General features: G+C 39.6%; 2 protein-coding genes across 2 annotated transcripts; both read right to left on the reverse strand.

The window, feature by feature from the left end:
* Nucleotides 1–17793: 17793 nt before the first annotated feature.
* On the reverse strand, nt 17794–18633 carry LOC125490047. The gene has a single exon (XM_048628056.1). It carries the CDS (start codon nt 18631–18633, stop codon nt 17794–17796), a length of 840 nt encoding a protein of 279 aa, XP_048484013.1.
* A 2202-nt stretch (nt 18634–20835) lies between these two features.
* Nucleotides 20836–43700, reverse strand: LOC105391159. The gene is made up of 3 exons (XM_048628057.1): nt 42908–43700; nt 24156–26217; nt 20836–24070 (listed from the first exon to the last, which is right to left on the reverse strand). Exons 1-3 carry the CDS (start codon nt 43698–43700, stop codon nt 20836–20838), a joined length of 6090 nt encoding a protein of 2029 aa, XP_048484014.1.
* Nucleotides 43701–72089: the final 28389 nt, after the last annotated feature.

Below are 72089 nucleotides of genomic sequence, written 5' to 3' on the forward strand. Positions count from 1 at the left end.
ATTTATGCTCAGCTACGAAAAAACCAGGATAAAGCTAAAGCAGAATTTGCATATCCAACAATAATGAGCAAACGAACTTCATTAGTTGGCCATTTTGTCTTTGCCGACCCAAAATGCGATTAGCCAAATACTAATTGCCGTATTATGTAGTCCTTTTGACGAATGCCATTAATTATCCATTTTCAAAGGCTCGGAAATCCTGAGCCTTTAAAAACTGGTACATAGGAAATTGAATATTTTTCTGGGTTAAAATATTTTATTCTCTGTGTGTGTATTACGATCACTATAATATACATATAATTATTATTAATATTACCGTATAATGTTTACAGGTTGTTGAATAAGTGGTAAACTAAGCCGAAGGGTTGACTTTGGTTTTACCAGTTTTTGATATCAATAAATGTTTTTGGTTTTGGATAAGATTCTATAGAAGAGCATTTTTTATAGATAGATCTATACGTACTAAGTTCTATTGATTGATTAAATATACAGCTCATCTATGTTTAACCTATATGATAAACTAGTTGTTCCCGCGCGCTTCGCTTCGCCTTAAAAAGTTTTCCCGTGGGAATTCCGGGATAAAAAGTAGCCTATGTTCTTTCCCAGGGTCTAGACCGTATGTATACCAAATTTCATTCAAATCCGTTCAGTAGTTTTGGCGTGAAAGAGTAACAGACAGACAGACAGACAGACAGACAGACAGACACAGTTACTTTCGCATTTATAATATTAGTTAGGATTAGGATTAGTTATGGGAACCTTATAGTCCAAGGTATGAATGGTTCAGCTTTATGTGCTGAAAGCTTTTTAGCCACAGCTGAGCTTATCTATAACTGCCTAGGTAGGTATAATACTCTGCCTGTACCTCTGCGCAAACAATAAATACAAGAATGGAGATCAGAACTGACCTGATCTCCAATTACAGGTGCATTAAATGGATTTCAATTCAATTCGTTGAGCCGGGTGCTGCAGGGGTCACTACAGTTTACCAAAAAATTAACGAGCAAGAGTCGGTTGTAAGAGTCATAGTTTAGCGCTACGAAGCTTAGAAAAAAGGAAGTTTATGCATGAGGGACCACCACCGAGCATTAGCAATGTTGCTCGCTTGTCAAATCTTACGCAACTTGTATGGATGTGACTGTGCAGCGATCCCAGGATTCGATACTACAATGCCGGGCAATGAAAAAGTTCCATGAACAAAATTCCGACAACAAACGACCCCAATATTTTCAAAGATTAAATTTAAAACTAGAACAACATTTTACCGATTTTAGTTGGTAATATCCTGATGCTCTCTTAAATGTACTTCAATGTTGCAGAAGACGACATTAAGCTAGTCTTTTCCGTTTAGAAGTACCTAATTTGGTGCTTTTCTCAGTGGAACCTTTTCATTGCCCGTGAGTGTATATTGGATGTGGAAAAAACAAATGTCACTTTTTTTACTGACAAATTCGTCACGTCTCCGGACGCATCCGCGGACGTGTAGTGGCGCAGGCGAGCGACGCTGCTCATGTATGATGGTAGCTTAACTACTGTGCTAACTAGTATGCAATCCGTACGCTAAACACAACGAGACAGAGTCGTAATTCAAATTCAAATGGTTTAATCGACGTAAAATTTTACAATTATTTGTCGATAGTCATCTACCACCATTTCACAAAGGCCCCGTCATTGAGAAGGAAAGAAATGGCGAAAGAAACGCAGCGTTCCAGTTTTCTTTTGTTTTTCCTAGGCGTTGCACTTGTCACTGCTCTATGCACCAATAACCTAATTATTTATTTACCTACTTAAATTGTTGATTGTTAACTTCTTAACTTTAAGTACCTATCTTAAGCAGTTCAGTGATGTTCTGAGTATTTAGTAAAAAATTAGATGTGAAAACTTTATTGGCTTGTGTGTAAACCTAATGTTGATTTATAATAATGTGATAATATAAGCTGTTTATTTTCCAAATAAAGAAAATTGAAATAACGTTATAACTATTTCTCGTAGATTTTCCTTAAGCTACAGTGACCTCCCTGGCACCCCGCGCGAGCACTGATTGACAAATTGACCTCGACCGATGTGCCCTGATTTAATTATCTAGTATTTTTTTTTAACCTCTGTTATAGGTTTTCCTTTATAGGCTGAGTGATTAAAAAGAAATGTTGTTTAAAAGTAATCAAGTACTGAAGCAGTTTGGCAAGCCTAAGGGTGCTTACATAGAGAATCGGGTTCCCTGTATCTACCTGTACCGGTAACCTGATTATGCGAAAGCGCTCACTCACGGAGCATTTCCCGGATTTTTAAATGTCATTTTGTTTTGTTAGTATACCCTTTTTGCAATAATTATCCTGTATATTAAGTAACCCTTCGTACAACCACTGAAGTGAAAGAGACATAGACACATTAGACTCGCAAGCAAAAAAAAAGGTCCAGTTACATTAGCACCTAATTACTCAAAAAAAAAAAAAAAAACAGGCACTCACGCCTTGTACTAATGTACTCCCTTGCGGGGTAGGCAGAGGTGCATTAATTACTCCTAAACGGAAAAGACTAGCTTAATATAACGCCATCTGCAATATATTTTATTAATACTTTTATTACACAATTTATACGTTATCGACACTTATTTTATTTGGTAAGGTCGCACCTAGTAATAAGGCACAACATAAAATTTTGTGTACACATTGAAACGTATTTGCTACGTTATAAAGATAAAGAACAGTTAACTTTAACTTTCCGGATATTTTAATAAATTTTGATGCTGTGTATTTATTTTTGTAAGTGGCAATTTCTCCATTCTCGGTTATAGCATAACCAGGGAGTAGTGGTTAACTTTTGACACATCTGTCATGAATTTTATATGGAGATGACGTTTAATTTATAAATCAATTGTCGGTTAGATAACCGACAATAGAGAAATTGGCACTTAGTCCTGTATCTTGGAAACCAAATTACCTACTACAGCTAACCCATTAATTTTTCGCTTACTAATGTCTTATGAATAATTCTATGCTTAGGTACCAAAGTCATTACTTTCACTCAACGGTTGTCACTCAAATCATCATCATCATCAGCCAATAATCATCCACTGCTGGACATAGGCATCTCCCAAGGAGCGCCACACCACTCGGTCCTCGGCCTTCCTCATCCAACCACTTCCCGCCACCCGCCTAAGGTCGTCAGTCCAGCGGGCAGGAGGGCGTCCCAGGCTGCGTTGGATGATTTCGCTTTTAGTCAAATGTATTTTTGTGATTTGTTTTATCAATAAAGTGTTATTTTATTCTTAAGTTCATTTCACTTGACAATTAAATAGACATGAAAAGTCTTTCCCAAAGTTTAAAATGGCTGAAGAGATTGTACTAAATGGTCTCTGCACAAGTTAGCTGAAAGTTCTCACAAGCACACTCGCATATCAGGCTGTGGGGGAATAATCAGATTCTGTAAGTTCGCCACAAGTCATGAGCAAATAAAGCTGGGGCGATTCTACTATATTTGTTAAATTTTGAGACGTACTAATACACTCACGGGCAATGAAATAGTTCCACTAAGAAAATTATGGCACCAAACAACCCCACTTTTTTCAAACATTTCATTTAAAATTTGAACAAAATATGACCGTTTTTAGTTGGTCATATATTGATGGTCTGTTAAATGTACTTCAATGTTGCAGAAGGCATCATTAAGCTAGCCTTTTTCGTTTAGGAGTAATTTGGTGATTTTCTCAGTGGAACCTTTTCATTGCCCGTGAGTGTACTAATTTGAATTTTATTGTTTAATGTTGGTATACAAAACTGGTCTGGTAGAGTCTAGACTACATACATAAGTCGCTTACTAACTAAAATACGAGTATTAATGATTAAAATGCAGATGAAACATTTTAGGTACCTACCTTTTTATTTACAAGGTATTTTAAAGTGTTATTTATTGTAATATTTGAACTGAAATTTAAATGAGCTGTGCATTGCTTTATAACCTTGTACATCCTTTTAATTCTGGGATAAACAAACAGTAATTATATTTAATTATAATATATTGTACAATACTCTCTAAGGTAAATTTTACACTCTGTAGATTAAACTTCAAATGACGATTCTACCTGGGCAACAGTGTGCAGTCACCTCAACGGCTACAATAGTCAGGGGTGCTCAAACTTGGGTCCGCAACTTTTCCCCGAGCCCGCAGTTTGAAACACCTGGCGAGGGAAGCTTTTAACTAAGTCCGCAGTCTCTCCAATGAAGTGTTATAAAATATGATAATATATTTATGTTCCTTATTTTATAACTTATACCACATTTGCGTGGAGTGTAGAGGTAAGTATACCTATTTTATTTACCTTCACACATAGTAAGTGTCTGGTAGAGATTGCTTTAAGCAATAAGGCTGTGATAAGTAGGTAGTTAGCTCTGCTCATATACATTATTATTAAGCTTTTAAGTATTGTATACCAACTAATTTTAATTCTTTTTTTTTAAACAATGGCTCTGGAGTTTCTTGCCTCCGTTCTTCTCCTTAGACAGAAAGAGCACCCCCTTATTCGAACGGAAAGTAGTTTGTAAACATTAACGTTCATCAGAAAATTTTATATTTATACGATGAATAAAAACATTTGACTTTGAAGGCCGCCTTAAGTTACTGTTTTTTTTTAAGTTTATAAATAGTATTTTTTACTATTTCCTTTTGGTGCAAATAAAGCTTGTTAGAAAACTATTTAAATGAAACCAAAGCTCGCGGGGAAAATGCTCGTTCAAAATAAATAACCACTCAAAAATAGCTGACATCGCCGAGGCAGTGTCTCGCGAAATGAAAATACAAACCTGTGAGAGCTCAGCTGAATCCGTAATACAGCTTTTATACAATAACAAGGGATCGATATTGAACTGTTGACGTCCCGGAGATATTGGAAGTGTTTTAAATTCAAAACGCACCATTATGGATTTGTGGGAGAGACGAAACGATACAATCGCAGCTTTTTTCTATCCAGCCCTGGGTGGTAAATGTAAACATTATTTTATTTAGACGACCGAATGGCGTAGTGGTTAGTGACCCTGACTACTGAGCCGATGGTCCCGGGTTCGATTCCCGGCTGGGGCAGATATTTGTTTAAACACAGATATTTGTTCTCAGGTCTTGGATGTGCCCGTAAAATGGCAATAGGCCCGCCCCCTATTACATTGGGACTAACATAACACTCTGGCGAAAAGTGGGTGCAGCAATGCACCTCTGCCTACCCCGCAAGGGAGTACATTAGTACAAGGCGTGAGTGTGTGTGTTTTTTTTTATTTTATTTACTAATTTGCACAAAGGTACAAGGTGGAGAAAGGGTGGACTTAATGCTTCAAAAAAATTCTACCCGTCAATGCATAGAAAATACAGTAATACCTATGGGTATTGTATCTACACAATTCCTATTCTTTTTAGAGAGGTATAGTTTTAGTAGTTTTATAAATACTATCATAGTATTGAAACTATCACACTGGAAAACCAGGGAAAAACCAAAGCTTTAATGGGAAGTGAAGTTCGCAGGCAAAAGTCAGTGCGTTACATAAATCTTTATTTCTATAATCTATTTCTGTAATTTAACTTTGATAATTTAATCTTGGAATGTAGGTATATTATTAAGGAAACTAATTTAAAATTATGAATGTTGTGTGTGCCTGTAATTGATAAATTTACACAGAAGTATATTTAATTAATAATTTTATAATAAAATTGTAAATTTATTGTTGGTGTACCATTTTTAATAAATAAATCCGGGAAGCATTATTGGAATACAAGTCGATGTAAATTCTCCAATACCTTTAGGTTGTCTAAGTGGAATAGAAATAGTCTACCCTCGAACATTGTGCTTACAGCTAAGACAATAACGGTGATTATCGTTTGAATCTTACCCCCTTATTCATAGAAAAGTTACAATACATTTTAACTAATAAACTGTTTTGTCCCTCTCTGTCAAAGAACAAATTGTTCTTTGTCGGAGAGGGACAAAACAGTTTATTAGTTAAAACGTATTGTAACTTCTCTATGAATAAGGGGGTTAGACTGTAACGTAATGTTTTCATTAACGAAGGAAAGAAGATTCAAAGTCAATGAGGTGCTTGAGTTGTTCAGTGTTGACTGAACTGGACGAGGAAATGGCTTTTTAAAAGTGTAAATAAATGTTAATCGCCTCAAAAATCAGGATTTTAGATGTTACGTCGTTATTTTGTTGAGGCAATTGAACTGATCGTCGCGTGCTTTCGACCTTATTTAGGATATTGTGAAGGGTTTTCAATCAATTTTCTAAAAATGCTTGTAAATTAACACTTATGATTGTATTATTTTCATACAGGGTGGAATATTATAATGCACCTGAAAGGAATGTACTCTTGTCAGTCATCTTTAAAAATGTGTGAAAAATTTAGCTTTGAACAAAGAAGGCATCAATAATTCATGCCTTCAATAAATGTACTTACTACATACTTAGGAAATTACATTAAAATACACAGTTTGGTTGTACCTTGGTTTCTTGAACCTTGAAAACTTAAGCGCCTAGCTCTTAACACAAATAATGAAATCCTTTGAATTTTTAAACTCGTTTAACAAAACTCCGTTTCCCGCGACTTCCAATTACTTTGTTAACTTGCGAACTTTCGGCCGCGACCGGTTTCTGCTAATACAGGGTGTTGCACAAGTGGTATAGGCAGCAAGCCCAGAAGAGCTAGCACGGGGCGCATTTAAGACGTGACAAAAGTTTTGCATCGCGCTCACTCACATCGCACAGCTACAAGAACGAGCGCGACGGAGAACTTTTGAAACGTCTTAATTGCGCCCCGTGCTAGCCCTTCAATAGGTGACTCAGGGGGTCATACTCAACCACTTTTGTTCTAGGACTTTTTAAATTATATTTTTAAAAGTTTAGAATGACCCGTTTGGTAGCCGGTAGGGAATGCATGAGGAAGGCAGAGAACTGTGTACCTATCGCTTTGACAGTGATTATCGGATTAAAAATGTATTGAATTTGACACTAATTATGATGACTGCGTAAAATGTTACTTCGTTTTGACTTTTCGATAGGAGGGCCTCTAGTACGAGTTTTGAAATTTATGTAAACGAAAAAAGTTTTGGTTTTCTTTTGTCACCTGCATACCTACATTATCTGTCAAAAGTTTCATGACAGTTTCCGCGAGAAGCGCCACTTTGTATGTGAGAAAACTGAAACTTTTTATAATTTTCGACGAACTATCAAACCTGTACTAGACGGGCTGGTCAATTTAGTAGGTATCTGAGATAAAATAATATTAGGTACCTGTGGAGGCTCTTATAAACCAAGTCAGAAGGGCTAGTACGGGACGCATTTAAGACGTGACAGGAGTTTTGCATCGCGCTCACTCACATCGCGCAGCCTCAAGAGCGAGCGCGACGGAGAACTTTTGTCACGTCTTAATAGCGTCCCGTGCTACAGGGCCAGGAATGTTTTAGCAGACTTGACACCCGATTAAATATGAAACTCTCTCGCGAATAGCGACGAATTGTAAATTGCAATTACATTTCGTAATAATTGTTGCATGACTGTGAAATGTTTTTTTTTGCTGAGAACAATAATCTTCTTATTTAGGAATAACGTAGGTATCATCTCAGTAAGTAATCGGACATGAGATTAATCGATTTGGAAACCATTGACGGACACGCTTTTTTCTGCCAAAAGAGAATGGCCATTTCTCTATGGCGCCATGACCCGCCAGAGCAGCCATTGATGAAACATATTGTGATGTGTAGCCCATGACTACAGTATATCCTGGTGTAAATTTTATTATTAAGTGGCATGGGAGAACGAGGATATAGGTGTTGAAAGATCTAAGTCTTTTTATTTTTAGATTATGATTTAGATTTTTTAATATATTTATCCCTCATTTAGAACACCTTTATTACTGAATAAAAATAGCTTTGGTTAGTGGCTGCAAAGCGGGTCAGATTTGGCCATTCTCTTTTGTAGCCGACATAATCTTTCGTATATGAGTTATAGACCGACAAACCTTTCGATTACGAACGATTCGAAAAAAGTTTATCGAAATTTTACTAATCCGGAGGGCCGGCACGGGGCGCAAGACGCGCACATCAAGACGTGACAAAACTTTTGCATAGCGCTCGCTTACATCGGGCGGCCTCGGTAGCTAGCGTAAAGGAGAACCTTTGTCACGTCTTGTGTCCCGTGCTAGGCTAGCTGGTCGACATTAGTTTCCATTATGCAGTGAGTAGTTGACGATATTATTGTAATCGTATAAATAATGTATTTACGCGTCTACGGATCGACACAACTATAGTTCATTATCCATGCACTGATTTGATTTATAGCTATTATAATTCACTATTGAACCTAGATTATATCCGGTAATTCATAGGCACCGCTAGACCTAGAGCTATACAGGGTGTTGCTTGATATTATACAAAAATCAAGCAGGGGGTCAATAATAATATGTGGGGATATGGTCATACACGGCCATCCGACTCCAAGCTAGGCAGACCCTGTAATATAATATGTGGGGACATCTCACACACGGCCATCCGACCCCAAGCTAGGCAGATCCTGTGTTATGGGTATCGGACAGCTGATATAATTATCTACACAAATACATAGATAAATACACATTGAATATAAATATCATCACCCAAGACCCGAGTACAAATATTTGTCTTTAAACAAATATCTGCCCCAGCCGGGGATCGAACCTGGGACCTTCGGCATAGCAGTCAGCGTCACTAACCGCTACACTATTCGGTCGTTAAAATTCATTATTCTTATTAAAACGTTGTATATGTAACGAATCTCAGCACGCCCAGACAGCCTGCAGTCGTTGGTCCCCGCTCCTCCGCGCAGACTTTTGCAAACATGGCGTCTTTTCCCACATAATATCATTTCACAGTATTATCGGGGCATCTCCGGCTATCTCCATTGTTCTAACAAATCCAATCACACACAATTGCCTCGCCGGGACTCGTATGCGTTCTGTGACTAGTCATTCAACTAGGGCAGGGATGCAGAGACCGCGGCCCGCGGGCCGCGTGCGGCCCGCCGGTCGAATACTGGTGGCCCGCCGACAACAAAATATTATATACTCGAACATCGAAACTCAATCACAGGCAATTCAAACAATTCTTTGATGGCATCGAAAGCGAATATATCTTAGCCACCATATTTCTGTATATTGGTACAGTGGATGTCTACATAAATTAGAAACATAAATTATGTAGAGGTTTATTGTATTGGTATGCAGAAGTAGGGTGGCTAAGATTGGCACTGGAACGATTTCTTAATTTTTTTTGTTTTTTTCTGGCAGAAAAGCAAAGGGCTGTCCAGGAAGTTAAAAATCTTGATCAATGCAGTTAAAAATTATAACATTCAAAAGGTCCAAGATTTACGAAACAAATTCAACGAAAGAAAATTGCTGAACTTTTACCACTGCATTGATAAAAATACGTACAAAGAGTTGCCTATAAACTCTGCTCTAAAAATGTGCCAGGTTATTTGGTTGTACCTTTACCTATGTGAACGAACCTTTTCAATAATAAATAAAATAAAAATAATACTACATCGACAAAAAAATCGAAACCGCCTTGCAAACGAATGTTTGGAAGCAGTTTTAAGTGTAATTTTAAGTCAAATAAAAAAAAATTGTAAGCACTATGCAGTGCCATGCTTCAAAATAAATCAATTCTTTTTCAATTAAAACATTATTATCAATTAATTATTTATTGTCTTTAATTACCTAAATTACCTATAAGTACTTCTGGCGGCCCGCCATCAGTTCATAAGTTGTCCGAGTGGCCCCTGGTCTTGATCAGTCTGTGCATCCCTGAACTAGGGTAACACCGTGACAAAAAAGAGAGGTGTTATTATTTAGACTTTCGGATCTGTGAGATAATACGGATCGCGTCGTAACACGTGAGTACAAAATAATGTACAGCAGGTCGCTTATGCTCAAAGGTCAAAAAAAAATGTCAAAAATTTTTATTCATCGTACAAATATAAAATTTTCTGATGAAAGTCAATTTTTACAAATTACTCTCCGTTCGGATAAGGGGGGCTCTTTCTGTCTAAGGAGAAGAACGGAGGCAAGAAACTCCTGAGCCATCTTTTAAAAGCTCACGACTGTGATCCCCGAAGGGGTAATCAATAATCATAGGTGACTCGCAAGCCAGCCACCCGCTTTTCGCCGTATATTATTTTGTACTCTGACTACCCTTTCGGTGATTACAGTCGTTACCATTAGGTATGTATGGATGTGCAACTAATTTATTTGGATAAAAATATGTTGAGTACACTTAATAATAATAATAATAATAATAAATCAATTTATTTTCAGATTATCAAATCCATACAATGTGTTAGTAACAATATGTCCTTAGCCTATGTTAGTAAACAATATAGTCACAAAAAATTAAGTAAAATAATAAGCAAAATTAGATAAGATGCATACTAAACATTGAAATAAAATGACAGGAATGGGATTGACATGGTCGCATATGTGTACCAAAATCCCTAAAAATTAATAAAGATTATAAAAAAATAAAAAAAAAATGACAGGAAAAAATAATAATAATAATAATTAAATAATACAGTAAGATTTATATAAATGATTATTGAAAGCTACCTAAAGCTAAATCGGATGCTTGCATATAAATATTACACCTTTTTGGCTCAACAGCCTTAACCCTCAAATGCTAAGCCGCATTACAGAGCCTTAATAGAAGCGCTTAACACTGCGGGAACGGCCGTGGGTGACATTTAATTAATTCCAATGTTTATTACGCTACACGCACCACGGTCTAACAGGCCCTTTAATTGTTATTGCTATTGATTCCATATATGTATCTTACTAGATGTTTTCAGGAAAAAACGAGCGAGATATACCTACTTTTCACATGAGAGAATGTATGTATGAGAGAATGTATGAATGTATTTTAGGTATGCAGGTTAACCCTCAAATTCATAGAACATAATTATTGTAAATTTACAACAAGGTTAAAATTTACTTAGAAACAAACGAGTTTCGACTCATTACGTCAGTCAAAAAGTTGAAATTTGTATAACACAACGTCAATTTTAAACCTATTGTATAGTATCAAAAAGCTGTATGAATTCGGGTAAGGCTATTTTATTGTTATTAGGCTCTGGAAAATTTTCCTTGAATTTTATTAGGTCTGATTATTTTTATTCATATTTTTTTTCAGTAGATCCTGGCATTTAGTATGTATCAACTTATTCAATAATAATAATGTAAATCGAGGTTAAGCGAAAACTCGAAACATGCGGCACATAATAAATGAAAATGTTTCAAATTTCCGTGTAACAGGAAGAACCAATATTTGCAGCTGAAGACATACACGTTAACGTAGCGTAATATACCTACTAAACTGTTGACTTTTGTTAGAAGGCTGTCTTACTTGCACATGGTTAGAAAACATCATCATCATCAGCCAATAATCATCCACTGCTGGACATAGGCCTCTCCCAAGGAGCGCCACAACACTCGGTCCTCGGCCTTCCTCATCCAACCACTACCCGCTACCCGTCTAAGTTCGTCAGTCCAGCGGGCAGGAGGGCGTCCCACGCTGCGTTTGCCTGTTCGTGGTCTCCACTCGAGAACTCGTCTACCCCAACGGTTATCGGTTCTTCGGCAGATATGACCAGCCCACTGCCACTTCAGCTTGCATATTTTGACTGCTATGTCGGTAACCTTAGTCCTCTGACGTTAGAAAACTGGCGAACAATGTAAAGGTTCCAGTGAGAACACCAAATTACTCCTAAACTACTACTAAAAATACTCATGACGCCGTCTGCAATATATTATGAACGCATCAGCATATCACCAATTAAAGTCGGTAAATGTTTTGAAAAAATTGTAAATTAAGAAAAAATTGGGATAATTTGGTGATGACATTTATTTGCTGCAACATTTTTTTATCAAAATTGTGTTCATTTAAATATACATCTAATTATAGTATAACACACCACTTTTATACATTCTCAATAAGATAAAAGAAGGTATCTCATACAGTAACGAAGTGGAAACTTGCAAAGCTCCAACTGGCGTAAGAAAGTTGAGTGGAGCTTTTAAAAGTTCACTCGTATTGAAAGTTCATGTTTCCGGACTGAACACCAGTGTGGCCACAGTAGTGAAGTAATAGACTTTTCAAGCTTATTCAAAATTATGGCTGTTATACAGAGTGTTACAAATGTGGGTACTGAAAGGGGGTGATGGCATCATCAGCATGATACTGTATTTTTTTTATCGAAATGAAGAAAAAAATTAGAGCAGCCAATAAAAAAAAATAGTTTACTTTCGTTTGAAATGGTTTTCTCAAAATTGCCATACGTCACGCCCACTCCATGCTAATTCCAATTTTTAGAACCTCTTACCTAAACGTGGAAGCTGAGGTCGTATCCGCATTTTTACATTAACTTCTACATTCTAGGTACTATAATGCTGTTAATTTGTCCAATACCTAACGGCTTACAATTATTGAGGGCGTAACGGAATTAATTGCTTACAGACTGTTCAATAGTTTAGTTCAATTATAAACTTAAATTGTATCTATTGAGTGAGTGTTACATGGTACCTAACTATTACTGAATTGAGGAGGGATTATAATAGCCCTGCTCTTTAAAATCTAAAATACAGTGGGTTTTCAGTTACCAATAAAACCCATTTTTAGTGGGAAATAATCGTGTAACAGTGCTTGTAACTATCGTAAATTCTCCACAAACACCACATATTTATTTATTTTTAAAAAAAATTAAAGTCCACTGTCGGTTTTTTAATTTTTTTTGTAGCATAATTACAAAGTTAGAGCTCGTATTTTTACTTTCTGCTCCTAAACCTCCTGCATGTTGACTGCTAGATAATGATTTTCGCACTAATAAATCCACTTTATTATACATCTATTCTTTGTAAATTGTGCAATAAAAGTATTGATAAATAAATTTAAATATTTCGTCGCAATTTTCACGCGATGGTCAGGCAACACCGGTGCGAGCGCCGGCGGCGACGTTCGAGCGAGTGAGAGCGACCCTCTTTATCCGTCTTTGTTTCAGAATGTCGTATCGGAAAATAAATCGCTGTAACAGAGGAAATATCGGATCCAACTTTCAGGGACAGACTGGGTTTTTTTTCGGAGTACTTCGTTGGTGATCACTCAAGGTTAACTAGAAGACAATGTCTATTATCAACTTCATAGTAATTTTTAGTTTTGTTTAATAAAATTAGTATTTACCTAATAGCATAGAACACATGTAATGAGTAATGTTCCATCCTAAATAATTAATGTTGTGCATGCATGTTTTGGGTATCAATGTAGAACAGATGTTTAGTTGTATTTTTTTTTTAATTTTTTAATCTATCTATATCTCAATAAATAAATAAAATAAATGATCTTTAAGTTCGTCTATGTACGTACCTACCAATTTAATTGTGTGCAATAAAAAAAATTATAATATGATCATATTAATGTATAATGAATATTTATATACAAAAAAGAAAACTGAAATCGATTCAGCCGTGTGTGACCTACGCTACCACAGATACACAGAAACGTTTAACCTATAACACCCCTTTTTCCATCGGAAGTTTAAAACTATCTAGCTCAGGACAGGTGAAAGCTGATGCAGTATGTGTGTCCACCGTGGACTTACCTTGTATTCGGTACGAGTATTTAGGTCACAAACTCAGTGGCTGCAACTCCGCAGTTTTTATTGAATTGAAATACAATAACAGTCCATTCTGATTTACAACGAGTCCGCATCCACTGACGTCCGGTCAGGACTTGGAGAGTTGGACCCACTAAGGTTATTTATGAAGAACATGGTACCTAAATCTCGTTGGTATAAACTGCGCTGGGGTTGATTATAGCATAGACAAGCCAAGCATGCAACTTCTTCTCCCTAGTTTCGTAGAACGAAAATGGCTAAATGACTTCACAGTAGGTAGTTTCAAAAAACACTAGCTAGAAAAAGTTGCATGCTATACTATTAGCTCAGCTGTTATATTTGTTGCCTTATTTCCCGCCTTCTGTACCACCAGTTTACTGGTATACCACTGCAGCGCTGTCATGTCGCATTTCATTGCTTGACAGCTGTGTTGTTCTTCTACCTCCATTAGGCGGACCCTAGGCCTGCAATAATATTGTGCAATATATATACCTATATTTATTGTGCAATAAGTTTTTAATCCAAATGACGTTTGCGTAATCCGCAATATTTACCCTAGACGATGAATTATATTGCACAATTGTCAATATTGCGCAATATAATTGATCGTCTAGGGCCGCCTTAGAGAAGTACTGTTTTTCTTGGCATATACATGGTGTTATACTGGTAGGAGGTACCCGCAGACCTGCTGTTAATAGTAAAGACGATATTCAAAGCAATGAGGAAGATCTGCATCCATCAGAACTTTTAATGACTGACGATGATGTTAAAATTCATTCAACAAAGTCCAACAGGGTTGTCCAAGCATGTCTGCTACTGGACCCGTATAAATCTTACGCCGGTAACCCGATCGTAAAACAAGACCATAAAATAAGCTATTAGGGCAAAGCGCCTGTAAAGAAATAGCTTGTGTCAGTTATATTTTTATTACGGACACCTGGCGGACCTAATTTTATAAGACTGACCCGGACATACAGCTCGCATAGATGGCTATATTTGTAGCTTATTTACTTGTGTCCAAATTATGGTAATGACCTGAACATCATGATGACCAATTTTGTAGATCTGGGGGCACGGATCGAGTACAACAGCGTCGGCCGTACCATCCTTTCGAATTAATGTCCCTTGATCTAAAATGCATCAAGTAAACATACAGGGCCTTACCAGAAAAACTTAGACAGTATTTAACAGATGTTTAGTCAAACAATGTTTAAAGTTTTTTGTGGTAGTATAGATAGACAGTTTTTTTAATACATAACCCATCGACCGCTTTTCCTTGTATATACGTAATAAGTCACCGTATCGCCATATTTTTTTTCTATATAATATAATATATGTACAACATACAGCAACTTTTCCAGAAGACGTATAGAGTCGTATTCTGCTAGCAAAATCAATGATTAAGAGATACCCGTAGACTATGACTGAAAACTCAAACCCTCTAGCTCTTACTTATCTAAAAGAATTGGCTACTAGTGCCCTTCAAAGAACTTTTTTCACGGGCAGATAAGTACCTGTTTCAATCATTTAGTGAATAAGACAGGCAATTTGTCCGTAGCGTCTGAGTAACAATCATACCGTCCATTTTGTTAATATATTTTTCAAACAAAATTCCAGCAATCTACGAGCCTCCCAACAAAAGGTAAGTAATTTTAATACCCCTGAATGTACACAAAAAGAAGAAAAATAACTCTACATTTGAATAAAGTTGAGCAGGGAGCCGTAAAATGTTAATAAATAAGGGAAAAGATGGAGCCAAATTAAAAATGTCTTACGAGCGCCCTTTGTCCAGCACAAAGCCCTTCGAATGGAGTGTAATACGACCAACAAATCTTAGGCGGGATTAGACTCTGCAACTAATAGAAATACGTAACTGTGGCTGGGCCATTATTTTATTTTGGGTACAATTTGGCATACTTTTACAGATATTTTTTTCAAAAATAAACTTATTATTAATTAACCTTTCAATATTTATTTATGTTAATTAACATTTATATTATTCATTAAATACATTTGCAGCGATGTTTTCTTGCTATTTCTTAAAGTTATTGACGTTTAATCGAGGAACGATGAGAAAAAAATACTACTGCGTTACTTTCATACAAAAATATGTTTTATTGTTAGGAACATATATTTTGGTTCGTAAACATATACCAGATAAAAAGTAAGAAAAAAAACATTAATCTAACAGTTTAAATTACAAAATATTCTCAGTTTTGTTATTCATTCTATAATAAAGTTTCCCACTGCGTTACCAATCAATAAGTTTTAATGCAATACTTTTCGAAAAAAGGAAAAAATAATCATTATTTTTTGCTCAAAGTTTTAGAAATAGCTCTAAATAAGGTGAATTATAATTATTATATTTAGTTTAACATTCTTTCTAATAAAGAGTAGCTAAAATGTTTGTAAATACTCTCAGGAAACGAGGGACAAATAGATAACGCTGTAGTTAATGTTGATATTTGTAAATTATTTGGCAAAAATCACTTGCTTTAACCTCGCCACCCTAAGCCTATATAAGCAGCTTCAGACGCTGACCAACTCTCTTTCTGTTACACGATTTTCAATATGGCGGACGTATACCTTCTAAAATAATATAAATTTATTATAAGAAAATTAAACGCTGATTAAACGAATATCTTTCTACAAAGCGTTAAACTCTGTCTTTCTATTTTTGTCCTAAATGATCCCCAAAAACCAACAGGTTATGGGCCCAGTCCACGTGTTTTTAGGACAATATAAAAGTGAAAGTTTCAAAATATTAATTTTAAAAGTGACCGTTAAATCACGTCTTTAAAAATTGTGAATTGTGAAATTATCAAATCTTTTAAATATAAAAGTGCCACGAACAAAACATTAAAGTCAGTGAATTCAAAGTGTAAAAATCATAAGTAAACGTCCGAAGAATTTGGTTCGTTGTCTGCGGTGGATCCCGCAGAGCAGGCCTTACACTACAGCCAGGGGGCGCACTTGATGCTGAGGATCTCCGCGTGTTGCGTCGTGAACCGTGGTCTCTGGTCTCACTGCCGCTTCCAGAGAATCTACAAAGCACCGAACTATGCTTCAAGGAAGACCTGCGCATGACGCCAGCCGCTGCCAGCGCTGGACACTGTCGGCGCACTCTCCTGCCTACGATAAGGATACCAAGCTATGGATCGCAAAACAGATAAATATATCCTCTTACTTACTTATCTATCCTATAAAACTAAGATAGCATTCAAAACTCACGATAAATGTGTCTATTCTTTATGCCCGTTAAAATAATTGGAATAATCTAGCAACCAAAAATTTGATTTTCATGTGAACTGTCATTCCTATTGGATGATGTCAATGAGGGGTGCATCGAAGCATATAAAAAGGGGTGTTTATTTCATTACAGTATACCTAAACTGACTCAGCAGTATGTGTTTTCTACAGAAACTTAAAAGTTTTCAATTTATTTCAGAAAACAAAAACCTACCCTCAATAAACTGGCATACAGTGCTGGTAAGCTGGTGCTGTCCAGAGGTTCTACAAACTACCGCCCGCCATGGCCGTGCCTATCCAACCTGAAGCCCACGTGATAAGGAGGTAATGTGCCCATTCTTAACAAGTTAGCTGTTTCATTATTCTAAAAATAATTTCTTCACTTATTTATTTCCAACCCGCCTTCAAAACGTTGAGGTTAAAACAATAATACTCCTGTCTTAGAGGAGGCTCATGCCCTGCAGTGGATTATTAAATTTAATACGACAGTGCTTTAATAAAAGGTCTTGTTTCGTATTCATGCAGTATCAGTACCATTGAAATCATTAATTAATTAATTCTTAACAATCATATGAAGAAAATAATTTTATTAAACTGATCAGATTAAAAACAGTTAACAAAATAAACCATTAATTTATTAATATGCCATATTATATACAAGTAGCTACACAATTTGCATTTGTGGGAGGCAGACCTGCTTGCTTTTAATAAAATTTCAATCTAAACATATTAATAGCTTAATTATGTACCTACAGCCTAATAATGAAGGTTTAAAGCCTAAAATGATCAAAGATTAGCTTAGTTTACATAGTATGTGCCGAATCGCACGAGAAGACATCATCATCATCATCATCATCAGGTCCTGGGATCCCTAATCAGGGACATAGGGCTCGAAGTGTAGATTTCCACTCTGACCGGTCCTGTGCCATGCCTTCGACTTCGTGCCAGCTCATGCCGAGGGCGGCTGCCTCCTGCCCGACAGTGCGACGCCACGTGGTTTTTGGCCGTCCCCTCTTTCGCTTGCCAGATGCAGCCCACTTTGTCAGGGCGATTTTGGGTGGATGGTCTTCGGATCTCCGCAGCGTATGGCCAATCCAGCTCCACTTCTTAAGCCGGATTTCCGAGTCAATTCTCCTCTGGTTGGTCAGTCTCCATAACTCCGTATTCGAGATGGTTCGTGGCCAGAATACCTTTAGTATCTGTCTAAGGCATTTGTTGACAAATACTTGTAGCCTTCTTGTTAGGTCATCTCTTACGAACCACGTTTCGCAACCATATAAGAGTACTGACTTGACGTTTGACTCGAAAATCCGAACTTTAGTGCGGCGAGCGATGACGGAGGAGTCCCAGACGGGCTTGAGTTGCGCAAAGGCTGACCGGGCCTTGTTGATGCGGGCGTCGATGTCGGCCTCGGTTCCGCCGTGAGGGTCCACGACGCTGCCGAGGTACGTGAATTTGTTCACTCTCTCCACAGCCTCCCCGTTTACATGCACGGCGCAATCATCCGACGTGTTGAGACGCATCTCTTTAGTTTTGGAGCAGTTTATGCGTAGTCCATCCTTTTCTGCTTCTCTGGCGAGGTCGTCAATTTTGGACTGCAGGTGTTGGCGTTTAGTCGACAGCAGACAAAGATCGTCTGCAAAGTCGATGTCCTCTAATTGCTGTTCCTGTGTCCATGGCAGACCTCTCTGCGATTCGCATGTGGCTCTACGCATTACGTCGTCTAGAACCGTTATAAAGAGGAGGGGTGATAGTAAACAGCCTTGCTTGACGCCCGCGGTAACATGTATAGGTTCAGTGAGCTCGCCACAGTGCAGAACTCTGCATGAGGAACCTGTGTATAGGCATCGTATCATCGATATGATTTTCTCCGGGATACCTTTCTTCCTTAAGATTTTCCAGATGCTAGACCACTTCACTCTGTCGAACGCTTTTTCGAAGTCTACGAAGAGAGTAAACACTTCGCACTGCATTTCGCTGCACTGTTCCAGAACTGTGCGTAACAGGTTTATTTGGTCAGTACACGATCGATCTGCCCTGAAACCAGCTTGCTCCTTGCGCAGTCCTTCGTCAATAGGAGCCGCCATACGGTGCAATAGCACGAGAAGACATGCTACGACAAAACTGTATGTAGACGTATGTGGCTATTTGCTTTGGCTGTTATGAGCCGCGCCGCGCCGCGCAGCCCGGTCCGGTCCCCGGCGGACACACAGAGCGGTGCCCCGGTGACGAGACGGTGCGGTGGTGGAGGCGCCGGCTGTCTGTGACGCTCCGTGCATGCATCGACACGTGCAGCTCCCCACGTACGATCAGGTGATCCTTATACCAAGTTATTTAAATGTTGTAAGGTGTCTTCTCAAGCGAGCCAGGCCTAAGAATTAAAATTTTAGTTGATATAGTGGAGGTCAAGTAAGATTCTTATCACTGAAGGTGATTTTGAATGAAAAAATAAACAGAACTGTTGTTAAAAATGTATTTACATTCATAAAAACATAGTACTTAATAAGATATTAATTCAAAGCTATGTAAGTGAGTTGACTCAAGATATCGCGTTGAGCGATCAGACTTGATGTTATACTGGGTTGATCTCGTTCTGGTTGAGCCAAACGTATATAAAGTACAGTTGATGCCTCATTCTTACATGTACCCCCATATACCATTTAATTCGAATCTTGTAAAATACAATACCTAATGTGTCGGTGAATATTCCGATTTAAGAATCGCAGAAGTTCATGGAACATAAAATTAAATCATTATGATATTGATAAACGTAAAAATATTTATTGCTAAAGTTTTTCATGTTGGTATATTGGACGCACAGGGCCCGTGTATCGAATATGCTAACGGAGTAAACAGAGTATACCTTAAGTTTTTTTTGAAATATTTGTTCCCAGTGAGGGTAGACATAATATTAATCTCATGGTTAAACGAAACAAATATTGATGCATTTAGAGAAGTGTATGTTCCTTGAACGATCATTATGTTTACTAAGTACCTATGCTTAAACGAAATAATAAAAAAGGGGAATGTTTCTAAACTGATTTTTCTGAATCCTCAAAATCAGTGTCTTACTTATATTGATTTTACGCGATATTATAAGGTACATACGGTCTGGTGCAGAGAAACCTGACCCCCTCTCATAGTAACAATGCTTCTGTACCATTGACTTTAAAATGTATGTTTGATTAATCAAACTCTCATGACTAATTCCCAGTTTTTTCTTCATTTGAGTAAACACTATTAGTATGAACTTAAAATCACGTTCAATGACAATTCAACCAGTCACAGCGCTGCATATCATTGCTCACCGTTAACACGACGGTCTCGGGTGTGGGACTGCAGCATGTGAATGGTTGTTATATTTTAAGCTGATTCATATTAATTGCTAAATCTGATATTATGAAATCAGATGGTATCTCTAATCTGTTGTTCTTGAAAAACAGATATAAATCAGATACCTAACATTTAAATCTGATAGTGATGAAAAGTATATTTTAAAATACTTAAAGTGGATGTGTATAAATCCTATCTAGGTATCTAATCAAAATCTGTGTTTGAAACAAAGGTACATAAATAAATCAGATAACATTTAAATCTGATAAATTACATAAGAAAAGTATATTTTAAAATACTTGCATATTAAATTGAATGGGTTTTAAATTCAATGCTGTTAGGGGTGGACTGTATTTGAAAGTCTTCTTCAGTTTTCTTAGTTGTTTATTGTTCCGCTTCTGTTTTCTGAATGACAAATTTTCATACAAATTGGGCCTATATATATAGTCAGAATTAGTCACGCAAGCGATACCTGTCTGAGTGAGATACCTAACTCTAATTTACCTACCAATGAAATCAAAGTATTTACATCTTACAAACTATGATTACGAAACTATTATGTACATGTTATTTCTAAGCTAAACTTAATCTAATCTTCTTAGCCTAGGTATTTTCGTCGTGAACATTCTCCCGCCGTCGCTATCTTGCGATTCTATTGGCAGCACGACGATCCTCTTCGTTGGTCGACGCAGCACGTGCCCGTTGCTCGTAGTGATGTCGACGACTCGCACGATGTTGTCCTTCCCTGGATGGACAGCTGTGACTCGTCCTCGGGGCCAGGTGTTGCGCGGGTTGTTGGAGTCGCACACGATGACCAGGTCGCCGATCTTCGGTTGGCTGCCGGTGCTGTGAGGCTCCCGCCGGTGTTGGAGTAGCGGTAGGTACTCCTGCATCCACCTCTGCCAGAAGACGTCTGCCAGCCGTTGAGCTCGTCTCCAGTGCTGTCGTGCGTGGTCGTCCTCTTCACTGAAGGTCCCCGGCGTCGGCACGTGGCAGTTGGGCCCGATGAGCAGCAGGTTCGGTGTGAGAGCCACGGGGTCGTCCGGACTCACCGCCACATGAGTGAGTGGGCGGGAGTTCACGGTGCTCTCCACCTCAGCCAGCAGGGTGCTGAGTGTCTCGTCGCTGGGGTACTTCTCGTGCAGCGTCGCTCGCAGGGCATCCTTCACCGTGCGCACCATCCGCTCCCACGCCCCGCCCATGAATGGTGAGGCGGGCGGTATGAAGCGCCACATGATGTGTCGGCGCGCAGCTTCCTCCTGCAGGGCCTCCGTGGCGGCCTCGGTGAGCTCCTTGTCGGCAGCCTTGAAGCCCGTTGCGTTGTCGCTCCACAGCTCGGTCGGACAGCCGCGCCTGGCTATCAGGCGGCGCAGCGTAGCGATGGTGGAGTCCGCGCTGAGTGAGGCCGCTACCTCCAGGTGCACAGCCCTCGTAGTCATGCAGGTGTAGAGTGCGACGTATCTCTTCTCTCGGTGTCGGCCCACAGTCACCTCGAGCGGGCCAAAGTAGTCTAGACCCGTGTAGGTGAACGGTCTGACATGGTGGGCCAGGCGTGCTGCAGGCAGGTCTCCGGTGGCGGGGCTGGACGGCTTCGCTTTCTTCATTCTGCAGGTGAGACACGACTTCACGACATTCTTCACAGTCTGTCTTATCTTGATTATCCACAGCCGTTGTCGTAATTCATTCACGACTATTTCAGTCCCGCCGTGGTGCAGCTGTTCGTGTACATGTTGAATGTACAGCCTCGTGTATCTGTGCTTTCCATCTAGCACAGCTGGGTTCGCCGTCTCTTCATTGATGGCGTCGGTGGCAGCGATGCGTCCCTTCAGGCGAAGTATCCCGTAGTCATCGGTGTAGGTACTTAAGCTTTTCAGCTTTTCAGTACCAGTGTGCGCGAAGTCGAAGCATTCTCGTTGTGAAAACTCGATCCATAGTCGCTCGGCGTGAATTAGGTGTTCCGCCGCGACTGTCTTGTACTTTCTTCGTGGAGTGTTTTCGTGCTTCTTTTTCGTGTTCGTTGTCGGTGCTCTTGCTGTGTTCTTCCACTCGCCGTCTTGAGGTGCATTTTCTCTTGTTCTCTTGCGTCGTGCGGCGTGAGTGGCGTGCTTGTTGGCACGACACAGGCTGACGAACTGTAGTACTCGAGCGGTAACACGTATGAGTCGTGTCCACCTCGAGAATCGCTCGATGTCCGGCAGGTGGGCGTGTCCGAGCGACACGACGGCGCAGCTCTCCTTCTCCTCGCCGGTCTTGGGTACTTCTTCCCTGTTCTCCGTGGGCCAGTGTTCTTCAGCGTGCCGCAGGAACTCGGGCCCGTTGAACCAGCGGTGTTGCGCGTCGAAGTCGTGCGGCGTGGCTCGAGTTGCGTCGTCGGCGACATTTTCAGCGGTAGGTACCCATCTCCACTCGCTTTTCTTTGTTGACTCTTCTATTTCAGCGAGCCTGTGAGCGACGAAGGTCTTGAATGTGCGTGGCTCAGCTCGTATCCACGCCAGCACCGTCCATGAGTCGCTCCAGAACACTCTTCTCGTGATGTCTTCATAATCGTGTTCTGATCGAGTTGTGTTCGAGATGCGAGTCCCGAGTACCGCAGCCTGTAGTTCCAGCCGCGGTATCGACGTAGGCTTGATTGGTGCCACTCTGCTCTTCGCCATGGCTAGTGTGATCTTCACGCTGCCGTCTGCTCGTTGTATTCTCCAGTAGGCGGCTGCGACATATGCCTCTTCACTTGCATCGACGAATGTGTGTAGTTCTCGCGTAGCAGTCGGCTCGTAGTCGTAGCACCTCGGAATTCGTAGCTCTCGTAGCGCTCGTAGGTTGGACAGCCAGTTGTGCCATCTGCTCTGTAGTTCCTCGGGAATAGGGTCGTCCCAGCTGGTCCCGTAGCGCCATGAGTCTTGCATTATTCTCTTGGCCGGCGTAGTCACGGGCGAGATCCAGCCGAGCGGGTCGTAGAGCGACATGATCACGCTGAGTGCTTCTCTTTTCGACGGCGGACGGTCCCCTCGTAGCACTTCAGCCGGCGTCTTATGAGTGTTAAGACGAAAGCCGAGATTGTCTTCGTGTACGTGCCACATGAGGCCGAGTGTTTTCTCTATTTCGCTCCCGCCGATGTCGATCGTAGCTGTCTCGGCGTCGGTGACGAGATCGCGTAGTACTCGTCGCTCGTTCGATGCCCATCCGCGTAGTTCGAAGCCCGCTTGTCGATGTATCTCGTCGACTGTCTTCGTGACGTGCTGGGCCTCTTCCACCGACGTGAAGCTTTGCAGGTAGTCGTCCATGTAGTGGTTCTTCTCGATTGCTCGGACGGCCTCGGGGTGCGTGTCGGCGAAGTCTCTGGCGTTTCTGTTCTTGATGAAGAGTGCTGTGCACGGTGATGATGATGCGCCGAAGATGACGGACGTCATGCGGTACTCGTCTGGTGTACCCTCCCGCCGGTCGCCGCGCCAGAGGAAGCGCAGCGCGTCTCGGTCGCACTCCTTGATGCGTATTTGCATGAACATCTCTTTGATGTCCGCGCTGACTGCGTAGGGGTGCTGCCTGAACCGCATGACCACCCCAGGGAGTGACTGAAGCAGGTCGGGGCCGGTCAGCAGCATGTCGTTCAAGCTGCGTCCATGTGACTTCGCTGCGGCGTCGTGCACCAGTCGTATCTTCTTCTTCTCGGGGTTGCAGACGGCGAAGTGCGGCAGGTACCACGTTCTGTCTTGCGTCGGGAGTGTGGTGGCGGGCTCGGCGTATCCGGACTTCAGCATATTCTCCATGCGCTCTTCATACTTCTTCTTGAGTTCTGGGTCACGGTCGAGCTTGCGTTCGAGGCTGCAGAGTCGTTTCAGTGCGTCTTGACGGTTGTTAGGTATTTTCTCATTTTCTTGTTTCCATAGCAACCGAGTTTCGAAGCGACCATCGGGCAGCCGGCGACTTTCCTCTTCCAGTTTTCTCGTGGCTTGCTCTTCTGGATCTGTCGTCGGTTTTCTTGCGTTCGATGCCCAGGGACTCCAGCTCGAAGTAGTGCTTCATCATTTTCTCCATTGATTCTTCAGCGCTCGTGACGTGTCCGCAGAAGTTGATTGGTTTGCTCTGTGTGGTGCGGCAGCCGTGCAGTACCCAGCCGAGCTGTGTGCGAGATGCCACAGGCTGGTCGCGGCGGCCGTCTCGGACTTCCCTCGAGACAATTAAGTCCCAGTTGTCCTGGCCGATGAGCAGCTTCGGCGATGCCCCCTCGTAGGCGAGTTCTTCTTGGATGTCGCTCAGGTGGCTGCAGTCGTCGACTTCTTCTTTCTTCACCGTCTGAGTGATGAAGTCGAGCTTCTCGACTGTGCGTGCGTCTTCAAGCTTGAACTCTTCTTGTGCGTGCTTGCCCCGTATGGTGAAGTCGACTTTCTTGCTCTTCGAGTGTCGAACTTCTTTGCCGCTGACTCCTTGCACCCACATCGGATCAGTGGGTCCGTCGAGGCCGAGAGTGTTGGCCACGTCTGCGTCGATGATCGTGATGGTGCTTCCCTCGTCGAACAGTGCGTAGGTTTCTATACTGGAGTGAGGGCCAGTAAGTACCACGGGCGCTATTTTCAAGTAAGCGCGGCGGCGCTCGCTCTTGTTCGCTGCGACGGTCGGCTTCTCTGTCGTGGACGCGGTGACTTCTTCGTGCTTCTCTTCTTTCTTCGCGGCTTCATGATGTAGGAGCTTGTGGTGGCGCAGGTTGCAGCCGGAGACACCGCAGGGCTTCGCTTTGCACGTGAAGCGGCGATGTGTGCTACGTAGGCAGCGGAAGCACATCTTGTTCTGCTTCGCTATTTCCCAGCGCTCGTCAGTCGTCTTCTCGTTGAACTTCGTGCATTCAGGTAACTTGTGAGCCTGTTTGCACATAGGGCAGCCGTCCTCTTCTTCCTTGTGTGTGTTCTCGGCGGCGTAGGTACGTTCCGTCTTCTTTTTCGCAGCTTTCTCCCTCGCACTCACGGGTGTAGGTGCGCTGTTGTTGATCTGCTCGAGCGCGGCGTATGGGCCGCACTTGTCCGCTTCGTGGTTCAGGTAGGTGGACAGCTTCTTCAAGTTCGCTTCTTCTCCATGTTGCGTGAAGTTGTACTCGTACCATTTGTCACGAAGAATCGGTGTGAGCTTCTCTATTGCAGTGCGCTCGATCTCCGGGTTGTAGAGGAAGTGCGGTTTCTTCAGTGCTTCGATCGTAGCTACGATGTTGGCCAGCTTGCTTGCGAAGATGCACAGGTCACGTGGGCTCTCAGCTAGCTTCGGTAGTTTCTTCACTTTGTCGAGCTCGTTGAGTATGAGTGCTTCTGGCCGCCCGAACCGTCGTTCCAAGCCCTGTATAATGACGACAGGGTTCGGATCGCTGATAAGTAGACAGCTGACGGCGTCGAGGGCGGCCCCACGCAGGCTTTTTCTCAGGCGGGCGACGTTTTCTATCTTCGTGAAGTACTTCTCGGTTTCATGGTAGGCCGCACGGAACGGTAGCCACTCGCTGCTGTTTCCGTTGAACGTAGGTAGATCTTGAATGTACCGTGGCGGCTCTCTGTAGCCGCCACCGCTCAGCACACTCTTGAATAGTGCGGCGAGCTGCGTGACGTCTTCACTCGACGACTTTTCTTGTTGGCGCTCGGGAGGCGCGCGCTCTTCGTGCTGCGGCGCCTCGACGACCCGTGGTGGTTCCGTAGGTATCCACGGGGTGGGAGGGGCCTGTGTCTGGCCCCTCACGGGGGACGAGCCTCTTGCATGGCCCGCTGTGAGAGCGAGAGCAGGGGGCGGGGGCTTAGAGGATTGCTCCTGCACCCACTGCTCGATGCGCTCGCTCTTGTCGACGATGTCTTCGTCTTCCTCGTCGGACGAGTCCTCCGCTTGTATCCGCATGAGCTTCACCTTCGCTAGTTCGGCGGCGGCTTGTGCTTCCTTCTGTTGCGCCTCGGCCAACCGCTCCTTAGCCTCCAATTCCGCGAGGAATCTCTTGCGGGAGGCTTTGGAGTGATGTGACCGGGGCCGTAAGGTAGCTGGCTGCGATGTGACTTGACGCACCACAGTGACCACGCTCGTTTCCTGAGGTGGCGGCGTCGCAGGGCGCTCTGATCCGGTAGCGCTTGCGTTCGCTGCCGACGTGGTCGTGGCGGATGTCTCAGTCGCACCGCTTCCCGTAGTCGTAGTCGTCGTCGCGGTGTTGCTTGTGCAGACCGTGCTTGATTCGGCGGTACTGGACTCTTCCTTCCGGCTACTGTGGCTTCTAGTAACCGGCATGGTCGTTCTTCTTTATTCCCTTTTCGGCTCTTCGATAGACCACTGTTCAGTAGGTCTGCCAATTTTCTTTCTTCTGATCCGGCTCCTCGAAGGTCCAATGTTAGGGGTGGACTGTATTTGAAAGTCTTCTTCAGTTTTCTTAGTTGTTTATTGTTCCGCTTCTGTTTTCTGAATGACAAATTTTCATACAAATTGGGCCTATATATATAGTCAGAATTAGTCACGCAAGCGATACCTGTCTGAGTGAGATACCTAACTCTAATTTACCTACCAATGAAATCAAAGTATTTACATCTTACAAACTATGATTACGAAACTATTATGTACATGTTATTTCTAAGCTAAACTTAATCTAATCTTCTTAGCCTAGGTATTTTCGTCGTGAACAAATGCATTAAAACTAAATCTGTTGTTTAAAACCAGTACTTACTGATAAGTGTTGTGTGAAGTACTTGCCTACATTTTAAAATACTTAATTGAGTATGCTACAAACCATAATAGTCGAAATCTGTTTTCTTTGAATACATATTGAATCAGGTTAAGTAAAATTAAAGTGTGATAAGTAGAAGTTATGAGTTTAAAGTGGGTACTTACATTTAAAATACTTACGATTCAATTAAATTATGAAAAACCTACTACATAAGTAATATTTATGTAATCGGATATGTTATAAAACTGATTGGTATAAAGCTGAAATTTAAATTAATCTAAATAATGATTGAACATTAAACTACTTATAAGGGTGCTAAATGTTATAATAATGTACAAGTAAGTACAGTTTAAGTAAACTAAATAATATTTGTGCCTGTAAGTAATCATTTTAAGAATGTGTATCATGTGTATTGTATATTTTATGAAAACATAGTGATGCAACTATTGTAAATAAATAAATGTAAAATGTACAATGTAATTCAATGTTAATTTATTACAAGTTATTATAAAATCCTGCATAAATTATAGTATCAGGAGTCGGTTATCATTGTAATAAAAATGTACACAAAGGAAAATAAAGTGCATTATAATCAAATGACTGTGGAAAGGTTTATCTAAAGGTAACATTGTAAATGTGACTTCATAATTACCTATATTATAATAACTTAAGGGAACATGTAAAAATGTTTGTTGTTGACCTGTCTATATTAATTAAATCATCATAATGAAATACATATAATTCTTAAATGTATAATTGATAAAAATTATAGCGCCATAAAGCGAGAATAGATCCAGTTTAATGTTGAATTTGACAGCCTATGATGATTTGCAGATTGCCATAATTATTGTTAAAAGTAAGTTAACTTTACTTTACTATCATAGCTAGCTCTCATTCAAAATTATGTAATAAACATAATAAATAGTGATTGTATAAATCTAACTTCAAAAGAGACCATTGTAAAATTAGAAATAAGTATTTTACAAAATTGATGAAGTGCGAGTATCTTGTAATGTTAGATAATACATAATATTAATATGTAATTAATTTAACAGATAAGGTGAACATAATAATTAGAAAATGAAGTTGCCCTCTTGTAACTAGTCATAATACATTATACAATCTGTAGGTACTACACCTACAGATATTTTTTTATGGATATAAAACATTGAGATAATAGGTACAATGTGAATTAATATACTGTGGTTAAATGATAATAATGTAAATAAATTTAAACATGTTCTGATACAGATAATTATGATGTTGTGACTAATAAGTACTTAGCTTTAATTAAGTTTAAGTTAAATTGGTCTGATTAGGTTTTTCTGGGTTTTCCCTAATCCTAGCAACAAATGTTGGACCATGAATTGTAATTTCTCCCAGCATATTTTACAAGGTATATACGTTTCGCTAATAATTTGTTATTCAGAGTAAAGTAATTTTTGAGGGGGCGTGTTGATATTTGTAAATTATTTGGCAAAAATCACTTGCTTTAACCTCGCCACCCTAAGCCTATATAAGCAGCTTCAGACGCTGACCAACTCTCTTTCTGTTACACGATTTTCAATATGGCGGACGTATACCTTCTAAAATAATATAAATTTATTATAAGAAAATTAAACGCTGATTAAACGAATATCTTTCTACAAAGCGTTAAACTCTGTCTTTCTATTTTTGTCCTAAATGATCCCCAAAAACCAACAGTTAATTGGTAACACAGTGGTATCTCAATCACAATCTTTATACTTTCTTCAATTAAAACTAATCGTAATGTGAAAAAAACTATCAAACTAAAATTAACAGAACTCTTTGTTTAATAACAAACATTAAAATCGCTGAAAATATGACAACTTAATACTAAGAAATATTTCTATTTTTTTTTGCCTGTAAAGCCGTTGTTTTTCAGCCGCTGTTTACGCCATTCAGTCTGAAATTTTATACTGTAACAATATAATATGCTCAAATGTTATATTTGTATTATACCTGAAAACTATAAGAAAAGGGTGGATTTCAACAAGTCCTAAAAAATCTTCATTTCCGTGGACTTTTTTATCTTAAGGTTTTTTATATTAGAAAAACGCTTTTATTAAAGTTTTTGTTCATGTAAGTGTTCTTACTAAATGGGTAGCAGATAAGTTAAAAACTGAACGAGATACGGATGGTCAAAAATTTCGTGCCACGGCGATGAAACATGCGTTCACGGCAATGAAACAAGCGTCCACGGCAATGAAACAAAGGCCCACGGCAATGAAACAAACTTCCACGGCAATGAAAGAACTGCATACAATGGAAATGAAAGAATCAATCCACTGCTATTTTTAAAAAAGACTGTGAGGGAAACGCAAACTTAGACAGGTATGTATGGCAGAAATATTTGGATAGATATTGGAACGAAAGAAAGAACGACAGTATGTAAAAAAAAATAAGAATATAGTATAGAATTCTCTAAGTAGCATTGTGGGGTCCGTATTGCGACGTATAAAACAAAATGTTTCATTTCACACTTATAACGTTCACAACATAATATAATAAACCATACCTATAACATTTATATTTTCATAAGGTATAATATCCAATTCGTATACTGTTCATTTTATGTAAAATTCATAAAATATACCTACTATAATATGACATAATCTGTGCTGAATTACACAACACCAGCAACACACCTAGCACCAAAATATAACGATTGGTGCGGTTAGGTGCACATGTTGGTCAGCCAAGCGTCTCCCTACATAGCGCCAATAATAATAACGCAGTCAAAACTCCTTGCACCAAAACCTAAACATAGAGCGTCTCCCCATGTAGCCCCGATTCGCCTTTGATGGACATGTGCACTTAACCGCTCCTCCTCGCTTTTCTCGTCATCGCACCTATCTTTAGGTTGTGGTACTAGAGGTTTTGATGGCGTTGTGTAATTTAACACAGATTATGTGATATGATAGAATATTTTATGAACTTTATGCTTGTGGCGGACTCCTAGCCACTAGTTCAGACGAAGATCAACAGATGGCGCTCGGAACGCAATACAGAGAAGATGTATGGGAACTACGCAAATTACTATGAAAATCCTACATCGCGCATTCGAAGTTTCTCACCTACTCTGCAATATATAGAAATCCCCAACGCGAACCGTTGGGCAGCTGCCCGCCAGGCCACACCACCCGGCCTGGTCGGAGGATCCTCCCTTTGCATGGGGATGCTCCAACACCTCCAGCATCTCCATACTGGTGACCCCGTGAAGAACATCAGCGCAGCCTTCTGAAGACCCGCAGAGCAGCCTCCACGCCATCTTCCATCGACTTTCTCTCCTCACCTCAACAGCCGTGCAGCAGAACTCTCAGCAAGCAGCCCCTGGAGCCAACCAGCCAGCATCCGGTCTCAAAGGGCATCATGACCACCAGCATGCAGCGAACGCGCAGGCCTGGTCACACCCTCGACCCACACCAGCAACTTGGCACAGCACCACTGCACTTCGGCCGGTCAGCAAGCAGAGCCATCCTCTCCTGGTCGACGCAGCACTCTGCCACCATGCTCCACTGCAGGCTCATCCCGACTCACCGTGGACATCGCCACTGCAGCATCACCCCGACTCACTGGGGACTCCTCACCGCACTCACAGTCCCGACTCACTGCGGACTACGCGGCACTGGCTGGCAATCAAGACTCTCGGCTGCACTGAAGACTATCGCCCTCCGGTCTCGGTGGGGGAGTGATGTGGCGGACTCCTAGCCACTAGTTCAGACGAAGATCAACAGATGGCGCTCGGAACGCAATACAGAGAAGATGTATGGGAACTACGCAAATTACTATGAAAATCCTACATCGCGCATTCGAAGTTTCTCACCTACTCTGCAATATATAGAAATCCCCAACGCTAACCGTTGGGCAGCTGCCCGCCAGGCAACACCACCCGGCCTGGTTGGAGGATCCTCCCTTTGCATGGGGATGCTCCAACATCTCCAGCATCTCCATATGCTAAATCATAGTATATTTTAATTGGTATAATAATATGAAATGTACATGTTATCATCATCATCCAATACTGGACATAGGCCTCTCCCAAGGAGCGCCACAACACTCGGTCCTCGGTCTTCCGAATCCAGCCACTACCGGCTATCTGCCTAAGCTTACATATTTTGACAGCTATGTTGGTAACCTTAGTCCTCTGACGTATAACCTCTTTTCTGATACCATCCATTAGAGAAACCCCAAGCATAGCTCTCTCCATAGTACGCTGAGTGACTTTAAATCGGTGGACCAGTCCCACCATCAGTGTCCACGTCTCTGCACCATATGTCATAACTGGAAGGGCGCAATAGTTGAAGACTGTTGGATGCGCCTTTCAGCCTCCTTGTCGAAGTTGCTTCTGCCTAGCCGAATATATCTGAGGCAAACGCCTCAGATAGTCATATTAGTCATATTAGTAGTCATATTGCACAACTTCGATAGTTGTCTCACAAACGATCACCGGCTCCGGTTTTATGTGAACATTCTACATGACTTTTGTCTTGCTCAAGTTCATACGGAGGCCTACACGTTGCAAGCAGCATTAAGGCCACCTAGCATCCAGCTGAGTTCCTGCAGAGGTGTATGTTCTATTATATTCTATTCTACTATCTGTGGGAGGTATAAGTGCCTGCACCTGGCTCTCTCGAATGGGTCTTTTGTGCAATGTGCATATCCCCAAGGTCTAAGCTGCCTTTCTAAGCTTGGACCATTTCCCACCACGCTGGTCCACAGCGGGTTGGTGGGTTCACATATTATTATTATCTAGATGTGCTAAATCTATAGATAGATATGCAGGATTCTTCACGATGTTTTCCTTCACCGTAAGAGCGATGATATACATTGTATTTAAATTCAAAGGAACACATTTGTACATGTCAGCGTCGGAATTCGCACCCGTATCATTGGCGTGGGAAGCGGGCGCTTACCCGACTGAGCTACCACCGATCTTATTTATACGTAACGTTCATTATAATTATGTTGTGATTGTTATTATTAATGTAATACCTATTATATATTTCGTTTTTATACATCACGATACGCACCCGTTTTAACGCACTGCAAAAAGAGGTAATTTGACTAGTCCTGTAGGTAATGTCAGTGATCGGTATTACCTGTATTATAGGTAAAAGATGTAAAGATATGTCACTTTGCCTAATCATTCACACCACGGCGATGAAAACATAAGTCACGGAAATGAATAACCTGGCCACGGAAATGAATAACCTAACCACGGCAATGAATACAAATTATTTTACAAGACATGGCAATGAAATTTTTTTCATTGCCGTGGCTTTTTTTTCATTACCATAGCAAATATTGACCACGGAAGCCACGGAAATGAAAGCATGGCGATGAAAACTAAGGCATTAAATATAAATAACTAAAAAAGTAATAACTATTCCAAGAAATAAACACTTTATAAGGTAAATAATTTCAAAAAGCTTTCTTTTGAATGCTTACTCTAGAAGACAAACTTAATTTTATAGAAGTTATATCTATCCACGGCAATGAAAGAAAAAATGTCCAGTCCCCAAAAATTTTACTGATTTTCACTATAGCGCAAAAACGCGGGCACCGATGTACCTCCTTCCACGTCGAGCAGTTAGGCGACACTTGTAAGAAACGATTAGCGAACTGAGGGGGGCACCCAAGTTCATAGGTAAAACAATATCCTTGATCATGTTTAGGACACGGCGATGAACAGAAGTTCTGGGACACATAAATTTTCACTTACCGTTCGTTATATTCTTTATATATTTCAATAAATGTATTCCGTGACAATACTTTAACTATTCATGTATCAAATGAAACTAAGTTTAACTATCAATACTCAATATTTTTTCATCAATGAAGAATAATACAAAACATTTTTACGTGGGGACAGACACGGTAATGAAAGATTTGAAGGTTTAATATTTTTTTGAAAAATATCCATTAATCCTATTAATAAAATATTTACTGCTACACATAGATAACTATTTCACTTAACCGGAAAAAAATATTAGAAAATTATAACTTGGTTTTTTAGTACCGATTTCATTGATGCCACGCAATTTTTGGCCGCGGGAAATTCACCCAAAAACCCCTGAGTTACTATAGTTACAACTGCGTTACTGAAAAAGTAACGAAGTGTAGCGGTAACGCAGTTGTAAAACAATAACCTTTTTGAAGTTAGTACTTAAATGAATACACCTACATGGGATATCAAAATGCCCTCATAATTGTTACTAATTATTACATATATTGCATGAAATAAAATAATAAATATCTATAAAACTCACCGTATGTCGCCGGTAACTCAGTGGCGTCACAATAAATACACGCGCTTCTCTCCAGGACTCTCGTCCGAAAGACTTGGTCATTTTATCCGTCCCGCTCTCCTTCCTGCACTCAGATACAAATACACAGCCATTCAAATGATCTTAGGTGCAAGAAAGTGAAAAAAAGTTTATTTATGATTGAATTTCCTAGGGTAACCTAGTGTAGGTGTATTTTTGCTTAGGCTTGGGGACTAGGCCAGGAATATTAATTGTCCCATAATATGTTCATATAAAATCATGATTATTACCGTGAAGTAAAGTTTAAATAATGACATATTCGTTATAATATTCAAAAAAATTGTTTCCATTGTAATTTTTTACACACGTTGTGCTTGCTTCATATGACTCGCTCCGAGGGACAGACAATTTTTGTATGAAAAACAATTGCGTTACCAAAAACAACAACAGAGTTACCGTAATTTGTAAATAAATAAAGTATTTCACATAAATTCATTATATTTTCTGTGACCGGTGTTTTATTTAATTGCTACAGGCGGTAGCTATATTCCTGAATTTCATTATTTAATTTTTAAAAAATGTTTCTTTGTAGGGGACCGATAATTGTACATAAAATAAAATAATGGCCCGGCTGTTATTTTACAAATTTTCAAGGCAAAGTAATACCGTGCATGCATAAGAGAATTTAGTAAAACTTTACTCAAATTTCAGACACATTCTATAACTTGCTTTTAGTCGAGCGAACATCAAGGATCCTGGAATCATAATAATTTAAAATGCAAAAAACGCGATTCGCATATTTAGGCGGTGCAGAATCTAGGTTTTACTTCACTATAAAAGCACGTGGTATATGAAAAATAAATATGTAGGTATGTAAATCACTATTTAAACTTATAATTTTCTAAAGAATTCATTGGTTGACCAAGATTTAAACACAACCTTTCACACCAAGGCCTAGATCTTATCCGTTCCACGACGTTTCTAATTGAGAGAGACATACATTGTATCGACGTAGCAGTTCCCCTGACAAATGCGTACCATTAGGCGCTGCGCCCCTCGGTGATATAAGGCGTCGTATGAGGATGAATGCGCGTCGTCCGTCATTGGAACACTACGGGTCGTTTAAGATAGTGCCGTGGGAATAGGCAATGATGCATGGATGGGTGCGTTTAGTGGGTATATTGGGATGGGTGAGAAGTTTGTAGTTTGTAGCTGATAAGTGCCTAAATAATGTATTTGTAGTTTATCCTAACTAATCCTTCCTAACTAATTATATTATAAATGCGAAAGTAACTATGCATGTCTGTCTGTTACTCTTTCACGCCAGAACTACTGAACGGATTTGAATGAAATCTGGTATACATATGGTCTAGACCCTGAGAAAGAACATAGGCTACTTTTTATCCCGGAATTCCTATGGGAAAACTTTTTAAGGCGAAGCGAAGCTCGCGGGAACAGCTATAGCGGATAAGTGCCTGAAGCGTCTGTAGTCAAGCTAGCTTCAGTATTCATAACTGATCACTGAAGTTAAGCAACACATGGCACGGTCAGCCATTGGATGGATCAACGATTTCAAGTGGTTCTTTTCTGGGCGCTTCCGTGCTTCGGACGGCACGTTAAGCTGTATAATATACAGGGTTTCATCCTGAACAACTTTTGTACCATTTTTGACTTTAGAGATACTTTATTCTAGACGAGGTCTACATCCAACAGCGGACTACTATGACGACGACGACGATGACCCTTTCTACGTGTCTCCACGTTCTGTGTTGGTTATCCGACAATCCAAAGTGCCAATTTCGCCATAGTGGGTTAGAGCAAAACCAGAGATTATTGCTTGACTTTTGAGACATCTGTCCAGAATTTAATATGGAAATGACGTATAATTGATCAACCTTTCCCTGGTTACGATTTAACCGACTATAGAGAAATTGGAGCTAAATTAGGAAGATAGACCGTACTATTTAGGTACCTGTCCCAATATTATTCTGTGAGCTTTCGTGCTTTTCAGCAACTAAGCCACTATGTAGCGCTTTCCTTTAGCGCTGCACAAAATTATAGCCGCTTAGCCAGAGAGGCGGTTAGACCAAATTTAATGCACCCGGCTCTGCCTAGTTACATAATATGGCCGCGCGTTCGCGGGGGCGCCACGTGTCATATAAGTAAGCCTAAGGTGGCTATCGGTTGCTTGAGAGACGCGACTTTGGTTAATAAAAGAGACTTAAACAAATGATAACCGTCATGGTCATATTATAAGGGTCACTTTTACGCTAAACGTATTTAAATTTGTATTTAAATCAAATTTTTAATACATTTTGTACCGACTGACAGACGTTTGACAGGCGACTAAAAACGTTTAGCGTTTGGTGAAATTCCACCTAAGTATTATAACCTAACCAACGTTAAAAACCCCCGACATTCAACACTAAAGTATCAAACGACTTCAAGTCGTTTCGACTTAAGGCTGTCACTAAAGCTGGAAGAAAATCAGAATCTGTCAAATCTAGTGAGGGGGGGTTGAGGTATGCGGGGCGTTCTACGGACAATGACATGAAATTTTAACATAGTACTCGAAAACATAAAAGTGAAGACATGCCACTTTGTTAAAAATATACTAAGTAAGTAATATTGTTTTGTGATACGAAAATATTTATTTTTATTTGAAAGTATTTTTAATATTTAATAATTAATTATATATAAAGTCGTACCCGTGCCGATATTTATACAGGTTGTTGCAAAAAGGGTTTAATACTATGCCGAAACCTACGTGTGCAGCATGTTATTGATGTTATTTCTAAGCCAGGAAATGAAATCAGAATGTAAAAAAATCGCGAAAATATTATCAGAGTTTAATAGTTCAGGGTGTTGTATTAAACTCTGCCCCCGTGTAATAAAAAAAGTATAGTTAGCCGAAAGGGCGTTACTCAGGGGTCACTCTGAAAAACTTTTATCCTACGTAATTTTTTATATTCATGAAAAAAACGCTTCTTCATATAATTTTTTTTTGGTCACGTGACCTTTTAGTTAGACGACCTGTTTTTTTTGGTGTTTCAAAAGCAGAACAGTAGTTTGCAGAACTCTGCATATACAGGGTGTCACAAAAGGTTACGTAGCTGGCAAAGGGATATGGGGAGGTCACCAGAAAAATAATAACATGTAAGTACCCCCGCAAGTGAGTACATTAGTACAAGGCGAGAGTGTGTATTTTTTTTTTTAAGTACTTATGTGTGTTTGGGATATGATAGAAATAATATTTTTGTTTCTTAAAAACCAAAAAATTTACACCTTGCTGCGCTCTTTTGCTCACTGTAAGTACACCTACAAATATTGCTGTATTAAAAAAAACGGTTTTGTTATATATTTATTATAAAAAAAAAGTTATTTTCATGTCAAGGAGTCATTTACCTAATTACGATTTCACTCAACAGCAGGTGAACTGAAAAAATAAGTTCTAGTTCTATCATCACTTTAGATCGCAAACATTGTAACTCCACTTTTCTCGGCGAAAAGTACTCTTTGGTGTCAATAGAAACGTTTTTTGAATTCACATGTTTTCCTCTTTATTCGAAAAAAAAAACAGTATTCCGCATTTTACCATTTGTTTTCCTCTAAACCCCAAACCGTGATTTTTAAACAAGAAAACTTAGTAATTATACCCTTTATTCTCATATACAACGTGCGATTTAGGCGAACGTGAACGAAAACTATGCAATAAGCCTTTGTTTTTATTACTACTTTAGTAAATTACAATAACATACTCAACAATGTTAATTTTTTTTTGCAATGTTATGTTGTTAAATTAAGATCTAATATTTTATTAACATGAAGTTACTTTCAACTTTTTTTTGCATCTATGCGTCGAATCACAGCATGACGGCTGCTGCAGCTTCTTGCTGTCCTGTCCTCCAACCAATCCCACCAGTACTGCAGGTTGCGTCGAATACGAGCCATTCTCTTCGACTTGACAAGACAGGTGCTCCCGGAAGGATCATAGATCGCACGGAACCCGTACCGTATAGAGGCAACGGACTCCTTTGCAACAGCCCCCCAGATTCGGAAGTAGCCCATGCACTGCATGGCGAGCACAGCTGCAGCAATTTTTTCCTAATGAATCATTGGGATGTCATCCCCGAAGGAGGCTCTCAGCCTACCTCACGACCTGTGTGACATTAGAAAAATGCACTGTGCTAACGCCGTTTGCGAGCTTGATTTGCAGGACCGCGTTGTATGCCAAGTTCCACAGCAGAGGGGTCCAAGACCTACCGCTGTGGAACTCCGCAACTGAACTTCTTCAGTGAAAACAAACCCTCTCTTTTCGCATCCTTAATGTACTTGTTAGACACGTATGACCTCTGTCAATTTTCTGCAGATAAGAAGACAAGTGATGGTATACAAGAGCCGCCCTAAAGGTTCGCCCTCTAGGGGATAGAGTTGAACGCGGTTACTATTTTTAAGCAAACAGCCAGCGCAACAACTCGCCCGTGGTTCTTATCCTGCTCCGACAGTGAACGAACGCAAAGTATTGTACCCACTATTCGAATCCGCATTTCGGATGCCAAACTGACTGTCCGAAAGGTCGAAACCGTACCACCACAGAGGTATGACTCGTTCGAAGAGCTTATCAGGCTCTTACAGCAATCAGATGTGTCGGTACACTGAAAGATAATCTACAGGCCTGCTTTATTTATTTAGGAGCACTAATGGCCTCCTTTCAGTCATTGAGTCACTGGCACTCAGGCTGCGGTTGAACAGGAAGATAGACTGTCTAAACAAATCATTTTTAGGCTAGTTAAAAAAAACTTTAGGTGGGTAGTATGCCAACTAGAACTACAAATAAAACAGTATTTTTGTCTCCTCTAAAATTTGGTCACGAGGAGTTACGATGATTACGATCTAAGGTGACGCTGACGATATTTTATACAAGGTATTGAAAAAAGGGTATAAAGCTTAGCCAAAAGTGGATTTAGGTGCCATTCTGATCCACTTTTCTTCTACAATTTTGAAAATTCACGTAACAAAACCTTTTACATAGAAACTTATTCGATCACGTGACTTTTTACTATAGAGACCGAATTTATTTTTCGAGAATTTCCAAAACTTGGAGAACAAAAGTTGTTCAGAATAACCCCTGAGTCAAACCCTTTCGGCACAGTATACCCTTTTTGCAACATCCTGTATAGGTAATATCAGGTTTATAAAAGACCTGGGCCTGTAGAGTGAGACTCGGCATGGGGAGTCATAATTTATAGATCTTTTAGGTTGCAGTGGCGAATGGGCACTGGTAGCCCTGCCCTTTTCTATAACTATAACTATAGGTAATTTTATGGCAATTTAAAAATGGTATAACATTTATCTATTTGAAAAAATCATTAAAAATATACATTACCTATCACCCTAATTTAAAAAAAAAATTCAGCCCTTACTTTAAACTTATAACACCCCTCTATTTCCTTCAGGGGTTAAAAAACCTGTGTCTTTAATATTTTCTTATGAGTTTTTTTTTAAAACTAGGCTCTTACATAGTTGTACATAATATTATGCGGTATTTTATTCCACTTGTAACGCATAAAATTCATAGCTACAGTAAACATTTCTTTTTTTTCATGGCGAGATACAGTCGCACTTAACCGCTTTTTTGCAAAGCTTGTTAAATAGATTTAAAAAATTATGTAATTTTTAGATCTTCAATTTTTAAAAATACTTACTTATTTTTAACAACCTGTAGTGTACAGACTACCACATCTTAAAATAGATATATTTTTAATTAACTACAGTTTTTGGTTTCAAATAAAACAAATTATGAACTTACTTTTCAACACCCTGTATATTATTTATTCTTCATTGCACAATATACAAAAGTAATTATGTACAATTAGGTGGACTTAATGCTAAAAGCATTTTCTACCAGTCAACCTACAGGAGGTACAGGGAGTAAATTGTATGGGAGTGCAAAAAAAAAAGAACTTATTTAAGACAATTTCAGCGAAGAAAACTAAATATGTACTACTTAAATATAATATTCTACAACAATTTATACTTATACAATATACTAATAGATAATATATAAACCTATACCTATAAAATATATACAATACATAAATACCTAATATAAATATATATATTATAATATTATTATTATATAAACACACAACAACTGAGGTGCATGAAAAAAATGAACTGTCTTCTATCCTATCCTGCTGAGATAATGAGCCCGAACCAGTGATTTAAATACTGCTCGACTGGGAGCCTTCCTGATAGACTCGGGGAGATCATTCCACAGTCGGACAGCTGTAACGGAGAAGGAATTAAGCATAAAACCTGAATGATGTAGTGGTAAGGACAACAAAAGATTATGGGAGGAGCGGAGGTGTCTGCTATGAGTATCTGATAGGAAGTTGAACATAGATTTAAGGTAAGAAGGGGAATTAGGTTCAAAGAGGACCGAAAAAAGAAGGCAGAGAATGCGTACATTCCTCCTATCTCGAATAGGAAGCCACTTTAACTTGGCACGATAACTGGACACGTGATCATATTTTCGGAGACCGAAAATGAATCGTATACAGGTATTCTGCAAGCGTTCCAGTTTGTTAAGCAAAGCCTCAGTCACATCCAAATAGCACACATCAGCATAGTCAAGAATGGGCAAAAGAAGAGAGGTTGCCAGAGAAAGTTTTGTCTTGAAAGGCAGAAAGTTTTTGAGGCGTATAAGGGAATGCATAGAGGCATAGATCCGACGCGACACATTGTCAATCTGTGGCACCCAACTCAGATGATCGTCGATGATCAATCCAAGATCTTTGACCGTGGATGAAAATGGAATACTGCATCCGTCGAACACCAATGGCACCGAAGTAAGATCATGGTTAGACATTAATTGAGAGCTGCCGACGATGATTGCTTGACATTTCGTAGGGTTTACCAAAATACCAAAGCTTTTTGACCACTCAAGAATACGTGTTAGGTCTTCATTAAGTTGGTTGATGATCAAATCCAAGTCATCAGGATGGCCCTGACTGTAAAGCTGCAGATCATCAGCGTACAGATGGTAGGAACAGAGAAGATTAGAGGAGACTAAATGAATAAACATAGAAAAAAGTAAAGGAGACAGGATACCGCCCTGAGGAACGCCAGCAGACAAATCGGACCAGTCAGATAATACCGAGCAGCTTCGGATCGCCTGCTGACGACCCCGAAGATAGGAAGAAAACCAGCTGACAGCAGGGAGGGAGATCTTGGATTTTTCCAAAACGGCTAATAGTAGGTCATGGTCCACAGCGTTAAACGCATTGCTAAAATCAATGAGGACAAGCACGGTAATCATTTTGTTCTCCATACCACACCTTATGTCCTCAGTGACTTTCAGCAAGGCAGTCGTAGTGCTGTGCCCAGCCCGAAAACCAGACTGGTATGGATTTAGAAGACCACCATTTGACAGAAACGCGGTAAGCTGACGGTGAACAATCGACTCGAGGACCTTGGACAGGAAGGGTAATATTGAGATGGGGCGGTAATGGTTGAGAGATGAGGGATTTGATATTTTAGGAAGAGGAATAACATAGGCCTTACGCCAGAGATCAGGGAAATGTCCAGAGGTAAGGGAATGGTTGATGATATGGGTGATGGCAGGGAGAAGGATGTCGAGAAGATTGATCACCATAATGCGTCCTATATTATCATGGCCTACCGCCTTCGATTTGAGGGACAGAATAATTTTCCTAATCTCCTCCGCTGATGCTGGTGCGAAATTAAAGGAGTCTATATCTGGCGTGGGTATATTATCAATTTGATTTAGAGTGATTTGTTTTGTGAAAGAGTCAAGAGTAGAGGAGGATGTGAAGTGTTTGTTGAGAGAGTTAAGATCAAAAGGAATTTTATCATCTTGTTTAGGTGGCTTACCCACGCCAAGAGACCTTAGGAATTTCCAAATGCCTGCAGGAGAAGATAGTTCAAGTTGCTCTGTGATATATTGGCGTTTGGCGTTCCTACACATCTGATTACACCGATTTCTGGCTGCCTTACAGGCAGACCAGTTTTCCTCAGTACGTGATTTTTTGTACCTACGAAATGCCCTGTCCCTCCTAACCATGAACTTCCGGATAGTGTCAGTAATCCAAGGCGTTGGTCGATGCTTCAGTTTCACAGGACGTACAGGAGCATGAGTGTCAAACAGCTTTATGACATTGCTGCATAGAAATGCAACTTTGTCATCGACATCTGGCAAGTCCTGCATGTCACTCCACTGTATTTTTGTGGCATCGGATCTAAGCCTCTCAGCATCTAGCTTAGAAAAGTTACGTTGAAGGAGTACCACTGGCTTTGGTTTTGGAATGCGTAATCGATAGGAGCAGAAAATGAGGTCATGATTAGAGAAACCAGGAGCGAGGTGTTGTCCGTGGCGAGCTACGAGAGAATCATCAGAAGTAACAATGAGGTCGATTAAGGTGTCAGTCGTAGAAGAGTGATGAGTGGCGGATAATGGTAAAATTTTAAGATTGACTGAATCGACGATGGATTGCAATTTTCGGGAGCGAGAGTTAGGGACAAGCAAGTCGGTATTAAAATCACCCATGACTATGTGATGTGTGTAGTTGGAGGTTATATTTTCAAGGACGGACTCTATAGACGGGAAATAGTTATTACTTGGAGCACAATAGGACACCCCAAGCAATACCTTGACCCCCAGATTCAGTTCAAGAAATAAATATTCGGCGGGAGCATTACTGGACGAGGGAGACTGGGCTACAATTGAGAAAGGAATATTGCTTTTTAAGTAAATGGCTACTCCTCCACCCGATCTACCCACGCGATCATTGCGGACTAGGACATATCCAGGGAGACAGTACGCATGTGAAGAAAGAGTGGGTTGTAGCCAACTTTCAGAAACCAAAACAGCATGGGCTATGCCCGATGAGAAAGTGTTAAGCAGTTCGTTATAATGTTTTGGAATGCTTTGAGCATTAATATGGCAAACGTTAAAATTTTTAGAAAGAGAGGAGAACTCGTTAATTAAAGTGTCACTTAGGCACAGGCCATCATCATCAGCGCTTAGATAAGAAGAAGAATCAGCCGAAGCAAATGAGTCATCGTCAGATCCAACAGACATAAAAGTTTGTGTGTGTAATGTGTAACTACAATTTTAAATACTATATACTTAAATAAATAATATAATCTAATAGATAAAGCTAATAAAATATTATGTACCAAACAAATTATTGACTTGCGCGGGTAGAAAAAACTACCTGCACCGTCCTGCTGGTCAAAAAGTAAAAAAAAAAAACATTTAAAAAAAAATTAATAATAGTTGACGCTCAGAATATTAACATTTGAATAAATGGACTATTTAATTTAGAGCGTGAATTTCTGAACGCAACCCAATACTTAACACTGGCAGAAAACTAAAAACACCAAAAAAACACAGATAAATAATTGGCAGAATATGTTGAAGTTGTCAACCTCTTGACAACTAAATCTACAAAAAAAAAACTGAAACTTTGGTTGACACTTGACAGACAATGACAAGCAAAGACAAAATAAAGAACACATTGCTGTGTGGAAAAATAAATTAACCTACCTTCTACCTTACGTTACGAGCAATTACTAAAAAATGCATTGCGTTAACCGTGAAAATATGTACCAGAAAAGAGTAATTGAAATTGAAGCACAATGAGAATCAACGCTTATGAACACCGGCTTTACTTCTGGTTACTGGAGCAGGTTGCGCGACTGGGGGCTGAGACGCCGTGGTTGGAGTCACAACTCTGCTGGGACCAGGCTTCGAGGCGGGCTTGGTGCCGGGCGTCTTGCGAGCAGCGGGGGCCGCTGCCACCGCCGGGTGCTTGCTGCACAGCTCGTCCAACTCCAGCTCGGACACTACCTTCACCCTGGTGTCTGCGAGCTGAATGAAGATGGCACCATTTCTCGTCCAGCAGGCCCTGACGCCGAAGTGCTTGCGGGCCCGCATGAAGATGCGTTGCCGTGTCCTGGTCAGGAATTCGCGGATGATGATGGGACTAGATTTGAGTTCCCTCTTGTTATCCCATATTAGTGACCTGACAGATGGAGTTGAGAACCTCACCAGAATAGGCCTGGGCTTCTCAGGGTCCTGTATGCCTCCAATCCGAACACACTGGATAATGCTGGAGCGATCAAAATGTGACTGACCCAGCTTGGTGACAACAGTGTGTGTGATCAGCGCCGTGGGGTCCTCCTCCTTCTCCTCCGCAATGCCAGTGAACAGAAGGGCATTATGACGGCTCTGGGTGTCTATTTCATCCACCTGCCTAACCAGGCCAGCAATCTGCTCGTCCATCAGACGTAGGATGGGCATGACTGAGTCCTTGAATAAGCTGAAATCCCTGGAGAGATCATCAAGCTCTGGCTTCCTGCTTGAGTTGGAGGACTTCAGCTTTCTCTCAAAATCATCCATGCGATCCGCAATCATCTTCTCCATATTCTTCTGTTGCTCCAATAGCTCTTGTGTAGAGACCATAGTGCAGTTATCAGTGTCAATAGTGTAGATGATAGGTATTGACCAGCAGGTAGGTGCAGTTGCAAGAGTTACTGCATATAATTGCTAGATAACAATTATCCACCGAATTTATGTATATAAATATCTGAATTTTATTAGAAAATACTTCTATTATTGTAAATAACTATTTAAATTTATTAAAATCTCTACAGTACAATGTTGTTTATTTATTTGCAACTACCCGAAAAAAAAAAGCTATATTGTGTAGCTTACCTACCATACACAACCGTTAAAATAAAATAAATTACCCCTCAGAATATAAACAGGCTCGCGCTTTGGCATACTGCATTGACCGTATAGTTCTTATTCGGAGAATCTAATAAGTGTCATTATGTGCAATGTTTACCTTTATCTATGCATCTGTAACTCTATAGTAAAAAATGTAAACAAATCGAAAAGGCGAAATGTTTTCTAAGAATTTTCGGCTTTTCTGCATCTAAAATGATTAGAAAATTAACTTTCTATAGCAAATGCATATGTATTATAATACTTGTAGTCATAATTTGTTGATTTAATCAGTTTTTGTGAAATATTTGATAAAAAATAAAATGGCGTGGGTATCGCTCCTAACAGGCCGCCACCAGGGCGACGACTGAAGAAATCTGAAATCTGTCACGGTGTCATCATTTTTAAACCGGAATTTATTAGTTTTTTGCAAAAAAAGTTGACTTCTGGTCCATTAAATCCAACTCTTTAAGGTAACTTTGTTAAGAATTTAATTACCTACACATACATATAAGATTCCATGAAAATGGGCCCTCTGATTTCGAGGGTTTTTTCATAATAAGTCAAAAAATGGCAAAAGACATGGTGTGTTTGCAATTTTTTTTAACATACTTATTATAATCCTGCACCAATTTATAAGCAACTAACATGTTCAGTATACCCTCTGCTACAAAATATATTTTTATCAATGTGATAGAAGCCACCGTTTTTCCAATCTAATCAAGTATATCAAGCCGACTTTAGCATTTTAGCTTTAGGGATCCCCTTAAAGTCGAAAAACTTTTGATACTATGTATATCCAAAAAAATAATAGAATATCGGTTCAGCCGATTGGAAGCTATGTTACTATTCAGATACACAGAAACATTAAATCTTATAAAACTTATCTTTTTATCGGAGGATAAAACACACCATGTATACCCAAAAAACGCTCAGCTCATGCAATGCCGCCTCACCCTGTATGCGGCAGCCTTATTGCTTTGCTCATATATAAAGGGCTGAAAAGCGAGTGCTCCACACAGTAATTGCTACAAAACTAGAGCTTGTAGCTTACTAGCTGTTCCCGCGAGCTTCTCTTCGCCTTAAAAAGTTTCCCCGTGGGAATTCCGGGATGAAAAGTAGCCTATGTTCTTTCGCAGAGTTAAGACCATCTGTATACCAAATTTCATTCTAATCCGTTCAGTAGTTTTGGCGTGAAAGAGTAACAGACAGATAGACAGACAGACACAGTTACTTTCACATTTTTAATATTAGTTAGGATGTTCATGCAACGATTAACAATTTAAGATTTTAGGAGTATACATGGTACTGATAGATACTATTGTATTTTAAAGTATGTATAAGTTTAACTATAAGTAACGCCGCCAATTGAAATAAGGGTGAAATGCAGAATAGATGCATCGATGAAACAAAACCTGACTTACGAACCTGAAATCGTTGTCGTAACCAAAATATGGTTAGTATTCTCAGTTTCGTTACGATTTCACACATTTTTTTTAATTCACTAAAAAGTAGGAAATAATTTAAAAAAAAAAAACACGCACTCACGCCTTGTACTAATGTACTCCCTTGCGGGGTAGGCAGAGGTGCATTGCTGCACCCACTTTTCGCCAGAGTGTTATGTTAGTCCCAATGTAATAGGGGGCGGGCCTATTGCCATTTTACGGGCACATCCAAGACCCGAGAACAAATATCTGTGTTTAAACAAATATCTGCCACAGCCGGGAATCGAACCCGGGACCATCGGCTCAGTAGTCAGGGTCACTAACCACTACGCCATTCGGCCGTCGAAATAATTTAATTTTGAGACCAATTCTATGAGACAGTACGATAATACCTAAACAGGTAGTCTTTTACAGATGGTGCGGTTAAAAACTACTCCGAAGCATTATGGCACATGCATAAGTTACTAAGTAGGTATACTTACATAAAATTGCACTTATACTATAAACATGTTTCAAGATAGGTTGCTAGGAAAAAACTCCACGTTCTAGAAATATGTGCCAGCCTTAAAACACATAAACTTAACTACCTTCCACCTGTTTTATAGCGTGCCAAGTATGTGCTAAACGGTTCTTTTAGCACTTCTCTAAGTGTACATAATGTCACATAATGGCTATAAACTGAAGGTGATACTTCCTACTAACGAATTAGGAAGTACTTTACTTACTACAACTATGTGTTTAAATAACTTTCCTACAAACATTAATTTATTCGGGATGCTATCAGAGCCGCGAGCACAGGATTCGATACTATTTTCGAATCTACACAAACATATAGAAAAAACAAATGCCATTTTTGGAACTAACAAATTTGTCTTACATTTTGACAGTGACATTTGACGATACGCAACGTAAACGGAGGTTTCGAAACCTGTGCTCGCGGCTCTGATAATGTTGGCATGGGCTTAGGTTAATTGATGGGCATTTAGATAGATAGATAGATAGATAATTCTTTATTGAACATACAAACAGAAATTACACAAGGAAATGTACACACGGCAACGTCAAATGGTTGGCAGGGCACACTAACGTAGTGTATGTGTGCACACTAACGTTGTCTATGTGTGCATAAACGCAGAAATCGGTTTACACACCAGTAACAAACCACACACACACACACACAACAGCACAAACGAGTTTGCGCGTAGGCAAACGCCCGTATACCACCTGTGACATAAAAATATCAACCGGTAGTGTTAGTTAAATAGTTATAAAATTGAAGTGAAGCAAAATTTCATTGCTTGAGTCTATACATTTCGTAGCTCATTGGTAGAATGTTAGACTTATGAAACATAGGTCGTGAGTTCGAGTCCACTAATGGTTATTTTTATTTTACTTAATTCAAATTTTGCGTTATTTAAACGCTGTTGAGTATAAAATTAATTTATTTGAAACTGACAAATGACTACAAGCTGCATAGCTGTCGACTATTTCTCTTCGCCAAAAATATATGATTCGTTCTTCATTTGAGAATTAAAACCATTCTACCCTCATACAATATGAATAAACGAAATTTGTTTTTAGTTTTAGTGACAATTCACCTCTGCGTCTGCATAGTGATTCACTTTGTGATTTGACAATTTAATTAATTACTCTTCGCAGTCACTATGGAAAGTCTTAACTTAAACTAAACCATGTTCAAAAAGGCGGAGATAATTGTATTTATATGAACAAAATATTACAATTAGTGAAATCGCAAGACGTTTAACGGTAAGTAACATAGAATGGCAAACATTTTATTTGACTGTTAGAATATTTGTATTTGTATATGCTAAGTATTTGTTTTTTTTGTTTGCAGAGGAGAACTGTTCAATTATGGGTTCACCGATACGCAGATTCGGGACATGTAGACAGTAGTCGTCTATACGGATGCATCACCACGCCATCGAGAAATCGTAGCTTCACATAGCGCTGATCCGTTCTGCAGCACCCGTTCTACGGCCACAACACATAATCTATCTATCCCTACAATCCGTACGGGTTCACTTGCGTGCTGCTGGGTTGCGGTGTCGGAGGCCGGCGAAGAAAATTGCTCTAACCGATCAGCATCGTCGAAACAGAGTGCGTTTTGCGACTGACTATTTTAAACTTTGATTGGTGCAACAATGTTGTGATATTTAGTGATTAAAAGTCAGACTAGGATGTAAGATATTATGGCGAAAAAGTGGTGAAAATTATAGTTATTGGGGTTAGCTCAGTAATTTTTATTTTTCCATTTGTATAAGATTTTAGTTATTTTGTTAAATTCATTATTTCCAATTATGGGTAAGCCAATGTGTTAATGATGTTATTGTTACTGAGGTGAGAATAAGTTATCTTATTTCTAGCTAATTAACATGTTGATTCATATAACTAATGACTTGCCTATTTACTTTAGTAAAACAGCCAGTCCATCCTTGTCTGATGTTTATTATGATTTAAAACTGCAAATTGAAAATTGAACAACTACATGCTTACAATATCCGTGTGTGGGTTGCCCAGAACTAAATAATTACGTCGACGTCGCCGACACACACATACACTACCTGCGTTAGTGTGCCCTGCCAACCATTTAAATTTTGCCGTGTGTACAATATAGACGGTACAAATGGCGGCCTTATACTAAGAGTAATTTTGGACTTATACAGTATAAAAAAAAATTAATAGTGATAGCTAGAGACCGGCAACGCTAACTATGCAAAAGTGAAGGAAAAATTAGGCACTACACGAAATAATAATTATTGATGCTCTAATTGGTGGACTAGGCCTTTAGGCCTTAGGAAGGGTTTACCCTTCCTTCATTGGAAGGAGACCCGTGCCCCAGCAGTGGGGACGTGATGGGTAGTGATGATGATGCTCTAATTTGCAACAAAATAGTGTGCAGATTGAAAGTATACTCATTGATATATTAATCAATTGAAAAAAAAGTTTTTAATTTGTCAATAGGTAAACCAGATTTTTGACCTACGCCGATATTATTATAGTTCGCTTCGGATGTTAATTGTGAACGTGAGCAAATATTTCTATGTTTAAAAGAAAAATCTATCGGCTTTCAAACAAAAGCAATCAAAAATATTTTATTTACTAAGCCAAGTAAATATTGAAATCTATTTCACAGCCCACTCAATTTTAGCTAGTTCCGCTCTACTAACAAAATATATAACATGGGTACATAAATAAATCAAAATTGACGTTAGCATATACAGGATGTTGCAAAAAGGGTAAATTTTATATTTTTTCGCGAATTTTGACATTTTGATTTCATTTTCGGGGATAGATACAACATGATGCACATGAAGGTTTCGGCTTAGATCTTTTTGCAACACTGTATGAGTTTGTATATGAGTCTTTATAAAATTCGGCCAACATCATTTTACCTACCTTAGACCTACTTTTTCGATGGTATTAATTCTGAGGCTGGCTCCCTATCGTGAACTTGTTTTGTCAACGATTTTCGGATTCATTTTGTATTGAATGTGACACAAAGTAATTACTTCGTAAATATTACTTCGCCATAGGCATAGTTATTGTAATTATTTGCTAAATTACCCCTTTAAATTAAGCGTTCCATAGTTCCTACAACAAAGATTACCAAATGCACTGAATTCCTCGATGCAAGGGGCTAAATAAGATTGTACCGGACGATCGATGGCTCTGTTTAAATATCGACCACAAGAGAACAAAAGGAGGGAGATTGGTCTGCTTGCGAGTAGGGTGACCATCATTTGGAGGTTTTAAACGCCTTAAAAAAACTGGGATATGCTCAACGAGCCGACAGAGCCAGGGTACTAACATCCTTCGTTTTTTCTTTCCGTAGATCGGTCAGTTTTTTTAAATAAAAGTTCGCAGCGTACAGCTTAAAATGAAATCTTAAATTATCTTCTATTCTTATAGAATAATAAAATTATATGTTTCTTTACAAAAATGATGATCTCAGGTCTCATCAACACTGATAATATTCCACCCATATATTTGTTTAATTAAAACATGGGATGTTCATTGGATATTAAACTTTTACAATCTAAAAGTTATAGTAGTCGGGCCGAGCGCAAACTAATTTGGCCGCATTTCTATATTTAGTTCAGACCTTACTTACGTACAGTCAGCAAAAGAGATACGTATGCCACCCAGCGTCAACAGATGGATCCAAAGACCCAGGATAAATCAATCAATATTTTTGATCGTCAGTGGATCATAAAATGAATGTGTTTCCACTATCAAGTCATCTCTTAAACAAAGAGCACTGTAAGCATACCATTAAATTAATTCCATCCGTTTTGAACCTATTTGACCACGCAAAGACATTAATATAATTAATAACCTACATAACCTCAAAAAAATCACACCCCTGCTTTACAAGCGCCAAAAATATTCAAACTCACCGTACTTTCGGCTTAAACGCCTTTCACCTCGCACCCCATACATTTAAAGACGCAGCAATAAAAACACAGACTCCACCTTTTATGGTCACCCTATCGGGAAATAGCACCATTCATTGCAAACCTGCCCGGACTACGGGAAAGAGCGGGGATTTAGGTAAAGAATAAAAAGTAGCCGGTCCCAGGCAAACCCGCGGCGATTTATTAGTTGCACACCCGTGATGCATTCTGCGAGTGTGGCCAGTATGTCTGGTGAAGTGTCGCTTTGTCGCGTTGTCTCTGGTTAGTATTAGCTTGTAACCTGTGCGCTGTGAGTGAACGTTGGTTATTTAATACAATGGTACCTACTTACTTTATTTGCTTCAAGAACAAAAATGACAAAACATAAAAATAAAACAGTACAAAGAGGCGGCCTTACTGCTTATAGCAATCACTACCAGACAACCTTTATATGGAAGAGAGTGAGTTTATACATGATTGTGATTGTGAGGTAGTTGCGGTGCAAGGACAATACATTATGACAGTTGTGAGTGTGTGTTGTGTCCGTTAACGGATGTTCATAAATGTACCTATAGAAAAACGGCGTCGGCAATGCTGATGAAGTGGACGTACTTGTGTGAATTTCTACATTCAGTCATACATACAACGAATACTGAATGCGATGCATCCGTTGCGTACGATCCAATGCCAAAAGCTGGATGCTCACCTTAAAGGCATACCAAACGTCGCTTTCAAACTTAAAACCCTCTTTTTTCAGTGTTATGTCATAAACGAACTGTCGACAAAAAGCCGAAATAATGAACAAATCGAACGCACAGCGCAACTGCGAACATGTTTCAATTCGTACGAAACAACGAAAACTTTAATTTCCACTCGAATTGCGAAAAAAACATAACAAGAACGAACGCACGAACGGAGTTGTTAAAAATACAATATTAATTTGGGAGTTCATAATGAACGACGCAGATGGTGCCGGCTCACTCGTGAATTCAACTGAACTTCACTAGTGATGTGATTTGAGCATATATATAATATAATAATAATATAATATAATATGTGGGGACATCTCACACACGGCCATCCGATCCCAAGCTAGGCAGAGCCTGTGTTATGGGTATGGGACAGCTGATATATCTACACAAATACATAGATAGATAGATATTAAATATAAATATCAACACCCAAGACCCGAGTACAAATATTTGTCTTTAAACAAATATCTGCCCCAGCCGGGAATCGAACCCGGGACCTTCGGCATAGCAGTCAGGGCCACTAACCACTACGCCATTCGACCGTCTAAATATATAGAATAGAATAGAATAGAATACTCTTTATTTTGCACCATTAAAAAACACATTACAATTCACAACTTATATACATAACATATTACAAAAAAGGCGGCCTTATTGCTTAAAGCAATCTCTACCAGACAACCTTTGGATGGAAGAGACAATACGAGTAAACAATCCCTGCACAACCTGCGCATCTAGATTCTAGATGTGTATCCTAAGTGCATTGTACTTATTCAAAAACTGCGATATGGTGCGCAACCTATCACGTGAGAACGTGTAAATATGCTGCGAAAAGTGGGTGGCTCGCTTGTGAGCCACCTCTGACTACCCTTTCGGGAATTACAGTCGTGAGTGCATATGTATGTATGTAAACAATCCCTGAAACCCTGATTACACCTACCGAGTAGAGTGGCGAGACAGTATCCTCGGCCGAGCACTCGGTCAATTGCTAGTCGTTCATTGGTCGAGGATCGGCCGAGGACACTGTCTCGTCACTCTACTCGGTAGGTGTAACAAGAGTGTGAGAGTCTAAATTTTCTTCCTTATAAAACAGTTGCAAACAAATCGTAAACTATAATTTTCCATTTAGATCTCAATCAAACATACGCGTTTCGAGGGTCCTTTTTCTATTCTATTCTATTCTCTGTGGGGAGGTAAGTACCTGCACCTGGCTCTCTCGAATGGAACCTTTGTGCATATCCCCAAGGGCCGTTCCCGACTGAGCTACCGCCGCTTGAGGGTCCGTTAAGTAAACGTTTTTATTGAATTAATGCATTCAGTAGTTGGTGTTCGGAAGTCAACGCTTTTAATACAATACGCCTTTTAATTAATCTTTATTCATTTTTTTTATTTTGAAAACTCAACAATATGAATTTATATTTGCTACTCGTATATTATACAATAATGGCGTGACTGTCGTATTTTATTCTTTTCTGAAACCTTCGTGGGAATTATACAGTTCTACGGTTGCATAGTGGTCGCACACTGTATTAGTGACATTAGAATCTAAGCTCACATTAAACTTTAGTGACAAGTTACAGTTTTTTTCTATAACATTCATTGCTCGTTACTTACCCCATCCCTAGTCGGTAGCTCACCTGTTTTACGATCGACCTGCATTCGGTTTACAGCCCTCACTACGTCGAGCTTAAATTAAAATCTTTTAAGATGCACCTGGGACCACGTCACTGCTGGCGGAATCACCTGTACATATTGTACAACACGGAATCAATAATACACTCCCGAGAAATGAAAAAGGTCCACTTACACAATTTCAATCAATGATACCAAATGTTTTAATTCCGAATTTGATCAAAATGTTTACGTTTTGACGGCATAATAATTATGCTAGCTTTTTAGTTATTAGTGATGATAGATGTGCCCGTAAAATGGCAATAGGCCCGCCCCCTATTACATTGGGACTAACATAACACTCTGGCGAAAAGTGGGTGCAGCAATGCACCTCTGCCTACCCCGCAAGGGAGTACAGTAGTACAAGGCGTGAGTGCGTGTGTGTGTTTTAGTAATTAGTTGCTATTGCCACTGGAAGTTTCTCATTGCTCGCGAGTGTAGGTGAACAACAAAACAAAGCTATACTTATAGTCCATTACAGGACATGGGATGGGCTGGAGTTGGCTTTGGAAGAGTCCAAGACCAAGGGTTTTTGTCTTATTTATTTAATATGGCACATCATCAGTAAATGTTGTCTTTTATATTAGAAGCCGCGTTGGAGATAATATCACACCATACCCTGTCCCCGGCCTATCTAATGTATGTAACACTAGAAGATCTAAACAATTATTTAGTAACAAACATATTATGGACACAGTCGCCAAAAGGCTGCAATAGTAAGGGCATAAATTACAAAATTTACATTTTAAAGTAGTTTCCTGGGCATAATGGCTTCACTCGCACTAATGCACTTTTAATGATATGTTATTTATGTGCATAATACTTGAGTTACATATTTTTAGTTTTGCAACTTTGAGGGCGTCGCGCTTTATCATTCTCGTTTCATTGCTACATCAAATTGAAGGTTATTAAGGGTTAATTTTAACGCTAAACGTATATAAATAATAATAATATAATATGTGGGGACATCTCACACACGGCCATCCGACCCGAAGCTAGGCAGAGCCTGTGTTATGGGTATCGGACATAGAACAACGCGGACTCGGGTGTACCCTCGGGAAGCGACATAGCGATCTTTCTTGATACAAAAAAGTCTGCCAATTTTTGCGGGGGGAAATTTTACCGTTTACCATGATTATGTCTCATGGGACATATCATTATGAGTTTTAATTCCCAGCAATTTACGTGAAGTGACATTTAATAATGAACACAGTGTCTTCATTTTTCTTGCCAATGGATGTAACAATTATCGATAAGTGTTATCGATTAATTCGAGAACATGGGTTAGAAATACTAATTTCAAATTAATTACGTATAGTTAAATTTAATTAGGAATGATTAATAAACGAAGTCACCCGCTTTTCGCTGTACATTTATACTCACGTGATAGGTCGCGAGCCGTATTGCCGTTTTTGAATGAGTACAATGCACTGAAGTTGTCGAGTAAGTGGGCAACCCGACGGTCAGATACTTTCAAGCCGCCCCTTCGGGCGGCCTCTGACTAGGCTTAACGACTGCTGCCGAAGCAGCAACCGGGACCCACGGCTTAACGTCCCGTCCGAAGCACGGAAGCGTCCAGAAAAGAACCATTTGAAATCGGTAACTCATGCTGTACCTACTAATGGCTGACCGTGTCAGTTGTTGCTTAACCTCAGTGATCAGTTACGATTACTGAAGCCAATTCGACTACGGACGCTTCCCAACTATGACCTTTTTTGTCGATTAATACATATCTACATACCGGTACATCACTATTGCATTTTTTTGACATTGGTTGCTAGGAAACAGCTAATAACAATAAACCATAACCAAATCTGTGATCAAATCCGGAATCCGAATATTCTATTAATTGAAGCTGTCATTTTAGTATGTAAACAAATCATTTTCTATGAAACGAACGCTTTGCCAACTAGATTGAGTCTAGTGAAAATTGAGACTGCAACTAGTTTTTATAAATCGGTGGGCCTTTCTGGCCTACCACCCCGCCAGAGGGGAACGTCTGCCTATTTCGTCTCCAGACCATTCATACTCAATGGTATCGGATAACTGATATAAACTGACACAAATACACAGATAGATACAATTAAATATAAATATGAACATCCAAGACCCGAGTACAAATACCTGTCTTTAAACAAATATCTGCCCCAGCCGGGAATCGAACCCGGGACCTTCGGCTTAGCAGTCAGGGTCACTAACCACTACACCAGTCGGCCGTCTTATTTAAAGTTGTATTGAAATTCAATCAAATCAATTTTTAAATACAATTTGTATTAACTGGCATACGTTTGAAATGAAAGGCGACTCTTCTTCAGGTACAAATTGGCAGTTGCGACTTAAGGATGGCCATAATGACGACGCGACGTGTCGCATCGCAATGCAACATAACTTTGAAGTTAAGTAAGTAAGTGCCAATATCACCATTGTAGGTTAGAGCATAGTGGTTGACTTTTGACACATCTGTCATGAATTTTATATGGAAATGACGTTTAATGTATAAATCAATCCCTGTCGGTTAGATAACCGACTATGGAGAAATTGGCACTTAGTCTAGAAGTTATTAATTTTGTTTCTGGCATATTTTATAGATGCGATGCGACAGTCACACAAGCACTCAAAGTCTTAAATTTATGGTTTTATGTCGAAAACTTAAAAGGGGAGTATTTCTTTCCTCAACGCAGCAATATACAAAAACGCTGGGCCTGTTTTATTACAATACCCTGGTTTATTTGGCCGCTTTGTCTTATTCTCACAATGGCTTTATTCTTTTCTTCATACGCTAAATATTTTCATAAAACTCAGGGCAATTTCGACGTACGGAAATGAAAGATGGCGGACATTCTCACTGCCGCCACTCGAATTTGTTAGGCAGGGGATGCTATTCTTTAGTACAGCTTTTTAGAAGATATACGTAAAGGATTATGTAAAAATGAATGGTCCCAAAACTGAACCATTCTTCATACTTCTTTACAAATCCATCCCGACCCGGTCCAATTAAGTACACTCCCGGGCAATGAAAACGTTCCACTCACAAAATTCCGACGCCAAACAACCCCTATTTTTTTTCAAAGATTTAATTTAAAATTACAATAAAATACTGTTGTTTTAGTTGGTGATATCCTGATGGTCTGCTAAATGTACTTCAATGTTGCAGAAGACGTAATTAAGCTAGCCTTTTTCGTTTAGAAGTAATTTGGTGCTTTTTTCAGTGGAACTTTTTCATTGCCCGTGAGTGTACTATAGTCATCATATATTTTTTAGTCAGTATATGTATACGTATATAAAGACACGCAGAATTAAGTTGGTTCACCACTAGCGTAGGAAATATTCTCGGAAGCAAAATTTATTCCACAGTACACCCGCAGTATTCAGATTAAAATACGCATCTAAGTATGTTTTAAAAACGTTTAAAATGAATACACGACACAATGAAAGAGTTCCAGTGACAATAGCACCTGTCTGCAATATTGAAGTACATTTAACAGCGCATCATAATATTACCAACCAAAAACGTAAATATTAAAAAGGATATCGGGCGTTTTTGCCCCGCTTTTTTTAAAAGTCGCGAACATAAACCAAAATACTTTTAAATCATAGTAAACCAGATTTCATATTCTGTAATGGGAAAACGTAAATAATTCGAAAAATGTATTTTTTTTTTTTTTTTTTTTTTATGTAGCCTGTATCGTGTCCCACTGCTGGGCAAAGGCCTCCTTATAAAATGACCACCGTTCCCGATCCCGTGCTTCTTTCGGCCATTGAGGCAAAAACCTGTCGAGGTCGTCCCGCCATCTCCGTCTGGGTCTTCCGCGACGCCGACATCCATCACTGGGCACCCACTCGGTGACAATTCTGAAAAATGTATTAGGCTAGGTATTTATAGTTGGCATTTTATAAATGGAACTTTTTCAATGCTTACGAGTTTATTTAGTTACTGTTAGGATTTTTCGTCAACATTTTTTTTTTTTTTTTTTTTTTTTCATTTTTGCATCTGCCATCAGTCGCCAGACTTTTATCAGATTTGTGGAAAGATCATTGACGTTCAGAGAGATCTGCCATTGTCAGAGTACCCCTTTATTAATGCAGCACATTTGCTCTCTTGAGCCTGTGAGTCAGGTTAGATGGGTCTAGCAAATTAGAAGCTAGTGAGTTGGGATGATTTGCCAGTCTGACCTTGTATTTCATTTTATATGAAGCAATTTCTTCCTATACTGTCGGTACCCCCAGGTAATCGTGAACTTCACTTGTTTTTATAAACCAAGGTGGGTTACATATGGCTTTTAGGACATTGTTTTGAGCCCTTTGTAAGCACATTATGTTAGATTTGGCAGCTGACCCCCATAGAGGAATCCCATAAGTCCATATTGGTTTCAGGATGCTGTTGTATATGAGAAGTTTGTTGTCAACTGAAAGAACAGACCGTCGACCCAGCAGCCAGTATAAGTTCTTGAATTTTAAGTTCAGTTCATCCCTCTTTTTTTTTATGTGATTGCTCCAGGTTAATCGTCTGTCCAAGTGGAATCCAAGGTATTTCACAGAGTTGGAGTGGGGCAAAGTAGCATCGCCCAATCTGACACCAGGGCAGTCCCTTCTGTTGAGTGTGAACGTGATGTGGTTTGATTTTTGAGCACTTGCCTTTATGCGCCATTTCTTAAGCCAAATGTTTGTTTGGTCCAGCTGGAGTTGCAGATTTAGTGATGCAATTTCGGGTTCACGATCACAGGATAGGAATGCCGCGTCATCAGCATATGTGGCTATAGTTACTCTCGGAGTCTGGGGCATGTCCGAGGTGAAGATGTTGTAGAGAACTGGGCCCAAGACTGATCCCTGTGGGACACCTGCCTTACATTCATAGAGGCTTGATCTTGCTTCTTTTTGTTTGACTTGAAATAGTCTGTTACTGAGGTATGATGATAAGATAGGATAGAATGAGTGAGGTAAGAGTGTCTTGATTTTGTACAAGAGACCTTTGTGCCAAACTCTGTCAAATGCTTGTTGAATGTCAATGAATGCAGCAGAGCAGTATTCCTTCTTCTCGAAGCATTTCCGAACCACGTTGTATACTCTGTGGACTTGTTCAATTGTGGCGTGCATTTTTCGGAATCCAAATTGGTGTTCTGGGATAATGTTTTCCTTAGCCAAGGCAGATGAAAGGCGATGAAGGAGAATTGTTTCCCACAACTTTGATAGTATCGGCGTCAGGCTGATAGGGCGATAAGAGTCGACTCTGTCGGTGGGCTTCCCATTTTTGTGAACTAGTATGATTTGAGATACCTTCCAAATACTCGGTACATGGTGAGTTCTAAAGATAGCATTGAATAGACATGCGAGGAATACAACACATCTTCTAGGCAGTTCTTTGAGGATTCTAGGTGTGATTAGGTCGAACCCGGGTGCTTTATGGGTTTCCAGCTCTTTAATTCTACGATGGATTTCTCTCGGGGATGTAGGTTTCAATGGTAGGTCCAGTTGAAAGTCTTGATTTAGCACTTCATCTATCAGTGTATCTTCTTCCCCTTCGTTTGGCTGGAAGACTGACGCGAGATGTTTAGCAAATACTTCTGCTTTTTCACTATCGCTCCGGGCCCATGAGGTTGTTCCTGATCTTATTGGTGGAATTGCTATTTGGGGTTGATTCAGCCCTTTAGTGGCTTTCCACAGTGAATGTTCACCTTTACCATTGGCCGATAGACAGGTAACATAGTGTTTGACGGTGGCATTTTTAGCTTCCTGTAGAATCTTCTTTAACTCACGAGATGCTTTATTTAGAGCTGCTTTATCGCTTGGGTGCCTTGAGGCGTGCCAAACTCTACGCAATCTGCGTTTATCTTGTATTTTGTTTTTAATATGAAGAGGGATATTCTGCTTAGGTATATTAGGCTTCTCCTCAGGTGAGCTTTTCCATGCTGCCACTTGGATAAGGTTAGTGATGTATGAGCATGCGGTTTCAACGTCTTCACTGGTTTTAAGGGGCATGTGCATGTCAATATTATCATTTATGTAATCTTGGAAGCTGTCCCAATCTGTATCCTTGTTACATAAAGTCTCGTTGTAGCCGACATTTATAACAGTTGAGCTCAGTGTTAGGATGGCAGGAGTGTGATCAGAGGATCCATCAAAACATGACTCGACAAGAGTATGAAGTTGACATATATTTCGACATATAAAGAAATCTAATAGATCAGGCTTTTTATTTGGGTCAGTTGGCCAGTACGTTGGTTCACCAGTAGATAAGGGTGTAAGATGATTTGAGTCCACACACTTCTTCAGCTCGCGTCCCCGAGTCGTGGTAGTACGGGATCCCCAGTAGGTGTTTTTTGAGTTGAAATCACCTCCAGCAATAAATCTGCTTCCCAGAGAATTAAAAAAGTCGGTGAATAGCTCCTCTTTAATTTTATGCTTGGGTGGACAATAAACTGCAGATAGGTTTAAGTAGTCCGAAGTATCTTCAATTCTAATGGATGTGGCTTGGATACTGTGTTTTTGATAGGGTTGGAGAGCATGGTGTTTGATGCTGGTCTTTATCAATATTGCGGTGCCGGCATGTGATGTACCATCAGGGTGGGGGGTGAAGTACGTTGAAAAGTTTTTAACATTGAATATTGTCTTATCTGTGACATGAGATTCAGATATAAGTATAACATCTAGTTTATTACTTTTGATGAGTAATTCTAATTCATTTCGGCTAGATACCAGCCCATTTATGTTCCACGTTGCTATTCGTAAAGATCCTATTTTGATAGTTGAGAGACGAGAGTGGTTATTAAACTCATGAGAGTGCTAATGTGCTGGAGTAGGATATCAATTTTTTCTGCTTGTTGAGTTATAATTTTTTCTATTGATGCAAGCTGGGTTGAATCGGTTGGTTGAAATAGGTGATCTTGTTTTGAATTGTTGGTTGGAAGTGATTTTAGTTTTTCTGCATACGAGATTGATGGTTGAATAGTGGCTGCAGTTGCGGCAGGCATATTGTCGGGTTCGGCGGAGAGAGTTGGTTTCTTTGGCGCTGATCTACCATATTTCCGTGAGTGGATTTCTTTGTAAACACTGCAGCCTTTGTAGCTGGCAGGATGCTCACCAGAGCACAGGGCACACTTGGCTGGAGTGGACCTATCTTTTTTAGGACACAGGGTGGTTTTGTGGCTGTCTCCACATTTCACACATCGGAATGGACGCATACAATTGTTTTTGCTGTGACCATACTGCTGGCAGCGGTGGCATTGCACAACTGTTTTGGCTTTCTTTGGATCCTCTAATTCAACAGCTTGGTGGAATATGTATTTAATTTCTTTTACTCTCTGATTGTTTATATGAGGTTCAAGGTTAACAAAGAATGTCGATGTTGGCTTTTTCTCTGGTCCATGCCTAGCATTTATTATTTCACCACGTACCTGGTTTCCAGTGGCTTGTATTTCTTTGCAGATGGCTTCATGAGGTGTAGTAAAGTGAAGTTTTTTTATAACTATGCGAAAGCACTTTTCTTCTCTGGGAGTAAATGTGTGACCAATAAGATTCTTGGACCTTAATATATTAAGGGCGTTTTTGTAATCTTCAATGCTGCTGAAGCTAATTCGCAGCTGATTTTTATTTACTATCTTGAAGCTGAAATTACTTTGGTTGATTGAAGATTCTAGTAGCATAGATAGTTCATTGACATCATCAATACCATATAATATAATAGGTGGTGGTTTATTATGGGTGTTGGTGGATGGTTGGGAATCCGTAACCATATCGACAGGCAAAGAATCATACGTGTTTTGAGTAGTCACAGCCGAGGTGGGAGACGGAGGTGACATTGAGGGACATGGTCTTTTGTTGGGTGCTGAGGGATAGCGTTGCCAAGTGGGCTGCCTGGGGGTCATTGTATTAGCTTTCAGTGGGGTACTCTCATGGTTGTTTGTATCTACTGCTGGCTTGAGTTGACTTTGATCAGAGGCAGATGTATTTGATTTGTTGCATTGAATGTTGGTGTTGAATAGACCCGGATGGAAAACCTGTTGCACCAGGTTTGGGGGCTTGTTTTGTTTAGTCTTATTGTCCAAACTCATTGTTATTTTAGATTGAAAATCATTTTAAAACTTAGTTTTTTTTTTTTTTTTGAGGGTATGATAACTGTCACTGTAATTTTCGATTTATGTCCAAAACTTGAAGAACACTTCAGGATAACACTCTCACTGCATCCTTGGATGAAACTTTCTAGATTTGGAGCACTTTCACAGGTTATTTGCACATATAAATAATTTTATTTGGAGGAACACAAATAGGTTATGTTTACGAGACAACCAGTGTAAAAAAATAAAAATAAAATAAAAATAAAAAAAAAAAAAAAAATTATGTTTTCGTCAACATGTTATGTTGATTTTTTAACACGAGATTATAACAATAAAATAGCCTTCTAGTGGGCTAACCACTCACCGCACTGCTGGTTGAAACCACATAATTATATAGTGATTTGAACTAATTTAATTCAAAAAACAAAAAAAAACACGCACGCCTTGTACTAATGTACCCACTTTTCGCCAGAGTGTTATGTTAGTCCCAATGTAATAGGGGGCGGGCCTATTGCCATTTTACGGGCACATCCAAGACCCGAGAACAAATATCTGTGTTTAAACAAATATCTGCCCCAGCCGGGAATCGAACCCGGGACCATCGGCTCAGTAGTCAGGTCACTAACCACTACGCCATTCGGTCGTCTAATTCATTCATTCTAAATCATTAATTTATATAAATTTATCTGTAATTCCCGCGTATACTGCATAAGATGGCAGCTCTACTGCTCACGTTGGCAGTTGGAATTTAACAAAATATTTATTGCTTCTCACTTATTGGCGCTGCCGCTGCATTTGTCATCGTCCCGGGATCGATTCCCGGCAGGTTTTTGCTATACGTTTGCTATACGAATATACTAACTTTGTTACCGTAAAATTCGTAGGATAAATACATGAATATATTAAAAACCTTTCTCTTAAATCACTCTATATACCTATATAAAAAAAACGAAAATACGTTGTGTAGTATTAGATCTAAGCATACATCTAAATACATACAGACAGACGTTATACTTACGGGACTTTATACTAGGTATGTAGTGATAGTGAAGTGATTGATTTATATCAGAGTGTGCTGTTAAAATTAGGAGGTAGGTTCTGTCTACCTACAGGGTATAGCAATAATGGCATAAGACTCCCAGTTTTGTTTACGAGTAACAACTTTTGGATATTCGTGAATTAAATATAATAATAATGGTCACAAATTGAAACACAGGGGAATACCAAGTCTTTATTGTCCATTAAATATTAATTTTCGATTATTGTTACATTATAATAAGTGGTTTTCTGTTAGTGACAGGCTTGTATGGTGATATAATACGATACAGAACTATGTTATTATTTATCTCCAACACAGATTCAATACCGTATTAGTCTTATTGTCATTCAGCAGCCAATTTGGCTTTGATTTGCATAAATCCGGCTCATTTCGATTCATTTGCCTTTCATAAACGTATCGATAATTTCGTGTGTTTGGTATTATAGTGCACGAGAGTCTGTTTCACAAGCATTCAGTAACAATCAATTTCATTTCCAATACAAACATAAACCCGTGGGGTTACCACCACCGCACATTAGCTAAGCAGCGTCGCTCGCTTGTAAAATACACACACACTCACGCCTTGTACTAATGTACTCCCTTGCGGGGTAGGCAGAGGTGCATTGCTGCACCCACTTTTCGCCAGAGTGTCATGTTAGTCCCAATGTAATAGGGGGCGGGCCTATTGCCATTTTACGGGCACATCCAAGACCCGAGAACAAATATATGTGTTTAAACAAATATCTGCCCCAGCCGGGAATCGAACCCGAATAAAATCTGACGTAACATTTACGGATCTGACAGATGTTTGAAAGGCGTGCGAAGTTTGTTATGGATTGTTATTTGTGATTTTGTCGATGGTGGTACGGTAGCTGTTCTTTATATCTACAGGGTGTTGCAAAAAAGGTAGGTATACTAAGCCGAAACCTACATGTGCAGCATGGTATATCTAAGCCCGAAAATGAAATCAGAATTTCAAAATTTGCGAAAAAAAAATATAATTTTCCATAGAAACTTTGTTAGTCACGTGACTTTTTACTATGGAGAATGATATATGACCGGAGCACTCTGGGCAGTCAGGGACTGACGCTAACGTTCCCTTCCAATGCCAATGGACAAACGTTATCCGTGTAACAGCCATAGAAGTAATAAATCTAATGGTAACAATTACTAACAACCAATACATCAAAAGGAAAAATAAGTTTATAAATCATTTTGTATTTAAACCTATCATACCTACATAAAAATCTTCAAAAATTCAACACATCAATTTAATTACCTAGAATCTAAAACATTAGTTACGTTACTATAAAAACTGCATCTATTGTATTAAACAACTGGCTATGTTACACCCCCACCCCCCACTCCACTCTGCGTTAAACGTCACGTTGTGTACGCAACGTCACGTCGCGACGGCGAGCGCGTCAATGCACAGACAGACAGACACACGCCGTGATGTACAGGCGCTGCCAACAGCGATAGTGTTTCCGAACAGGCACGGATCCAGGGCTGCGAGTGTGCTTATAATAATAATAATAATATATTTTAGATAAATATAACATAATAACGTAGTGTGGGACGCCCTCCGGCTAGATGGGGTGACGACTTGCGAAAGGTGGCTGGATATGATTGAATGCGGAAAGCTAAAGATCGCATCCAGTGCCGTGCTTTGGGAAAGGCCTACGTCCAGCAGTGGACTGCTATTATGCTAATGATGATGATGATGATGATGATAACATAATAGATATGATAGCACATAACATAATAGATATAACTGCCTCTGTGGTCTAGTGGTAGAAGCTTTGCTTCATGACCCAGAGGTCCCGGGTTCGATTCCCGGGTGGGACCATCAATTTGTGTTTCTAAATTGTGGTTCTAAGTTTGGTTAGGACAAAGAAGGCTGATCACCTGATGTCCGAAACAGTGAAACGATCCATGCTGTCGGATGGGCATGTAAAGCAGTCGGTCCTGCGCCTAGCTCTCTCCAGTCGTGTCGGTCAATCCGTCCCATTGGGCTATGAGAGTGATGGAACAGAGAGTGCTCCTGTGTACTGCGCACACACTTGGGCACTATAATCTACTCCTGCGTTGATGGCTAATCTCAATTGAGATTGGCCACCGTGGTCGAAATTCGTCTAGGAGGACATTAGATATGATAGGCTCACGTAGTAACGTTGAAGGTCCAGGACTCGGTGTGGGGGGCTCAAGAAGCAATACGAAGAAATCTTGCTGTTCACACACAAAATTTACTTGTTGTTTATAATGTAGTAAAACAAATGAATAATGCCTAATGCAGCTGGTGGTATTTGACGGATATATCCTAAACTCACTTCCGATAAATACACCGAATCACAAAAGCTGTACAACCAGACGAAGGCTGACTACGACTGAATTTACTTCAAATAAATTAACCTACCGTACAAAAGGAATAGATTGATTTCAATCTACCTACATACCAATATTAAAAGTGTTTGACCGATATCGAACAATAATACTTACTTATTTATTTTAGTCAACTAGATTTCTAGGAACTACTAGTTTTTAGGCCCATAGAAACTAGCTAATAGCCTTATAGCTAAGAGCGATTTCTTACAGGGAACCGTCAGTTACAGAGAAAAAGTAAAGAAACTAGAGGGCGGTACAGCCTGCTAATAAATAAAGCCAATTTCGTGCCAAGAGTCACAGGTAAAAGCTTTCGTTCAGTATTCTTTAACTGATCTGTCACTGCTTGATTGATGACTACCAACCGTCAGCGTATCTTAATAAAAAAAGTATTACCTACCACTGGGAGCGGACACTCTTATCTCTTTGATTGTACATTGACAGCCTGCTGCGAGTCGTCTTAAAAGGATTTCCCGTGGGAATTTTGAGATAAACAGAAGACAGTATACATTAAATAACTACTTGATTGATTGAAATGCCAATAATTCATTTCTTTGCATAGAAAATAATATTGTACAATTGTTTTAAATTCACAAGTTAAACACTTTCTAGGATTTTAAATAGTTTTATTGAGTAATCTCAACACGTGCATCAGTTGGCGCCCGTTCGAAATCTGACGTCTAGGGTTGCCCTTGCTCAAAATAATATCCAAGTCACAGGTACGTATGCTACCTCAAATAATACTTTTATACGTCAAATATCGCACAGGCTCAAAATAATATTACACAAAATAACGATTCAAATTACATAATCTTAACAGTCGGCCATCCTGAACATGTGTCTGGCCCAGACACATAAGGAATTTCATCTGATTTACATAAATAAACAATAACACTATAAAATAACACTATAAATGGAGGAAGATACGGTACCCGCTTACCCGCTGTCCTACAAAACTGCGTCCAATGGACCTACTATGTCTTAGAGTCTGACAGGTGAAGTACATACAACATAACATCAAGTATTTCAGACCCCTCTTTCATTAATTAGTAAGACCGTACCGTACCGTATCCTTATCCCTTATGAAAATATAAATCAATAACTATAAGTACATTTTCCAACATCAACTCGTCAACTTTACACACTCACACAATCAAAATATCTCATATCTAACATGTATCTAACTGACCGTGCATTGAAATGGTAGACATAATAACGAAACAAAGGGAAAAACATCATTCTAAACATGTATAGGTCTTATTCTGATAAATGTATGCTCATATTACGCTCATATTAAGCTCTGGATTTCCTTAGTAAGTTAAGATAAATTATAATTTAAAAAAAATATAATTAAATAATAAACCTAGAGCAGAAGACAATTTTAGATCGACCTCACTTTATACTTATAAATGTATACCTTTCGGCCATCCCCATAATCGCGAATGTCCCCATTCGATCGACAACCATTCTAACTGACACCATCTGCAGGTTCACTACGGTTCTTCACCAGGATGAGCTTCTTCGGGCTTATCGGACTGACAGGGCACCACTTGCACACAGCGTGCTACTGCTTCACTCCTACGATGAATTAATGAGTCTGGGCACCGCTTACACGCACTAGGTGTTTCGGCCTCACTCCAGATCATCATTAACAAGGCTGGGCACCGCTTACACGCACTAGGTGTTTCGGCCTCACTCCAGATTATATTAACAAGCCTGGGCACCGCTTACACGCACTAGGTGTTTCGGCCTCACTCCAGATTATATTAACAAGCCTGGGCACCGCTTACACGCACTAGGTGTTTCGGCCTCACTCCAGATTATATTAACAAGCCTGGGCACCGCTTACACGCACTAGGTGTTTCGGCCTCACTCCAGATCATCATTAACAAGTCTGGGCACCGCTTACACGCACTAGGTGTTTCGGCCTCACTCCAGATTATATTAACAAGCCTGGGCACCGCTTACACGCACTAGGTGTTTCGGCCTCACTCCAGATCATCATTAACAAGTCTGGGCACCGCTTACACGCACTAGGTGTTTCGGCCTCACTCCAGAGTATCGTTAAGCGAATAGGACACCGCTTGCAAGTACTGCCTGCTTTGGTCTCGATCTTGTGCCCCCTCTTGGCCACACGCACCTCCAGGTACCACGAGTACAACGTTGGTACTTTGGCCTCCTCCGGATCGTTGCAGTTCAAAGGGGAAATGGATGAAAGGTTTTAAGCTAATAATTGCTTAATGGAATAGTGATATCAAATGAAATAGCCATCAAAAAGAATGATCAACTTTATACACCTAACATCAAGAACATATATTATCGTTTCAACTACTCCCTATCATCATAATCGCTTTCTGATTCTGATTCTACAAATCTCACCCGAGGTTTCATTTTGTCCACCGAAAATATATTTTTATATTTTTTGTCTTTGAGTCTAAATCTTCATCAACATTAAACTGATCAATTAGGGTAGCATTTGTCGTTACCACGCTCCGAAGTCGTGATAATCAAACCATTTTTTGTGTGATTACTTGACTTTGATTGGTCTCTATCTGAATTATTTATCCCTTTGCAGTCTTTATCTAAATGCCCGAATCGACGGCAGGTTTTACATTTGACAACCTCCTTCGGACATTTACTGACCACATGGCCTGTTTCACCGCAATTGTAACAGGTTATGCTGGTCACTGTCTTTGCATTAAAATCGTTTGGCCTACGAGAAAAGTTTTGAGACTCAGTATCGCGGTTGGTTGAGAAAACCCGTCTAGGTGTGTCGGCATTTTTACTCGTAATATTTCGGAAATATTTTAACACACCTGCTGGTTCTTGCAGATTCGCACCCTGAACGTTCATTTTAATATTAGGGTCGTCGATTCCGTTTGTAAGACAATGTACTGCCTTTTTGCCCCGTAATTCGCATCTATTTATAAACAGCATTTTGTCATAATAATATTGCTCGAGTGTTTCGTTATGCCGAGTTTTCCTAGACAACATCTCAAACAGCATGTCACCGTAATTCTCTTCAATCGAGAATTCTTCTAGCAACTGTTCCTGCAGCTCAGCCCATGTGAATTTAACGCTAGCTAAGCCGTCGTACCATTGTTTAGCTAAGCCCTTCAATCTCGGTAACGCACAATATATAGTTTGCCTTTCGCTCCAACCATAAACATGCGCGGACTCGTTGATTTTTGATAACCAGTCTTTCATAGTTTGTGTTTTAGCTTGCGGGTCAAAATCTGGTATAACATTTTGTGCGGCTTGCAATCCAGCTCCAGGAGACGCGGTGTTATTACGTTCATTTAAAGCAGTGACAAGTTTTTCTACCAATGTATTTTCGTTGGCTGGTTTCGAGCAATAAGATGAATTCTGGTGTCGGTCCTTTTGGGCGGATAGTATTGAAGAGGAACGATGTTTCTTCCTACTACTCACGCGCCGACTTTTGTGGGTCATAACAGGAGATGAATGACTGTCCGAAGAACTAGGCCTGTACGGACGCTTACGCGTCTTCCTGTGTCCGCGTTTGTAATGTACGTGACACTTGCCACTACTATCCGTCGAGTCCGATGATGAATTTATACTGTGATACCTTCGATTTGTATGCAACGGAGACCTCGACCTACTCATAGGATCTCGGCGGGACCGACTAGCCGAACGGTATCTACTATCATCGCGGCGACGGGAACATCTGTACGATCCACGCCTACGAGACTTACTCCTTGACCGCCTACCTGAAGTTCCATTTTTATTGCGCCGCGGCGTTGATGAGCGTTGTCGACGTGATTTACGCCTGCCAACGTCGCGAAGTCGCGGTGGAGTACGAGACCTACTTCTAGTGTTATCGCGTCGGTCACGTGTATAGCATCTACTACGACTTAATGGAGGAGTTCCAATCTCTGACTTATCACTTTCCATTTCGCAATTCCTATAAGGATAGTGGGGAACGAAAGGAATGAACTGTTTTCTGAAATATTTATCACCATATTAATATATAACGTTAGATACTTGCGTTATTTCAGGATGGGTAAACCATTATAGGACAAACAAAACAGTATGGCAAAGATCATGTGAAATTATTGTAATTTTCAGGCATCTGGCATAAAAATATCATGTTGAGACTGTAGTGTAGGGTGTAGGTAAGGTAACCAGGTAAAATTGTAATAAGCCCGCGCAGCGTGTCTGTCCCCGACGAGGCTCGCTTACAGAGACCATAACATTCCTTTAGATACCTTTGCAGTAAGTAGGTATACATGTTAGTTGTATAAGCTGCTGGTGTTCCAGTTTAAATAAATAAATTGTCAATAAACGTTATTATTACAGATAGAATAAATCTTTTTTTTTTTTTTTTTCAAACTTACATTAGTTATGTGCGTTATTTCACGTCACTATTTACAATAACTGGCTACGGGACATGTAAAGGAATAACCAGTTTCTAGATATACGACAAACTAGTGGTTTTTGTAAACTAGTGATTATTGTAAATACCAAAAACATGTTTTGTAGACTGAATAAAAAAGTGTCAGGAAATAGTTTCAAATTTCAGCATTACTCCTTCTGGTCATCATTATTTACAGTTAACTGCCATCACTTATCACTAATCCAAGTTTATTTATATAGTTTATTACACTAATTTAACTAACGAATATGAATATGAATAACAGAATTTTATTTTTCACAAAAATATACCTATGCCTTCATACAAAAACATAGCTAAAACAACTCCCCCTAAACAACTCCCCAAAACACTTAACGATTGCCGAGATATTTACAGATTTAAATAGCGCGTTATAAAAGTAGAGGTAGTAGGTTTAGACGTCACCGGTTACATTACGTTTCGTGAAAATCACGTAACGACCCACGGCCACGCCTAATACATATACAATCGTGCCCTATTCCCACAGGGGAAGACAACGATTCATGAACAATTTAAAACACTATGGAACGATAAAACTTCAAATTAAAAACAACATGCAATACTCACCGATTTTCTTCAGTTATATAGCTTACCACAATTATATTTATTTCGCATCCACTAGTGGGATATCAGATCTCACTTCTGAACTTTTAAATTCACAAGTTAAACACTTTCTAGGATTTTAAATAGTTTTATTGAGTAATCTCAACACGTGCATCAGTTGGCGCCCGTTCGAAATCTGACGTCTAGGGTTGCCCTTGCTCAAAATAATATCCAAGTCACAGGTACGTATGCTACCTCAAATAATACTTTTATACGTCAAATATCGCACAGGCTCAAAATAATATTACACAAAATAACGATTCAAATTACATAATCTTAACAATTGTGTAGAAAACATCCTAACTAATATTATAAATGCGAAAGTAACTGTGTATGTCTGTCTGTTACTCTTTCACGCCAAAATTACTCAACGGATTTGAATGAAATTTGGTATACATACGGTCTAGACCCTGGGAAAGAACATAGGCTACTTTTTATCCCGGAATTCCCACGGGAAAACTTTTTAAGGCGAAGCGAAGCGCGAGGAACAGCTAGTAAAATTTAATAAGCAAATATTTCTTGATCCAGCTTTTAATTATTTATTTACAGAGATGGAAGCAGCATACTTCTGTTTTTGTTGCACTAGGACAGAGACACCACTTTCGGTTGTACTTTCCCATTTCCTTTAGATCTGGCTTCAGTGTTACCTCAGAAATATTACAATTGTCAGTTAATGTAGAAAAATAAAGTAAAGCTTTCATATTTTTGCATTTGGTACCATGAAAATAATATATCCTCGATCCTGCCCTGCTCCCATTGAAGGTAACTGGCGGTGGTTGCGCACACTGCAAGCATTTTTGAAGGTGAAGTTATTTATTTAGTAGAGGTTCTTTGTTGAAATTTACATTGTTTTTTTTTTCGCTCACACTACTTTTTCTCTCTGGATGGGTTTTACTCGGGGGCTTTTGCAGGTTTCGGATTTGGTTCCTAGCCTTTGTGCCTAAAAATGCATAAATACAAATAATACAATAAATAACATTATAAAGTTTGAGCATTTAAAATCAGAGTGTATTTCTATTAAAAATATATGGAAAAAACCAAACAAATATGACCAACAAGTGGAGTAATAGAGTAACAATAATCATACAGCTAAGTAAAGAAAGAGATAAACTTCTTCTTTTTTTAAGTCGGTTAAAAAGTGTTAGTGGCGTCGGCTAACTGCATTTTTGAATGTATATGTTTGTGTATGTACAGATAGACCAACATGACTGAGCACAAACTTTAGGCGACCTAAATAGTTCACAAAATTAATTAGTCTAAGCTAACTTAGTACCCCCAGCATATTTTGTTAAGCGTATATTTTGTGGCAGTTCTGTTAGCAGTAAGCGGAGTTATAAATAACCATTTTAGTAATTTATTTATGCTTTTGTATCTCGTTGATATTCGTTAGAATACAGGAAGTTGCAAACGTTGTAGAATAATAATAATAAAATAATAATAATATCCATTTATTTCAAGCATCGTTGGCCTATAGTATAAAATACACAAATACATTTTTAAATATATGTAACAAAGTTAATAATAAATAATAAGTATACAATTGAATAGTAAGCTGAAAGAGGGTATATCTGAACAACTTTCGTTATTTTGGACTTTTGCGAAAAAAACTACCCCCATAGTAAAAAGTCATGGACCTGTACTTTTTTTTATGGAGAAGCGAAAAAAATATTTTTCTCTCAAGGACTGCATAAAAGGTTATATTATGCTTTTGTTCCAAATCATCTAGCCACTACAGCCTACATCTTGCTCATCATCATACTTTATTTCCGCTTATGCTATTTGTTTAGATATTATTTATATTTATATTATATTATAATTAATTACATACATAGGTACTTGCAAATTATGTCCATACTGAATGAAAGCACTGATGTTGAAAACTACCTCTCTTGTACGTCCGATGATGAGCTGAACAGCACAGGTAGTAGTTTTCTAAGTATCCCGTCCCTATCAGAAACCCTTATCTCGAATTACTCTGATGTTCCAAAAATTTTTAATGTCATTCACTTCAATGCCCAAAGTATTCCGGCCCACTATTCTGATATGCTGGCAACGTTTGATAACAAAAATGTCCATGCTATATTAGTTTCCGAATCCTGGTTAAAACCATGTCTACCTACAACATCATATTCTCTCCCTGGTTTTCGGCTAATTCGAAATGACAGGACTGGCAGTGGAGCGGGGGGAGTGGCTATTTATCTTCGTGCCCACATTCCTTTCACTGTCATAAGTATGTCCGCACAACCCCCTCCACAAAATTCTGGTGAACACCTGTTCATAGAGGTAACTCTTTCACAGCAAAAAGTCTTTCTCGGAGTCTACTACTGTCCCACTCTTCGTTATAACTTTTTTCCCTCATTTGAAAAGCTTCTTGAAGACTTTACTTCCACTTACTCTCATATAATTTTAATGGGTGATTTTAATACTTGCCTTCTCAAAAACGATACCCGTTCTTCGTCTCTAGTGTCAATCTTGAATGCGAGCAACTTAAATATTCTTCCCCTCCATGCTACGCATCATTTCCCCAACTGTAATCCGTCTCTTCTAGATCTAATAATAGTTTCCTCCAATAATCACGTTGCTAAATTTGGTCAATGCAATGCCGATGCGTTTTCGTATCATGACTTGCTTTATCTTTCCTACAAAATTCGCCCCCCTAAAGCCAAGCCGAGGATACTTCTGCAACGATGTTTTGGTAGCATGGATGTAGAAAAGCTGCGGTCTGATGCTGAAAAGCTAGATTGGGGATCTATCCTAAGCGCCAACTCAGTCGACGATAAAGTGGAGCTTCTCAACTCTTTACTGGAAGACCTTTATGACAGACACGCTCCAGTCAGAGCAATTAAAATGAGACACTTGCCAGCTCCGTGGCTTACTGACGACATAAAAGCTCTGATGCATCGTAAAGCTTCATCAAAATGCAGATTCAAGTGTAATCCTACAGACCTCAACAAAGACAAATATATTCTAGCAAGGAATCGCTGCAACAAGGCGTGTAGGGACGCTCAACGACGCCATATCCACGAATCTGTACAAAATGGAGATCCGGTTAAAGTCTGGAAATTCCTTAAAACATTAGGAGTTGGGAAAATTCAACATAGCTCTTTCCCCAAAGATATTAATATAGACTCATTGAATCAACACTTTTCCTCAAGCTCATTTCTCAGTGGATCTAGTAAATCTGATACACTTTCTCGTCTCTCATCATTGCCAACTCCTAACTACCCCCCTTTTACTTTTAGCCAATTTAGTGAATGTGATGTTAAGAAGAACTTAGTTTCCATTACATCGAATGCAGTTGGAAGCGATGGTGTTAGTCGAAACATGATCATCCCCATTATTGATGTCGTCGTCCC

This window comes from Plutella xylostella, chromosome 20 (genome assembly GCF_932276165.1).
Source record: "Plutella xylostella chromosome 20, ilPluXylo3.1, whole genome shotgun sequence".
NCBI lineage: Eukaryota > Metazoa > Arthropoda > Insecta > Lepidoptera > Plutellidae > Plutella > Plutella xylostella.

Bases quoted from the DNA above. Each gene is read 5' to 3' on its own strand.
- LOC125490047 (XM_048628056.1), bottom strand. From the start codon at position 18,633: ATGCGTAGAGCCACATGCGAATCGCAGAGAGGTCTGCCATGGACACAG.
- LOC105391159 (XM_048628057.1), bottom strand. From the start codon at position 43,700: ATGGTCTCTACACAAGAGCTATTGGAGCAACAGAAGAATATGGAGAAG. The intron at 26,218-42,907 runs GTAAAGCCGGTG...ATCACTCCAAAG, and splicing joins ACCTGCTCCAGTAACCAGAA to CCTCCCGCAAGAGATTCCTC. The intron at 24,071-24,155 runs GTCGCTTCGAAA...ACGACTCTGCAG, and splicing joins AAGTCGCCGGCTGCCCGATG to CCTCGAACGCAAGCTCGACC.